The sequence below is a fragment of the Schistocerca cancellata genome, chromosome 7 (assembly GCF_023864275.1).
Source record: "Schistocerca cancellata isolate TAMUIC-IGC-003103 chromosome 7, iqSchCanc2.1, whole genome shotgun sequence".
Classification (NCBI taxonomy): domain Eukaryota; kingdom Metazoa; phylum Arthropoda; class Insecta; order Orthoptera; family Acrididae; genus Schistocerca; species Schistocerca cancellata.
This window is the reverse complement of record NC_064632.1, coordinates 86,468,299-86,540,387: the sequence shown is the minus strand read 5'-3', so window position 1 is coordinate 86,540,387 and position 72,089 is coordinate 86,468,299.

Sequence of the window (72,089 nt, the reverse complement as noted above, 5' to 3'; positions counted from 1 at the left end):
CCACTATACGCCCTCGCTCAAAGTCCGTCAACTGCACATACGGTTCACATCCACGCTGTCGCGGCATGCTACCAGTGTTAAAGACTGCGATGGAGCTCCGTATGCCACGGCAAACTGGCTGACACTGACGGCGGCGGTGCACAAATGCTGCGCAGCTAGCGCCATTCGACGGCCAACACCGCGGTTCCTGGTGTGTCCGCTGTGCCGTGCGTGTGATCATTGCTTGTACAGCCCTCTCGCAGTGTCCGGAGCAAGTATGGTGGGTCTGACACACCGGTGTCAATGTGTTCTTTTTTCCATTTCCAGGAGTGTAGATATTACAATATCGATTTACTATCTTACTTTCCATTCACAGTATCATTCACACTGATAATTAAACAAATTATCAGTAGCTAATACAAGTCACAGAATCGCAATAAATACAGTTTTATATCCCAAGTATACAGTTTTAACTACTTGATAATTTCATAGCCCGTAAAATGATGACGTATTCCGGCCACAGTGGTAGCTACTGGCAGGTAGCTACTGGATCAGAACGCATGTCGTGCAATACACGACTGATGTATGAATCTGTCTGCCTGCTACCATCTGTTTGTTACATAGGCGCGATACAAAGAGCTATGCCTCACCATACTAGACAAATCCGAATTCTTCTGTAATCTCTGGTGTGCTACAACCGATGAGTCTTGCGGTGATTAAATTACCAACCGACGTTCACACACGTTAACTCGTATGTATGATTATATGATAGCGGAACAAACACTGGTAGCAGTTACTTCTGTAAAATATCTGGGAGTATGCGTGCGGAACGATTTGAAGTGGAATGATCATATAAAATTAATTGTTGGTAAGGCGGGTACCAGGTTGAGATTCATTGGGAGAGTCCTTAGAAAATGTAGTCCACCAACAAAGGAGGTGGCTTACAAAACACTCGTTCGACCTATACTTGAGTATTGCTCATCAGTGTGGGATCCGTACCAGATCGGGTTGACGGAGGAGATAGAGAAGATCCAAAGAAGAGCGGCGCGTTTCGTCACAGGGTTATTTGGTAACCGTGATAGCGTTACGGAGATGTTTAACAAACTCAAGTGGCAGACTCTGAAAGAGAGGCGCTCTGCATCGCGGTGTAGCTTGCTCGCCAGGTTTCGAGAGGGTGCGTTTCTGGATGAGGTATCGAATATATTGCTTCCCCCTACTTATACCTCCCGAGGAGATCACGAATGTAAAATTAGAGAGATTAGAGCGCGCACAGAGGCTTTCAGACAGTCGTTCTTCCCGCGAACCATACGCGACTGGAATAGGAAAGGGAGATAATGACAGTGGCACGTAAAGTGCCCTCCGCCACACACCGTTGGGTGGCTTGCGGAGTATAAATGTAGATGTAGATGTAGATGTACACACCAGTGGTTTCTCGAGAAAAACCGAAAAACCACTGTGAAAAAGGCAAAGTTGCGCCATAGGTCGGTGTTCACGTCAAACTGTAGGTCTCGCAACAAGTTGGGCAAGTGAAAAACATAGGAGGAAAGGAAGGGCATAAGACGACGCCTAGTAATGGATTCCATGCTCAAACTAGCTTTGCGGCTATGGACAGTTTTATGCAGTACAGGAACAGAAATCTGGCTGTAACCTAAAGTCAGTGTCAGCATTATCTTAAAATCTGATAGTGTTGTATTGGTATGTGCTAATCCGCCGAGGGACACATAAACAGGAAAATGCATGTATTGTATAGGCCCCAATGCGACTTTTTTCAGAGAGCTAAGCGCCGGGAAAGGTAATGGCTTAAAATGTGTTATTCAACGACAAAATTGAGAAATTTTTCAATAAAAACAAGTCTGCGTCGAGACATATTTTCGCAAGACACTTTACACCAAGAAACAGCGTAAATCAGACTACACCTCTTTACAATGCAATCTACCCAGTCGTCCTCTTCAGATGCGGCGAGCTGCCTTGCCATGTGTGCCCGTCACTTGGGCTTGGCGAATATTAACAACACTGAACGGTCTGGTTGGTGCCCAGGAAGAGAGGACGGCCAACAACACTCCCTCAAACACCTGTAGACGACGTCTGGGTCGGTCGTCGAAATACGGTCGTGCAGAAAATTGAATCAGTAACTCGGCTGAACATCAGAAAGCATTCCATCACTCAGTCACACCGAGAAAACCCGAGGAACCACATTATTCGACATATTTGGATGTGACATTCGGAACGTAATAAAAAAACAGCCAGACTTCGTAAACTGCCTGAAACGGTACTTCGTTCTGCTCTACCAAGCGTGTTTATTATCACTGCTAACGGATGTCACTCGATGAGTGAAATTTTTTGAATGGCCAACAAAAAAACTATTAATGTTCTCTTGTTCACCACTGTTATTTACATAAATTAAACAATAACACAGCATGTTCAACATCCTGCTATATTACTGCTAATGAAACTATAATTTAGTCTGTACACCAATAATAACAGACTATAGCACAAAATTAACATCCGTGGCTCATTTAGGCTTGCATGTGGAACGACGAATTTGATTTTCAATGATTAACACCAACCAATCAAAAAAAACGCAGCAAAGATGCGAAACTGCTTTCAGGGTAGTGTGATGGCCAGGAGGACAGGAGTAGTAACGTGATCCATTTCAACATCAAAGTAGCTTCTCATTCAGTCATGAAAATGTAGTTTGTACGAACAGTACACCTCTTCATTATAAACATATCTGTGAAAAAATACAGTATGGAAAATCCCGAGTTTCTATTGTGTGAAACATGGACTGTGGGAAAACCGGAACAGAAGAGAATTGAAGCATCTGAGATGTGGTGCTATAGAAAAATGTTAAAAATTAGGTGGACTGAAGAGGTAGGGAAAGAGGAGGTTCTCCGTTGAATCGGCGAGTAAAGGAATATATGAAAAACACTGACGAGGGGAGAAGGGACAGGATGACAGGGCATTTCTTAAGATCTCAGGGAATAACTTCCATGGTAGTAGAGGGAGCTTCAGAGGGTGAAAACTGTAGAGGAAGACACAGATTGGGATACATACAGCAAATAACTGAGGACTGGAGTTGCAACTGCTACTCTGAGATGAAAAACTGCACTTCAGATCTTGCACGTTACAACCCCATACCCAACTGGAAGAAAATTAACAATAGCCATTATTGCAGAAATACACTGAAGAGAAAATTTTCATCTAATTATAGCGCAAGTACGAAATAATGGCCTCTTACTCACATCAAAATAGCAGAGAATTAAATCTAATAATAATCGTAACAAATGAGCATTAAATGCTGCAAAATAGTGTTGTTGTTGATGTAAATGAAAAAATGGAGAAAGGATATGAAATGGCAAAAATAAACTGATAGTTATTTCAATATAACAAATCTTTATTGTCGTTAAAATAAATAATTTACAATATTGTTAATGCCCTTGTTGACAAAATACCTTTATATTTTAAGATACATGTTAACAGAACAAACCATTGACATTTGCTATCTGCATACACACTGCTTTAATCGGTGTTCTAAATCCAGAATGGTTTTTCATCTCCTTTCGATGAAATCTGTTAGTGTGATCTGTTTAAGAACTGCTAAATGTGAATGACTTCAGGTCGCATGAGACCCAATGTGCAGGACGTCACGTTTCTCTCCTGCAGGAACATAATGGATCTATATTTTTAATGAAATGATCAATCCCATCCTGACTATGGTGAATGATAGTGTACTCGGATATGAACAAATGAATGAATTAGTCTTCTATACTATTACAAACTGTCTCAAAATGAGTTATTCCTTTTAGGTAAAAAATTGTTACCTCTGTATACACTTTCCTTTATGGTTCATAAGTAAGGAAATGCAATGAGGAACGTCTAGGTCCAATGACATTAAAAATACATTACTGAGTTACTCCACCGCTCAACCCATTTCTGTAATAAAAACAGATCCTTTGTAACCAGGGCAGGTTATAAAACTGGTCACGTATTTTGCCGCAGAATTCTCCTTAAATATGACCTAACCGTAGGAAAACTAATAAGATGCATTTGGTCCCAACAACCTGTAACTGAAGAATGGGGAAAGGGAATAATAATCCCAGTTTTCAAGAAGGGTGACAGGAAAGTATGTGACAACTATCGAGGGATCACACTCATATCCCAAGTAGCAAAAATAATGGAGGGGACGCTGGAAAGAAGAGTGAGAGAAAAAGTGGAAGAGCAATTAGAAGAGGAGCAGTATGGCTTTCGTCATGGTAGATCAACAGTGGACCCAATCTTTAGCATGAGACAGTTGATGGATAGACATTGGGAGTATGGGAAAGATCTGGTGATGACATTTCTCGACCTAATGATAGCATATGACAGTGTTCCGAAGTCATCCAGGCAATGTATGAAAAAAGCTCCAGTTGTGTGCAGACACCATTTGGAAGAACTGAATGGTTTACGAATGTTACGGGACTAAGACAAGGAAGTGTGATATCACCACTACTACTTATAATGGTGATGGATGTAACAGTCAAAGGACGAAAGAAGCCCATAGAGGAAGGGGGATGAAGTTGTTACTATTTGCTGATGATATTGTGGTGTGGGGAACAAGCAGTGAGGAGGAACAGAAACAAATAGACATCCTAAATGATAAGGCCGAGAAATATGGAATGAAAGTTAGTGTGGGGAAAAGCAAGACCACGGTGGTAACCAGAAGGGGTTGGAGAGGGAAAGGGATAAATTCATATTAAGGGAGAGCATATTGAAAGAGTGGACAATTTTAAATATTTGGGAAGTGTATTAATGGGGAATGCTCATTTGTAGACAGAAATTAGCAAAAGAATACAACAGAATAGCTCATTTTATTAGTGTGTGAGGGGCTTGGTGTGAGGAAGGGAAGTGCCAATGAGGTGCAAGCTGGTGCTATACAAGACTTACTTCACACCCATACTAATTTACGGCTCAGAGACTTGGACTATGACTAGAATAGAGGAGAGTAGGATACAATCCAGTGAAATGAAGTTTCTGAGAAGTATGCTTGGGAATACTAGGAGAGACAGAGTGAAACATGAAGATGTTAGGAAGGAAATTGGGGTGAAGAAGTTGACTGAGAAAATTGAAAAGAATAGATTAAAATGGTTTGGGCATGTGAAGAGGATGAGAGAGGGAAGAATACCAAGAGGAATGATGGAGTTCAAGATTGAGGGCGAGAGGCCAAGAGGAAGAATGAGAACAAGATGGTTTGATACAATAAAGATGAGTTTAAGGAGGAGACACCTGCTATGGAACAAAATTGTGGAAGAAGAATGGTGGAAAGACAAAGTGGCGAAGTACCATTGATACCCTAACCCGACCAGATGTTGGATAGAGGGGAAACGAAAACGAAGATGTAGGAAAACTGATGATGCTCCATAAACACAAAAGTAAAAACGGGAACTGCTTTGATCCGTCAGAGTCCACGTGATCCTTGCGGACACTAGAGGAAATTATAGAATCATAGGGAAACGCCTGTCACCTGTATATAATGCGTTCCAGCTGCATCTAACAACTTACTGCTGGAGAGAGATACACATGGGCTGCGTGGAACTGTTGACTTGCTTCTTGCTTCACCCAGTAGCCAATAAATATATAGAAACACCTGACAGTCAGTTGTTTGATTCAGTAAGTTCCACAGCCCTAAAGATCTGGGCATACTTCCAGAAACATTCTATTGAGACACTATCACTGGATGTGAACAAACTCACAACCCGTAAGTGAGAACGTGGTCTAGTGTCGAGAAGGGCATTGTGCAGCTGCTGGTCGTCCTCGCGGGTCAGTTGGCCGCCACACACGGGTACTGGTCGCAGTCGCCGCCCATCAGCTGCGCGCCGCTGCGGAAGGCGTCCAGCACGGGATGTGACGGCAGCGCGTTCAGCAGGCTGAAGCAGGAAACACGAGAACCACGTGAACACAGCGACCTGCTGCCCAAAACACTTAATACATTTACTACTTGCACGTGGAGTGGAATGATGAAGAAAGGTGGAGGAAGACAACAGTGGAAGTACACTACTGGCCATTGAAATTGCTACACCAAGAAGAAATGCAGATGATAAACGGGTATTCATTGGACAAATATACTATACTAGAACTGAAATTTCATTATATTTTCACGCAATTTGGGTGGATAGATCCTGAGAAATCAGTACCCATAACAACCACATCTGGCCGTAATAACGGCCTTGATACGCCTGGGCATTGAGTCAAACAGAGCTTGGATGGCGTGTACAGGTACAGCTGCCCATGCAGCTTCAACACGATACCACAGTTCATCAAGAGTAGTGACTGGCGTACTGTGACGAGCCAGTTCTCGGCCACCATTGACCAGACGTTTTCAGTTGGTTAGAGATCTGGAGAATGTGCTGGCCAGGGCAGCAGTCGAACATTTTCTGTATCCAGAAAGACCCGTACAGGACCTGCAACATGCGGTCGTGCATTATCCTGCTCAAATCTAGGGTTTCGCAGGGATCGAATGAAGGGTAGAGCTGCGGGTCGTAACACATCTGAAATGTAACGTCCACTGTTCAAAGTGCCGTCAATGCCAACAAGAGGCGATCGAGACGTGTAACCAATGGCACCCCATACCATCACGCCGGGTGATACGCCAGTATGGCGATGACGAATACCCGCTTCCAATGTGCGTTCACCGCGATGTCGCCAAACACGGATGCGACCATCATGATGCTGTAAACGGAACCTGGATTCATTCGAAAATATGACGTTTTGCCATTCGTGCACCCAAGTTCGTCGTTGAGTACACCATCGCAGGCGCTCCTGTCTGTGATGCAGCGTCAAGGGTAACCGCAGCCATGGTCTCTAAGCTGATAGTCCATGCTGCTGCAAACGTCGTCGAACTGTTCGTGCACATGGTTGTTGTCTTGCAAACGTCGGCATCTGTTGACTCAGGGATCGAGACGTGGCTGCACGATCCGTTACACCCATGCGGACAAGATGCCTGTCATCTCGACTGCTAGCGATACGACGCCGTTGGGATCCAGCACGGCGTTCCGTATTACCCTCCTGAACCCACCGATTCCATATTCTGCTAACAGTCATTCTTATTTTCCCTCTTGGTCTTGTACATACTTTATATTACCCATCATTGCCTACAACGTATCATTATTTTCACGAGAATTAAGAGCATTTTGTATCATTTTACGCTGTTGGAAGCTTTTCCTGGGCTGATATATTATACAAATATGTCCTGATTTTCTTAATTCTTGCTTCCATCATCAAGCGAAACGCCAGAACTGCCTCTCCAGGTCGTTTACCTATGTGAAAGCCTTTTCTTGTATATTATTCGTGTGGGTGACTTGGATGCATGATCTGTTAAGCTGGTTATGCGGTAGTTCGCACATGTATCTTCCCTTGTTATCTACGGGATGGTGTGGATGAAATTTTTCAGAAAGTCTTACAGTATGTCTCTGGTCTCACAGATTCTATTCACCAATTTGAATAGTCGTCCGTGTGCCTTCTTCCCCGATTTCCAAAATTTCGAAGCAATGTTATGGATGCTTTCCGCCTTATTTGATAGCAACACTTTCAAAATTATGTTAAACTCTGGCTTTAATTCATGATTCCCTATGTCTTCCATCATATTGACCCCCATTTCTTCTATCACTTCATCAGATAGTTGCCACCCTCTTCCCCCATAGAGGTCTTCAATGCACTCTTTCCACCTATCTCCACTCTACATTTAACCGTGGCATTCCTCTTGCATACATTTTTCCTGCAGTCATATCGCCTTAGCGCCCTGCATTTTCCATTTATTACAGTCATTCTTACTTCGATGAGTTTAAATATTTCTTCGGTTACACAACGTTTCTTCCGCGTACCTATATTCGTCGTCCATCTTCTGTGGCTCTCAGTTTTACAGATGTACATTACTTTTCAGCTACACTGCCTATTATGATATTCACTACCATTGTACCTGCAGTCTTACAGAACTTTAAACGTACCTCATCATTTCTGAGTAGTTCAGTACCCATCCTCTTTCCACATTGATTCTTGCGGGCGATTCTCTCACACTTCAGCCTCTTCTCTGTCATTACTTGATTGTTACTTGAATGTTGTCTACATCAGCTCCTGGCTGAGCCTTAAAATCTAATACCGCATTTCTGAATCTCTGTCTGACCACGATCTACTCCAGCTGGAATCCTCCCATGTCTGCTCGCCTTTTCCTAGTAAACCTCACACTTCTGTGATTTTTAAATGGTATCTCCGCTATTACTAGCCGAAATTTATCACAGAACTCAGTCTTTACCCTCTCTTATGCCTGCACCGAGGCTATATTCTCCAGTAACTATGTCTGCCATTACTTTCCTTACTATAACGTTCACTTCACCCACGATTATCAAATTTTCCTGAAGCTGTAGATACTGAATTATACGTTCGGTGTCCTCATATGTATGAGTCGATCAAAAAGTTCCCGTTACAGGGAGTTGCCGCAGTGGATAGCAACTGACCCTTAACATAGACAAATGTAATGTATTGCGAATACATAGAAAGAAGGATCTTTTATTGTATGATTATATGATAGCGAAAAAAACACTGGTAGCAGTTACTTCTGCAAAATATCTGGGAGTATGCGTGCGGAACGATTTGAAGTGGAATGATCATATAAAATTAATTGTTGGTAAGGCGGGTTCAAATGGTTCAAATGGCTCTGAGCACTATGGGACTTAACTTCTATGGTCATCAGTCCCCTAGAACTTAGAACTACTTAAACCTAACTAACCTAAGGACATCACACAACACCCAGTCATCACGAGGCAGAGAAAAACCCTGACCCCGCCGGGAATCGAACCCGGGAACCCGGGCGCGGGAAGCGAGAACGCTACCGCACGACCACGAGCTGCGGACAGGTAAGGCGGGTACCAGGTTGAGATTCATTGGGAGAGTCCTTAGAAAATGTAGTCCATCAACAAAGGAGGTGGCCTACAAAACACTCGTTCGAACTATACTTGAGTATTGCTCATCAGTGTGGGATCCGTACCAGATCGGGTTGATAGAGGAGATAGAGAAGATCCAAAGAAGAGCGGCGTGTTTCGTCACAGGGTTATTTGGTAAGCGTGATAGCGTTACGGACATGTTTAGCAAACTCAAGTGGCAGACTCTGCAAGACAGGCGCTCTGCATCGCGGTGTAGCTTGCTGTCCATGTTTCGAGAGGGTGCGTTTCTGGATGAGGTATCGAATATATTGCTTCCCCCTACTTATAACTCCCGAGGAGATCACGAATATAAAATTAGAGAGATCCGAGCGCGCACGGAGGCTTTCCGGCAGTCGTTCTTCCCGCGAACCATACGCGACTGGAACAGAAAAGGGAGGTAATGACAGTGGCACGTAAAGTGCCGTCCGCCACACACCGCTGGGTGGCTTGCGGAGTATAAATATAGATGTAAATGTAGATGTATATGCAATGTAGCACTGCTCCTATTAGCGTATATAAGCACCGACATCTAGGCGAGGGATTAGTCTGGCATTCGTATCTTTCGGGCGTGCATGCGGTAAATGACAAAACGTGAAGTATGGTGACATTATTACCAAATGTGCCCAAACAGGACCAACGTGCTGTTATTCTTTCTTTGGCTGCGGGAGAACAAATACCGGTAGTCATCCAACGGAGAATAACGAATGTATATGTATGGGGCAGCATGTCTACCTGTTGTGGAATGGTGCATTAAGTTCCATGATGGGCGCGATTTGACACAAGACACCCCCAATGAAAAAATCATCATGATATTTTATTCAATCACAGGCCACATGTCCAACGGATACACATTATGAATCTTTAATACAGTGGTTTCCGTTGCCTTCTGCGTTCTCATGTCGTAATCCATTGCTGATTTTTCTGCATTTTACGGACGAAGGACAAGCTAGGATTGCACAAGGACTGTGAAAACATTGATCATGTACTTTCAAAGGAACCATCTTGGCGTCCGTCTAAACTGATTTATGGAAATTACGGAAAGCCAAAATCTGTATGGTCAGTCAGGGATCTGAACCCTCATTCTCCCGAATACGAGTCCAGTGTTTTACAACTGCCATCTCGCTCTGTCACTGAAAAATGAAGTGAGGAGAACTGTAGTACACTGAAGGTAAGAGCGGAGAAACAGTGACTTGGGATCTGAAGATCTTCACGTGAATGTAACTCAGTGAGATGTCAAAGAGATTGAGCAGATTCAGCTTCCCTTCAGACACGAGGAAGGCAAATTTACGAAGATAAAATGGGATAGACTGTGAATCGAACAAAATAGTAAAGTAACTGACAGGCTTGGAAGGAATGCTGCCTATCCCGTATTACCCAAGCGTAAAATATGGCTGTGTCTGCAGCTTCTCATGCTCCCCTGTAACATGTTTAACTGAGTTCACCTTGCAAGACTGTGTATTAGTCTTATCACTTTTCTGTCCACTTTCTTCTGCTTTCTTCAGAAATTCTGTTGCGAGACCTCTAGTCAGTTCCAGTGGGAAGATGAGTTTTATGAGCAGGTTGGTGGTGTGGTCATGGGTAATGCATTGAGTCCTACGATTGCTAATTTTTAGATAGAAAAATTCGAACAATTAGCTCTGGAAAAAGCGACTAAGAAACCATGTCGATGGTATCGATACGTGGATGATACATTTGTTCTTTTGTCACATGGCAAAACAGCTTTGGAGTAATTCTTTTGTTATTTAAATAGTATAAATAAAAAAATCCAGTTTACCATGGAAATAGAGAAAGACAATGCAATATCCTTCTTGGATGCCTTCGTCATGAGACAGACTAATGGCAGCTTGAAACATAAAGTCTTTCGGAAGGTTACACTTCCCGACAGATACTTGCATAAGGATTCCAATCATCATCCACAACAGAAAAGAGGTGTAATTAAAAATCTAGTGGACAGAGCTAAGAGGATTTGTACGCCCGAACAACTCGACGTCGAGTTAAAACATCTAAAGCAGGCTTTTGAGAAGAATGGGTACTCTAGTAAGGAAATAAATAGAGTGTTGCGACTGAATAACAGGAGGCCCAAGGACAACGATAGGACACAGCCATGGAAGAACACGGTTTCTCTACTCTTCACCAAAACAGTAAAGGATCAAATCGGCAATAGTAAAGCTGGAGAACATGACGTTCGACCGATTTTCAGACCAGCTAAGAAAACAGGCCAAGCACTTCGTTCCGTTAAGGATAAACGTCCGCCTCTGTCTGCAAGTGGTGTATAGAAGATTCATTGTACATGTGGCAAGGTCTACATTGGAACTACAAAGAGATGTGTGAATACACGGTTGAAGGAACATAAAAGTCTTTGCCGACTAGGGAAAACAGACATATCAGCCGTAGCGGAACATGCTCTTCAATCAGGTGATCATGTAGTGAAATTTTCGGAAACTGAAGTTTTATGTACTATGACGAACTGTTGTCCACAGCTATATACAGAAGCCATCAAAATATATAAACATGGGGATAATTTTAACAGAAAAGAAGAGGTCATGAAACTCAGTGATATATGGTCTGTGGCGCTACACAATCAACGAGAAGTTTTTAACTTTGACGTACTATGATCGATGGTTAAAAAAATTTTACCTTTGACAAGGTTTATCTCTGCTATCACGTGAAATCCAGACCACGTCCACTTTCCACAGTATTTAGGCCGCTCTTCGACGTCCGACTGGTATCCTTCCAAATCCCAGCGATCATTGTAGGCAAAACCACCCCTTCCTTCCGTCTCCTCGATTTCTACATCACCATCTATGGCCGTCCTATCGCCCTCACCTCCACCCTTAAGTACCTTGGTGTCACCCTCGACCGCCGCCTCTCCTGGACTCCCCACCTCAGGACGATCCAAGCCAAGGCACGCTGCCGACTCAGTCTCCTCAAGCTCCTTTCCGGCCGTACTTGAGGTCTGGACCCCTCCACCATCTACCATACCTATAAATCCCTCATTCGCCCTATCCTTTGCAATGCCCACCCTGCCTAGATATCCGCTCCCCCTACCTTTTACAAATCCCTTCAGATCCTGGAACGCCATGCTCTTCGCCTCACCTATCGCATCCGTCTCCCCTCCCCCACACGGATCCTGTACGACCTCATTCCCTTCCCCCACCTCCTCCTCTTCCTCAAATGGATACGGATCCTCTACACCTCCTGTTAGCTCGATCCTCCTCACCCGCTGGTCTCTCCCATCCTCTCCAGCCCTCGACCGCTGCCACGCCTGTACCTCCACGTCCCACCTGCTCTCCATCTCTCCAATCTCCACACCCTCTCCCAAGGTGGCTTCCACCAGCTCCTCCTCCCTGATGATGCCCTTCTCCCCTCCATCTACCCCTCCTACCAACTTTTATCCCCCCTCCCTCTTCCTGTGTTTGTTCCTTTGGGCACCCTCTCTCCCTTCTCTCCCCCTTCCCTCCCTCCTCCCTCTCTCCCACTCCTCCCCCAGGCTTCCCCTACCCCTGTCCCTCTACTCCTCCTCCCATCTCCTCTGCCATTGGCAACTTTGCTCTCCCCTCTACCTCCCCCTCGCCCCTCTTCCCCTCTCGGCAGGTCCCCGGACTCGCACGTGTTACGTGGACATTCGCGCGCCAGAGATCATCGCCATCAGTTTCTCGTGTGTGTGCCGTCATGTTTGTGTTACTGTTCACCATCACACTCCTACGTTCACCTGTGCCGTCGAATCATCAGTTTTTGTGTGCCATGCCAATGTGTTTCAGTGTAATTTTCATCGAGTGTGAACGGCTCCGTGTTTTGTATTTTTGTGTGTCTACTGTTTTTTACCTGTCACTCTATCTATTATGTATCTTCTTAATGTTTTTTCTCATTGGAAAATCGAAGGCTGAAGAGCAGCTTACGATGCTGCTGCCAGCCTACCTATGTATCTGTATAGGTATGAAAATTACAATAAAGGGAAAAAAAAGTCCAACTCGTTAGTCGGCAAGACACAGGCACAACCAGGAGCACCTCCGAAGATGTCCAACGTAGCCTTGGACGAAACGTCAGGGATTGAAGAGTTCCATGGACCACCGCCATACAACCCGGAAAAATTCTCAGCAGCAGTCATATCGTTATTCTGATCCGAATATAGTACAGCCTGGAGAACACGCCACGTGCTGACCTGTGTGCGGGAGCCATGTGCAGCCAGGTGGCGGCCACGTGCCCCAGGTGGCAGGCGGCCTTCTGCAGGCAGTCGCCGCCCGCCACGGCGTCCGCCAGCGCCGCCGCCACGTGCCGGGCGCCGTCGTCCTCGCCGTGCTCTGCGGGGTTGCCCGCCAGCCAGGGGATACCCCAGTGCTGCAGCAGCCAGCCCACCAGCGCCTTCAGCGCTCCCAGCGCCAGCGCCACCAACCCTCCGACGCTGGCGAACACTTTCAACGGGTGCGGGTTTTGTGACACCCACTGTACTGCATTTTGCCGAACCTGAAAGTAAAGTGGGCCAAGTAAAGAGGATAACAGAATTTCTAGAAGTGCATTTAGATTTGTCAGTTCAGAGGTACTGTGGTTGGTCGGGATATTTAGAACGTGAATGACGAACTTTTGCGGCTGATGAGGTGGCGGAAGTACTGACAAACTTCCTTGCTGGTCAGAGCCCAGCAGAGTTGCTATAAGAGCACAGGCACCACACACTGATAGATATTCTGCACTTGAACCAGTAAGCCCGTAGTCTAAGCAGCAGCACATCTTATTGCACAGGCTCCCATGTCTAGGCTCACTCATTTCGCCATCTACAGGGTGAATCACCTCAATCTTACACCGCAAATACTGCGGAAATGGAAAGCGCTATTGATGTGCGATTTCCACTTAATGTATTGGTAGTCAGGGCCATGTATTGTTAGCCAATAAACAGATCGTAGTAACAGAAAGTGTATTTTTGGTGCATATGGGGTACCAACATGCGGACTGTTCAGCCCATAGTACACGAAGTACTATGGCATGTCTTCACGAATTGTTTACAAATCATGGACTGGACTGAGAGGACCCATATCTTGGCAAGCCTGTCCTCCAGCCGGCCGGGTTGGCCAAGCGGTTCTAGGCACTACAGTCTGAAACCGCGCGACCGCTATGGTCGCAGGTTCGAATCCTGCCTCGGGCATGGATGTGAGTGATCTCTTTAGGTTAGTTACGTTTAGGTAGTTCTAAGTTCTAGGGGACTGATGACCTTAGAAGTTAAGTCCCATAGTGCTCCGAGCCATTTGAACCATTTTGAACCCGTCCTCCAGATTTGACGCCTGTAGACTTTTTTTCTGTGGGGAAAGCTGAAAGACGTTGCCTATAAGGACATACAAACTACACCCAATGATATTCGATGACGTATTACTGCAGCCTGCTCGCACATCTCTGCTGAAATGCTAGTGCGTGTGCAGCAGTATTTCATACCAGATTGTAATCGTACATTGCCTCTGTCTGTTGTCATTTTGAATACAACCTGTGATGACCAACTGTTTCGTTACTGGTCGGGATCCAAATGTATTGTATGCACTTGTGTGGTTCTTTAGTGCGTGCTACGAAAGCTGTTGTAGAAGTGTCGGTGCAGGAATTTTTCAAAATAAGATATCTTGTGAACGAATCACACTAGAATACTACAACGATGACCACTGACATTCTAACTTGCCCTACTTTTAGTTTTTTAATGTCAACAGTCGTTTTTCTCTTAAAAAGTGTGTGTTTGCGCAAAAGATACGCTTTCTGAGTATTAGCACACTCTGTTGATTGGCTAAAAATACGATCCCCTGACTGCCAAACCCGTTCTGTGAAACGTGAACATAAATAACGCTTTCCATTTCCGCACTATTTGCGGGGAAAGCTTTAGATGATTCACTTGCACACAGGTGTACACAATGTATCGTCATTATATTATGGTGATGTCATATACTTCAGTTCACAATCACTCAGTGTAACTTGATTTGTTACTGGAATTAGAACTGCCCAATCCCAATACCTCAGCACCTATATAGCCACCACCCACCATAGCTTTCCTCAGTATTCAGTATGCCAGCTTGCACAGGTCATCCCATCCACTTTACGTCCTGTCCCACCTCAATAGCATCTCGGCCTGTACTCTCACATTGTGCCATGCAGAAACCTGTGATGACAGGATACAAACATCCAAAGAGGTGAACCATGAGCCGCAACCTCAAAAAATCACCAGCTCAAGCCAGTGGAGGCAGGCATGGTGATACCATCATCAAGAGCTGAAGATAGGAATATCACAATGGATACCCTCAGCCCCATCATGCTGCCAGCCACATTTGATTTTATGGCAGGCATTCCAGCGCCTCTCCTTCCCTTCCAGTGCTGCTCCAGGCCACGTTCTGGGCGTTATCATACCTAAATACTGTTTATATGAAAAGGCGTTTTCTTCCCTGCTAACTGGTCACAATGGAGAAGAAATAAACCCACTGGCCAGTGTAGACTGTTGTGGTACATGGTCATTCATGCATCCAGTTTATACCATGTACACTGTAAATGTGTGTCACTTGTGCAACGGGTAGAGACATTTAATACTTAAGTGTGGCCCTCATCAACAGCCAATTCGGTTTGCTGTAGTATTTGTAACTACCTGTTTCACTTCATAACTTTTTTTTCTGACCTCGCTGTTAATTCACACTTTCATTAAGGCTCTGTTAGGACTATTGTTGTTATATCAAGATGGTCTAGACTTTCCTCAAACTTAAATGAAGTATGAGTTCCGAACTTTAGCTTCCGCAGAATTCTGTTGAAATATGAGATTCGAACTTTGGGAACTATGGTGTTTCTTCCATTTTATCTGAAATACCAGAGTTGAACTTAGCGGTACCTCTGCTTGGTCGACACCGGGACCTCCTCTTCAGTTTACCACCAATGACAAGGTGCTAAAACTGCTACTAAACTTCTTTACAGCAAAGGGTGTGGATGTATGGCAGTGGGTGACTGAGTCAATTAATTAAACCTCTGCGATATACATAAGCAGTTCAACTTAAATAATTGTAACATGAGTGTATATGTACATATCTGTATGTATGTATGTGTGTGTATTTGTCTGTGTGTATGTATGTGTGTGGGGGGGGGGGGGTGATGTATGTATGAGGGCAATAGGTTGATCATGGAATGACAACATAGTGAATATACGCTGTAAGTAACAATGGTAATCATATAATATGTGAACTTCAATCGTAAGATCGAAATCAAAATTAACATAAAAATTGTAACATGTGGGTTAAACATAAGTGTGACCTTTCGCACTCATGAGAAATGGTGGAAATGGTAAACCGTTTCGGTAACTCACCAGATCGGAGATTAGTTGAAGGGCAGTGGTGTCAGGCATTGCAGGCTGAGGGGCTGCCGCAGGCAGCGGCAGCGGCAGCGGCTGTGCCAGGAAGTCCACGTGCTCCTCCTCCTGGTGTGGTTGTGGCTGGGGCAGCGGCAGTGGCCTCGGCGCAGACGGCGCCGTGGTGCCGGCCGCTACGGTTGACGCGCGGGCCAGCGAGATGCACGCTGCCAGCGCCACCAAGGTTCCTGCAGGTGAAATGTGGAGCGCTGGTCAGGCAGGTGGCAGCACCGGCGGCGGCTCAGGCACGCCAGCTGGTGACCGATTCGTGACAGTTCCAAACACCAACACAGTTTAATGACTGAGTGCTTCCACAAAAAGGCGATTTTTTTATTAACATCGTTACATCTACATCTACGGTCTTCAAATCACTTTACGCTGTACGGAAAAAGTTACAGACAGTGAGTTGGCAAAACTCGTGGGACAGCGATATCCGGTAGTATTGCGTACACAAGGTACAACAGGGCATTACATTGGAGGAGCAGTCGTCCCCAGAGAGCAATGCGCGATGCGGCGATGCACGTAGCTCATAGCGCGCGCGGGTGAGGCAGTTGCCCCGACCCCGCAGGACGCGGAAGATTGCTGGCCAGCGGTGCTGCGACTGAAGAACATTACCACCCATCACCTGATGATGACGAATTGACGACTGTGCAGTATAAACTACGGAGGAAAGCACAAGCATCGGAGGCCAGAAATCACGAAACCGAAGAGTGGAAGCAGACATACAACTTTTCAACCGATACTGTCCTAGTGCTCCAGGGGAAAAGACGCCATCCAGGCACACAACCCACCACGAGCTACAACCCCATCAGGGACAGAGTCATAACGATGCCACCGTGGATAATGCCCGTAACACAACTGCAGCTGCTCCAAACAGAAAATTACCTAGAACTTAACAAAGCCCTGGAGGCACATCTGGAGGGTGGACTCAAGGCGGTTTACCAAAAAGATCGCATCAAATATCACTTTAAGACGTGCTCTGATCAACATAAAGTTCTCAAGTTTTCCGCGCTCGTTAAAATTCCTTTCTTTATGCATCAGTCAATCGAAAATCGAGAACTGAAGGTTGTTATCGAAAGACTTCCAGAGCTGATACCAGGTGCAGAAGTTCTGAAGACACACCAGGAATTTGTATTTAACATGAACATCGTTTATGCAGAAATATATCAAGATCGAATGAAGATGCCCCCGCTACAATCAGTCAACAACGAACAGTTTGTCTGCTTTGAAGACCGCGTCCTTGGACCTCTGGTAGCACGCCAAGCCAGTCTCACTTGAACGCAGCCTCTGCTCACCACGCCAACAGAAGTTAAGTAGATCATTACGACGATCAGCAACTCCCTGGGAAACTATTATATCACCAACGAGGATCTCCAACATCTTCCTCAAAAACCATTAGTCTTGATTAGGAGGATCATCAATGGCTGCCTTCAGCAAGAATACTTCCCAGGAGCCTGGAGAGTGACACCAATTACACCGATCGCAAAGCCGGCCAAAGACCTGCCACAGCCCAATAATTTTTGTCCCATTCTTCTTCTACTGACTCTGGGGGAAAGATTTGAAAGAATTCTACTCAAGACAGTTAATGCCGACCTGACTAAACAAGAAGTTATCTGCCCTGAAAAATTTGTTTTCAGAGCCGCTTTTCACCAGAACACCAAGTCCTCACCATTACTAAAGGCGTATATGAGAACTTTGATAAATGTAAGATGAGAATTGGAGTGTTTTTAGAGCTGTAAAAAGTGTACTGATGGCACGGAGAAACCGCTGGTGGGCACGCACAATGGAACTTCTCGACGCAGTGCAGCAAAAGTACCTGCAGCAAAAAGTCAGAGATAAAGCACAGAAAATGTCCGACACAATCGACAATTTACGGGGCGCAACTCGGCAGTTGGAGACGCTAGAAACAGTCGAACCGCGCAGGTGGCCCAAGTATCGGGTGTCGCGGTCTATACGTCTAAGACAACCGACATCCCACCACCCTACGCAGCTGCATACCACCTTCAGTGAAGTACACCCACCAACAACGCACATGCGAGGATACCCGTTTACCCTAATTCCCATACAAGCAACAAAATCAGTAGTGTTTCCACATCTACTTTAAAAAACACACACAAAGAAACGAGACTGTCATTATTTCCACTCAGGTGATTCATGTGAAAATTTTTCCGACGTGATCATGGCCGCACAACGGGAACTAACAAACTCTGAACGTGGAGCGATAGTTGAAGCTTGATGCATGGGACGTTCCATTTCGGAAATCGTTAGGAAATTTCAATATTCCGAAATACGCAGTGTCAAGAGTGTGCCGAGAATACCAAATTTCAGACATTACCTCCCACCACGGATAACGTCGTGGTCAACGACCTTCACTTAACGACCGAGGACAGTGGCGTTTACGTAGAGGTGTCAGTGCTAACAGACAAGCAACATTGCATAAAATAACGACAGAACATAATGTGGGACGTACGACGAACATATCCGTTAGATCAGTGTGGCGAAATGTGGCGTTGATTGGCTACGGCAGCAGACGGCCGACGCGAGTACCTCTGCTGACGGTACGACATCATCCGCAGCGCTTCTCCTGGGCTCGTAGCCACATCGGTTGAACCCCAGACGACTGGAAAACCGTGGCCTGGTCAGAATAGTCCCAATTTCAGTTGGTAAGAGCTGATGGTAGGGTTAGTGTGTAGCGCAGACCCCACGAAGCCATGGACCCAAGTTTTCAACAAGGCACTGTGCAAGTTGGTCTGCATGGTGTTTATGTGGAATGGACTTGCTCCCCTGATCCAACTGAACCGATCATGACTTGAAATGGCTCTTCGGCTACTTGAAGACGGTTTGCAGCCATTCATGTACTTTATGTTTCCAAGTAACAATGGAATTTTTATGGATGGCAATGCTCCATGTCACCGGGCCACAATTGGTTCGAAGAATGTTCAGAACAATTCGAGCGAATGATTTGGCCACCTGTCGAACATTTATGGAACATAATCGAGAGGTCAGTTCATGCACAAAATCCTGCACCGCCAATACTTTCGCAATTATGGACGACTATAGAGGCAGAATGGCTCAATATTTCTGCAGGGGACTTCGACTTGTTGAGTCCCGAGCTGCTACACTACACCAGGCAAAAGGATGTCCGAAACGATATTAAAAGGATCCCATGACTTTGGTCACCGCAGTGAATGTCAGAGGCTGCTAACCAGGTATCTGATTTGAGTGTGTTGTACACACAAGGGTGTTTTTTAGGTCGGGTGACTCACCAACCAATCCACTTAATGATAACTGTAGGAGGTGGCAGATGTCAGACCTAGAAGTGACAGTAGAATATCCAAATAAACGACGTCTAAATCGTAGCGATTATCTGCCACAGCATTCGCAAGAAACTATCAGAGTTTGAGGCGCTCCTAAAAGTAGTGGAGTTCACGTGATACTAGCTACATAAAACTGGTTAGAACGCGGAATTGATAGCAGTAACATTTTTGTGGAAAATTTAAGTATATTTCATCAGGTTACCTTCCATTAAAAAGACTGTTGCACGCAGCGACTGTTATGTTGACTTGTAAATTATAGATTTCAGCTATCAGTCATCCTTTTTTAATTTTATTGGCAGATCTAGATTTCAGCTAGAAACTAGCCGTACTCAATTCACTATCATTTTTGATCAATGTATGTAATACCTGTTGGTCGGGCTTCATCCACATCTTCACAGGACCGTAGATTCCTTCCGTCGCCATACCCTTCTCACAACCACACCAGCAACAATTCTTCTTCCCCACAACTTCAATGCCAGCTCTCTGTCCTTATCCTTCGTTTCACAACTCCACCGTGGTATCGCCATCCGCGAAGGCCCACCCATCACTTGGAGCTGATCATTAAGCAGAAATCGCGTCAGCATCATCTCCTGAACTAATCTCTTCAGTGCAATTCACCAAAAGACGCTAACGCTACCGCATCAGCATCACCCAGATATTTCAATACATGTTTTTCACCTTCCTATGTTGTTAATACGACTGTTACGTTCAAAAACTCTAGGCTGAAGAACAGATAATTCTCTGCTGCCAGCCCGTCCCGAATTCGGGAACGAAATGACGATAGACAAAAAAACCGAATTTATTTAGTTTTCTTTGTGGTTTGGGTGCTTGTTGTTTTTGTGGTCTTCAGTTCAGAAACTGGTTTGAGGCAGCTCTCCATGCTACTCTATCCTGTGCAAGATTCTTCGTCTCCCAGTACCTACTGCAACCTACATCCTTCTGAATCTGCTTAGTGTATTCATCTGTTGCTCTCCCTCTACGATTCTACGATTTTTACCCTCGACGCTGCCCTCCAATACTACATTGGTGATCCCTTGATGCCTGGCAACCGATCCCTTCTTCTAGTCAAGTTGTGCCACGAATTTCTCTTCTCCCAATTCTATTCAATCGCTCCTCATTAGTCTAATCTGCAGCATTCTTCTGTAACAGCACATTTCGAAAGCTTCTATTCTCTTCATGTCTAAACCATTTATCGTCCATGTTTCACTTCCTCACATGGCTACACTCCATACAAATACTTCCATAAATCTATACTCGATGTTAACAAATTTCTCTTGTTCAGAAACGCTTTCCTTGCCATTGCTAGTCTACATTTTATATCCTCTCTACTTCGACCATCATCATCTATTTTCCTACCCGAATAGCAAAACTCATTTACTACTTTAAGTGTCTCATTTCCTAATCTAATTCCCTCAGTATCACCCGATTTAATTCGTCTACATTCCATTATCCTCGTTTTGCTTTTGTTGATGTTCATCTTATATCGTCCTTTCAAGACACTGTCCATTCCTTTCAACTGCTCTTCCAGGTCTTTTGCTGTCTCTGACAGAATTACAATGTCATCGGCGAATCTCAAAGTTTTTATTTCTTCTCCATGGATTTTAATTCCTACTCCTAATTTTTCTTTTGTTTCCTTTACTGTTTGCTCAATATACAGATTGAATAACATCGGAGGTAGGCTACAAACCTGTCTCACTCCCTTCCCAACCACTGCTTCCCTTTCATGCCCCTCGACTCTTACAGCTGCCATCTGGTTCCTGTACAAATTGAAAATAGCCTTTCGCTCCCTGTATTTTACCCCTGCCACCTTCAGAATTGAGTGCTTACTCGATACATTTTGATTTCGTTTCGTTTACGAATAAAAATGGTTAAAAAACGGTCGAGTCTTTCTGAATTCACCAAAACGCCTAACAGAGTGAGGATTATGTGGTATCAAGAATCCAATGAAGATCGTGAGACGAGACTTTCTGCAGCTGGAGAGCATTAGGCTTTACTCGCTGTTGGGAAACTCCATCCGAAAGCGATGTGCGACGTATCTCTGATCGAGAGTGTCATGCATTATGTCACTTCTCAGAATCCTTCATTCACAGGGGCTTAAGCTTACTTCTCTCCAAAGCAACACCAAAGATGCAGAAATTTTGACGGTAAGCGGCGCAGGCGACCGTGTTTTTATGCACCAAATCACACTTACTCCTAACAGTTCACGATTTAGCTTTAAACGTGTTCAGTTTACTGTGACAAAAAGCGAAGTACACGGGCAGACGCTACGTATTGCGTGCGTGGACCTTGGTGTCAATCGCTTTTCGCACCTCCAGTTCTATGCGGCTCTCTCCGACGTTAGTGAAGCGAACAAGCTCTCCATTCATGTCCCTAACCATACTACTTCAAGCGTTGTATACAAAGAAGCGTTGTAAGTCCAAAATCATTTCCACGTGTACTGAGCCTCGGGCACTGTTACAAATAAATACCCGGGAAACGCCCGGTTTCTCAGCTAATCCCACATATAACATTAGAGGTGGCGAATGAGAACATAGGTCTCAAAATTGTAAAACATCGGGGGAAATACAGTATAGCCATCTTCACGAGAACAATGTCACTTCATCGCAGAGACTCACTGTAATTACTGAGAAAATACATCTTGAAAGAGATGGAGCGGCAGAGCAAAGAACCGCCAATATATATAAGTGGCATTAACTCCCTCCTTCGTCACTTTCGGACTTTTCTTTGAAGACTACAGCTACATTCAAGACAATATGGGAAGAAATCAGTCTCATCCAAAGACAGTGTAACCGTAAAGTTGGGACTGAATACCCCAGCAACAGTTAGTAAAAATGTTGTCAAATTTAGAGACGCCGCAAATCAGAATGAAAGAGCGGTCGATATGATGCACAGTAATCCAAGAGGATCGCGACAAACAACAAACTAGGACTGTGCCTTCACCATTATGTACACGATGTGATCGAGTAGGTGTAGTCTAGTAGCGCGAGAAGGCAGAGATCTAGCAGTGGATTAGAATAAGTGTAGTCAACCTTTTTTACCTAGCGGCCACTTGTGCGTCACTTTTACTAGCAAAATTTTCTAATTACCTACCTTTCCCACGGCAATGGTGATTTATAAAGTGGGTAAATTCATAAAGCAGAGTTGCAGTAAGTTTCGGCGTATAATAATTATCACTTACCAAATGCTTTATCTCAAAATGTAATAAAAACCTAAAGAAAATATCTGTAAACCCTACCGCCTACCACCCAACATGAAAGCAGGCACCAGCTCGACAAACGCTGGGGTAGACAAACACTGGCTAACACAATTAGAACAGCGTGAAACGCACACATCCCAGAACACGTTTCATTCCCGGACAGTTCTTTTTACTCCAAAACCAAAAACCAACAAAACCAATGCATACTACTGCCTCGTAGAGAATTACACATGACTTTAACGGTTTTTGGCATTAACATGACCATACTAATTCAACGAGATACAAATAAGATAAATGCAAAAAAAATTTAAGATACTACAATGAGAAGTAACTATTTTAAAGGAAAACAAGTGTTGATTCGAGCAATAGATGTCATAAAGAGATATAAGAAATATTTTTCTCTGACCTGTTCTCAGGCCACTTAAGATGATTTAGGTAATAAGAAGGAGAAACTTATTCTAGTGTATTTCATACTTTTTTACTGAATGCTGTGAAGAAGCGACTTATACTCTATTTCAATGAAGCAAAGACCTTTCAGTATCCTGATTTTGATTTTCCAATAACAAGTTTTTTTTTAATTTGGCTTAAGGTAGATCGGGATGACACAAAACGAAAATTGAAAGGCGAAGCTATGACGACAGAACGGAGACATAAAGAAATAAAATTTAGAAAAAAATAAACGAGAAAAGTTATTAAGGGCTAGGCCACGAATCCAAAGGCTTCCTATTCGATTCTAGGCCAGCCTTAGTGTATCTATCTACCACTTTTCACTCTTTCACCAAGCATAAAAAAATGGTAGGACACTGGACTTATATTCAGGAGCACTGTGGTTCCAACTATAATGTATCAAATATAATTAATCGACGTGCGTATATTAACTTGTCGAAGTTAAAAGGCACCGACATGAAGTTGTTTCAGTGTAATTTACGGCATCTTTCGTGTAAATATTGTAATTGAATTTTTCTCCCAACTGCAAGTTAGTCGCCGGCCGCTGTGGCCGAGCGGTTCTGGGCGCTTCACTCCGGAACCGCGCTGTTGCTACGGTCGCAGGTTCCAATCCTGCCTCGGGAATAGATGTGTGTGACGTCCTTAGGTTAGTTAGGTTTAAGTAGTTCTAAGTCTATGGGACTGATGACCTCAGATGTTAAGTCCCATAGTTCTTAGAACCATTTGAACCATTTATTTTGCGAGTTGGTCGCAAGCAGCGATAACACTACGTAAACTCCTACAGGTGCTGCATTATTCGGGTATGCTAGGTTATGACTAATTCATTGTGCCTCAAGAAAGGAATGACTTATGATTTTACTTTTGTTTTGGATTGGACTACGGCGTTCAATGGGTGTAAAAATGCTAAGTTAGCTAGCAAACTGTTGTCTGTGAATAAATCCCGGATAATTAACGCCGAGCGGTCTAAGGCGCTGCAGTCATGGACTGTGCGGCTGGTCCCGGCGGAGCTTCGAGTCCTCCCTCGGTCATGGGTGTGTGTGTTTGTCCTTAGGATAATTTAGGTTAAGTAGTGTGTAAGCTTAAGGAAGCTTAGCAGTTAAGTCCCATAATATTTCACACACATTTGAACATTTGAACATTTTTTTGATAATTAACGATTAATTAACTTTTCTTCGATAAAACCTGTCTGGCTTTGTGTGAGGAATAATTTTCTCCGTTAAAGTCGTTTCATTAAATATAAATTTTCTCCTTATGTAGACCACTGATCGTTACTTCATGAAGAGCTCTACCTTGCGTGGTAGTCTCCATTCCGTCTGAAGTGTTCCTCTGAATCCTTTTTCAAGTTCCAGCATCACAAGCGGCAGCGGCGTGGAGCATACAGAATTTTACGGCGACCGTAGGACTTTGGAACATATAGTGTGTGCGAACATAACGCATTACCTAGAAGAGAACGGTCTATTGACACACAGTCAACACGGATTTAGAAAACATCGTTCTTGTGAAACACAACTATATCTTTACTCACACGAAATGCTGACTGTTATCGACAAGGGATTTCAATTGATTCCGTATTTCCAGATTTCCAGAAGCTTTTTGCCACAGTATCTCACAAGTGGCTTGTAATGAAATCGCGTGCTTTTGGAATACCGTCTCAGTTACACGACTGAATTCGTGATTTCCTGTCAGAGAGGTCACAGTACGTAGTAATGGACGGAAAGACATCGAGTAGAACAGAAGTGGTGTCTATCATCCTTCAAGGTAGTGTTATACGCCTCTGCAGTTCGATATCAATATGAACGACTTAGGAGACAATCTGACTAGCCGTCTTAGGTCGTGTGCAAATGATGCTGTCGTTTATCTTCTAGTTAAGTCATCAGAAGATGAAAATAAATTGCCAAACGATTCACAAAAGATAACAGTATGGTGCGAAAACTGGCAATTGACCCTAAATGAGCGCTAAAAGGAATCCGTTAAACTTCGGTTACACGATAAATCAATCAAATCTAAAGGCCATAAACTTAACTAAATACCTAGGAATCACAATTACGAACGACTTAAATTGGAAAGAACACATTGAACATGTCGTCGGGAAGGCGAACCAAAGATTGCGTTTTATTGGCAGAACGCTTACAAGGTGCAACATATTTACTAAAGCGGTGCCTGCACTAAGTTTGTCCGTCCTCTTTCAGAGTTATGCGCGGTGTAGGTTCTTTACCAGATAGGATTAACGGAGTACATCGAGAAAATTCAAAGAAGGGCAGTACATTCTGTATTATCGATAAATAAGAGAGCTAGTGTCATGGACATGGTACAGGAGTTGGGGTGGATATCATTAAAACAAAGGTGTTTTTCGTTGTGGCATCTTCTCACGAAACTTCCATCACTAACTTTCTCCTCTGAATCCGAAAATATTTTGTTGACGCCGACCTACAGAGGGAGAAATGATCATCATAATAAAATAACGGAAATCAGAGCTCGCGCGGAAAGATATATGTGTTCGTTTTTCCCGCACGCTGTTCGAGAGTGGAATAATGGAGAAATATTGTGAAGGTGGTTCGATGAAACCTTTGCGAGGCGCTTAAGTGTGATTTCTAGAGTATCCATGTAGGTTTAGATGTAAGCGTAGATTTTCAGCTCTACGAGATACTGAGCAACGTGTCTAACATATACAAACTGTTATCAAAGATCTGTTTCTTTGATTCATTTTTTTCTCGGTTCAGTATAGGAACTTCAACAGACCTATACAACAGACGTTAATGAACTTTAATTCACTCGTCTCAGACAGCATTTAACGAACAGTGAGTTAGACCTGACAAGAGTAACAGGCTAGTAACTAAATGTCGGTAGCTGTATAATTATTAAAGTAGTTATTTAACAATCACGGTCAGTTCATCCCAACATAAAGCAGTTCTGCCGCGATTCCCCCAAATACTCTTAGCGTAAGTCGGCTGTCCGGATGGAGCCTTTGAAAGGGCGCAGTCGATATTTATGTCCATGCTTCCCAACTTCGATATTGTGCTCCGTCTGTATTAACCCCCTCGTCGGTAGGACGTTAAAAATCGTAATGTTCTTTCCTTCTTCGACTTTCCTATTGGGAAGACAAGTGGAGACCAACATCTGAATAGAGTAACGACATTCTAATGCTTCTGGGTTGCGGTAGATACTGGGAGAGGCTTGCACAGAACATACTAGCGCAGAGAGCTGCAGCAAACTAGTCTTCGGACTCAAAAAAATGATTCAAATGGCTCTAAGCACAATAGGACTTAAAATCTGAGGTCATCAGTCCCCTAGACTTAGAACTACTTAAATCTAACTAACCTAAGGGTATCACACACTTCCATGCCCGAGGCAGGATTCAAACCTGCGACCGTAGCAGCACCGCTGTTCCGGAGGGAAGCGCCTAGAACCGCTCGGCCACAGAGGCCGGCATTCGGACTGAAGACCACAGTAATATGAAAGCAACGATTTACTTTCTGAAATGAGAAAAAATAACGAGGGATTCCGAAAGTGGTAGCACGCAGTTATGGCACCTACGTGTCAAAATATTATGACTAGCGCGAGACTGAAGACTTCCCGATGGCGTTGTGGGCACTTGATGCTGTAAGGAACAGACACGAATGGGGAACCATGCAAGCTACTATACGAAAAGCAGACGGGAAAGCCACTGACATTAGTGTTTTTGACAAAGGGCAGAACTACATCCACATCTATATTCATATTCCCCGATCCATGGCGGTGGTCGTCACGTACCACTACTAGTTGTTCACTTTCCTGTTCCATTCACGAACAGAGCGAGGGGAAAAGCGACTGTCTTAAAGCCTCCGTACGAGCGCTAATTTCTCACATCGTATCTTTGTGGTCCTTACGCGAAGTGTACGTTGGCGGCAGTAGAATCGTTCAGCAGCCGGCCTCAAATGAGAGATCTTGAAATTCCCATGATAGTGCCTCGTGAAAAGAGCGTCGTCTTCCTTCGAGCGATTCCCATTTGAGTTCACGAAGCATCTCTGTAATACTTTCCTGCTGATCGGCCCTATAACACTCCTCTGAATTCCTTCGATGTCTCCCTTTGATCCGATCTGGTGGAGATCACAAACACTCGAGCAGTACTCAACAGTGGGTCGCATTAACACTTGTACACCGTCTCCGTGATTCTGTTAAGGGGAGCCGGAGGTGGTCAAATTCAAAAAATTTCGATTTTTTTTTTGCTATCGAAAATTAATTGGAACATTCCTCTTTAATGTAAACCTTGAATTATTGTTCTACTCGCCCTAGAAGTGGAGTTATTACCATTTTCCCCCACGCCTGCAGAGGAAATGGGCGGCCGCTGAATGCATCTAACACCCTCTCGTGACTTCCTGGCGAACTGCTTGGGATTTTCTCGGCCTGTTACGCATACAGCGCCTTATGTTACGCATACAGCGAGTGTGCAAGGGTTGACTACATTGTTTTCTGTGACAAATGAAGCGCTAAGAGCGCGGAACATCGTCTCTTTGCTGTTTACCGTTTCGAATTAGTTCAGTGTTGCGCCTGTTGTTGGTAGTATTATACTTCTTGTGTAAAGCGTTGTTCTGGTTACGATGCCACGTTTTAGTAACCGTGTATATAAGAAGAGGAAGAACGTAGGGAAAAGAAAATTAACACTAATACCAAGTTGCGATACTACAATTACTGAAACACTGCTAAGCAACACATGGCCGGCCATAGCCCTGTGACATCTTCTAGCAAATACTACCTTGGGGATGGTGACTCCAAAGGTTTCAAGACTATAGAGGAACTGAAACCATATGGAAATGGATTTGTAGTTGAAACGTTGGAATGCATTGAGCTGGGTACACAGCTTCGAAGGCTCAAACAAACTTTGGGTTCAAGTAAGCTCAGTGATGGAGAGACAATAGGAGGGAGAGGCAGGCTTACTGATGAGGTTATTGAACGTCTACAGAGATACTATGGGTATGCTATAAGGCAAAATACTAGTTATGTTAGTGACATGCGAAAAGCAGTGTGGGCATTGTTCCTTCATACTGCCTCTACCAATGAATACCCTCAACACAGCCTGTGCCCAAAAGATTTCTAGTGCAAATATAATGCAAAAAAGGACTATGATCACAAACATGATTTGCCAGCAGCTGTGATAAATGCAATAAAACCAATTTTTCATGACTTAGCACAGCCAGAATTGTTACACAAATGTCTACACGGAAAGACGCAGAATCCTAATGAGAGCGTAAACAATTTGATTTGGAAAGTGATTCCTAAAAGGGTGTTTGTAAGCATAAAAACACTGCACTTTGGAATTTATGATGCAATAGCAACCTACAACCAAGTGAACAGTGTGAAGTGTGAAGTTCTGAAGGCATTAGGATTTACAGCTGGGGTGAACACTGTAAGAGCACTAAGAAATATTGACAGAGAAAGGATAAGAGAAGCAGAAAGAAGAGAAAGGCATATGAAGTATGATGGAACAACAGGCCAGAAAAGAAGACAGAAGAGGAAGCTTTTGGAGGATGAAGAAGAAGACCCTGATAATCCATCCTATAGTGCAGGAATGTATTGAGAAACTTTGATAGGCATTTTCCATAAATTAGAGTTTTTCGAATATAAGGAACATTTTCTCAAAATCCACTCAAGCTAGAGATATGAAATTTTTATACAGCACTCCTAGTGGTCAAACTTACATTGTAACACAGCCATTTGGCAATATGTTCAGTAGTTTCATTTCAGTTTAATTATAAAGCAATTATTTCTAAAAAAAAATTTGGGTCATTAATTAAAAAAAGTAATTGGAAGCAAACTAGAAAAGATACTCCAAAATCCCTCTGTCATAACTGCAATACTAAACCACTCTGTATGTAAAAAAATTCAAATTTTTCTATTTGGTAGTTTACTCATAAATGTTCCTCAAACTTAGTGATTTTAACATGGGCAGCATAGGCACCTCCAGCTCCCCTAAGCAGCACCACGCTCATGCTATATTTGAACATTACAGGATTTTTACATCCGTATTAACTTACATTGTTCTGCATTTAGAGCAAGCTTCAATTCGTGACGGCCAACGGTGTTGCTGCAGTGGTAACACTAGTTCCCGTCAGATCATCGAAATTAAGACCTGCGCGGGCTGGGCTATCACTTGGAAAGGTGACCTTCCGGTCTTCCGAGCGCTGTTGGAAGCGGGGTGCGCTCAGCCCTTGTGAGACCAATTGAGGAGTTACTTGGTTGGGAAGTAGCGGCTCCGGTTACGAAAACTGACAGCGGCCGGGAGAGCGATATGCTCACCACACGCTCTTCCAGATCGGCATCCAGTGACGCTTCTAGGCTGGGGATGGCACTGCGGACCGTCGGGCCTTCATGGCCTGATCGGACGGAGTTTAGCTTAGAGTTACATTCGTGACACCAGTTACAAATTCTGCCTAAGTCATCTTCTTTGCTCCTACAGGCACTTAACGAAGACACCTCCCCATACGCCATACCGTCATCAGCAAAGACCCGTAAATTGCTGTTCACGGAGCCTGTCACACCATCTATGTACATCGATACTAACAGCGGTCCTACCGCACTTCGCTGGGGCATTTCTGACGATACCCTTGTCTCTGACGAACACTAGCCGTCGAGAACAACGTACAGGGTTCTATTACTTAAAAATTCTTCCAGTCAGTCTGAGAAACTTCTGCATATGCTCAAACTTTCATAAACAGTCTGCAGAGGCGTGCTGTGTGAAACGTTTTCGGAAAATCTAACAACATGCAATCTCCCAGTTGCTCTCCATCCATGGTCTGCAGGATATCATGTGACGATATTGGTCTTTAATTGCGCAGGTCCTTTCTTTTACGTTTCGGATTTTATATATATAGTGTTTGATTTGTAAAAAAAAAGCAAAAGAAAAATAGGTTGTACATCACTTTCAGGAGGAGGGCGTTGAGTTTTCGGCTTCTTAAAACGTTATTTTAACGCTTTTCTGCGCATTTTATAAGGGCGAATACAACATTTGTTCTAAACTTCCTGGCAGATTAAAACTGTGTGTCGGACCGAGACTCGAAGTCGGGACATTTGCCTGCCGCGGGCAAGTGCTCTACCATCTCAGCTACCCAAGCACGACTGAATACCCGTCCTCACAGCTTCACTTCCGTCAGTACCTCGTCTCCTACCTTCCAAACTTCACAGAAGCTCTCCTGCGAACCTTGCATAACTAGCACTCCTGGAACAAAGGATATTGCGGAGACATGGCTTTTCCAGGAGAGCTTCTGTGAAGTCTGGAAGGTAGGAGACGAGGTACTGGCGGAAGTGAAGCCGTGAAGGCGGGGGTCGTGAGTCTTGCTTGGGTAGCTCAGATGGTAGAGCACTTGCCCGCGAAAGGCAAAGGTCCCGAATTCGAGTCTCGGTCCGGCACACAGTTTTAATCTGCCAGGAAGTTTCATATCAGCGCACACTCCGCTGCAGAGTGAAAATTTCACTCTGGGAACATTTGTTCTGGCAAAAAATAAGTTATGTCATACAACATCTCACTGTCTGCAGTTTCGATTCTTTTTCGTCACAGGTGCGGTACGTCACATATATATATATATATATATATATATATATATATATATATATATATATATATATATATGTGTGTGTGTGTGGGACCGAACGCTTCTTGGCTGTTGGGAGCATCAATGGGAAGTGATTGAAGGAGGGTGAAACCACGAGTAAGCGATGAGGTGTTGGGCGTTCATGCCTCATCACAGAAAGTGGAGGTCGAAGGCTTGCGAGCTTTGTAACGCAGGATAGTCGGCGATCTATGGCAGAGCTGACGAGAGAGTCCAAGGCTGGTGCAGGCTCAAGTGTTTTGGAGCACAACGTCCAGAGCACATTGGTGACAGACGACAGCTGTGTATTCTGATGTTGCGCCAACGACACGGTCAGTTACGATTGCAGTGGGCTCCAGATCACTACTGTTGGACCGTGGATCAGTGAACACGTGTAACCTAGTCGGATGAACCACATTTCTTGTTACAGCAGGTCGATGGTCGTGTAATGGATATGCCCTCATCCACGCGAACTTCGGCTCGAAACATGCACAGCGCCACGCACCAAGGCCGATAGGGGCAGTTTTATCTTAAGGGGTAAATTACCTCGGATACCATAGAATCTGTGGCAGTAATCAAAATCATCATGTCAGCAGTGAGCAACTTGAACATCATTGCGGTCGACCTTCTGCCTTTTTTTCCTGATGTTTCTCACTGACGGCCAAGACATCTTCCAGTAGGATAACTGTTCCTGTCACAACGCTAAAATCGTGCTTCAGATAGTTGAGGAGCATAATACTGCTGTTACGTTGATACCTTGGCCACCAGATGCGCATGATCTGATCTCAATGGAACACACCTGAGACACTATTGAATTTACAGTAATTATCTCACCTGCGTTTAAATGTCTAATGTTCCAATACCTCCAGAAACCTACCAAGATGTGTGAATTCATGCCATACAGAATCTCTCCAGCATTTCGTTTAGAAGGTGTGCCAGTAGGCTGTCAAACAGGTGGTCACGATGTGTTTTTCTCATCACTGTATGATTCATTTATTTATTTCTTCATCCATTTATTTCACCTAGCAACATTAGGGCTCTCTTTTACATCTAATCGAATTAATGAGTCAATATATAGCATCCAGGGACATGCATAATAGTAATGACAGATACTAAGGGTACAAATGGCTCTGAGCACTATGGGACTTAACATCTGCGGACATCAGTCCAATAGAACTTAGAACTACTTAAGCCTGACTAACCTAAGGGCAGCACACACATCCATGCCCGAGGCAGGATTCGAAACTGTGACCGTAGCGGTCGCGCAGTTCCAGACTGAAGCGCCTAGAACCGCTCGGCCACTCCGGCCGGTAATAACAGATACAGAAATAAATGTATGGTATACAGTAATTTCAGTCTTATGGACATAGGGTTAAATAATTTACCTATCACTTAGCTGTCTAATGAGATACTACCGGAAATTCACGGCACAATTTCAGAAGGAATGAAATCTGGAGGAGAAGTCGACTGGCCGAGGTATGAGAGAGAAATAATAGGGCAAGGTTTGCAGACAAGATGTTGGAAGAGAAACAGAAGTGCATGGGGCTTCTGTCGAAGGCGAGTTCCGTGCTTCGACCGCTGCGCCATTTGCCTGATGTCACTCCGACAGTTTGCGTAACCGATCTGTGAAATGTATAGTTACATTGTCTCTCTCAGTCTAAAGAGTGCTTGTACAATGTAATTCTATACACGTATTCTTGTGTCGGAGAAGGAAGAGGGTGAAACCTAGTGTCGCCAGAAACCTGTTAATCTCGAGAAACCCTAAGGGATGTGGCGGCCCGTTATCTCTATCTGAAAGGCGGAAGACACTCTACTGTGCTACGGTCGCAGGTTCGAATCCTGCGTCGGGCATGGATGTGTGTGATGTCCTTAGGTTAGTTAGGTTTAACTAGTTCTAAGTTCTAAGGGACTAATGACCTCAGAAGTTGAGTCCCATAGTGCTCAGAGCCATTTGAACCATTTGAACTCTACTGTGTTACGTGCCACCACTCATTAAATACCGTCGAAAGGTTCGTAGAAATATGTTGTGCTTTTGAATAGTATGCATCTGGGTCTCCATCGTCTGCTGGTTGCATTAAGCCAATGAGAATTTACTCCGCAGCCAGGAATCGAACCGACTACCACAGCGCTGAATTCCTCCGCGTTTTGATTTGCTGCTGGCGTAGATCGTGGAGACGCAAATCACGTACTGACCTAACAAGTCGGAAGCAACAGCACGGAAAGGAAAGATACTGCCCTAGCATACAAATGAGTCGGAAAGTAACAGAAATAAGCGTCGCTAGCCCGGTCGCTCCTTCCACCTGAATATCGGGAGCGGCAGACGCGCTACGTAGTAAATACAGGGTGTTAGATGTATAGGTACAGATATTGTGATCGTTGATACCTTAATGTGTACTAACTTCAGTGTGTTAGTTATTTTTTCTCTGGTTCCAACAGTTTCCCACGAACACTACACATCATTTACTGTTTGATATTTTCTGCACAGTCGGAACTGCGTGACGAAGTGGAGTACACGTGTCAGTAGAGACTATCTGATTTGAGTCCATGCGTCCACATTTCAATGTCTAAATGGTTCAAATGGCTCTGAACACTATGGGACTCAACATGTAAGGTCATCAGTCCCCTAGAACTACTTAAACCTAACTAACCTAAGGACATCACACACATCCATTCTCGAGGCAGGATTCGAACTTGCGACCGTAGCGGTCGCGCGGTTCCAGACTGAAGCGCCTAGAACCGCTCGGCGACGCCATCAGGCTTTCAATACCTGACCTGCTGCTCAGTGGAAAATAAACATTGGCAGTTTGCTTGAGCTACGCTTACATGGAGACACTAACGAAACTAACAGAAACCACTCGTAACAGCTATAATGGTTCGTCTGTAAATGAAGTAAATACTGACGTAATGTTATTCAGTACACTGTCCTCAGTCATGAATAGGAATGTCTGCACCTATACCCCTAACACCCTGTATCAGTACCACTATTGGTATAAATTATCCCCCTACCTACATCTACATCTACATACATGCTCCGCAATCCACCATACGGTGCGTGGCGGAGGGTACCTCGTACCACAACTAGCATCTTCTCTCCCTGTTCCTACCCAAACAGAACGAGGAAAAAATGACTGCTTATATGCCTCTGTACAAGCCCTAATCTCTCTTATCTTATCTTTGTGGTCTTTCCGCGAAATGTAAGTTGGCGGCAGTAAAACTGTACTGCAGTCAGCCTCAAATGCTGGTTCTCTAAATTTCCTCAGCATCGATTCACGAAAAGAACGCCTCTAGAGACTCCCACCCGAATTCCTGGCCGGCCGCGGTGGCCGTGCGGTTCTAGGTGCTGCAGTCCGGAACCGCGGGACTGCTACGGTCACAGGTTCGAATCCTGCCTCGGGCATGGATGTATGTGATGTCCTTAGGTCAGTTAGGTTTAAGTAGTTCTAAGTTCTAGGGGACTGATGACCTAAAATGTTAAGTCCCTTAGTGCTCAGGGCCATTTTTTTGAACCGAGTTCCTGAAGCATTTCCGTAACACTCGCGTGATGATCAAACCTACCAGCAACTACTCTAGCAGCCCGCCTCTGAATTGCTTCTATGTCCTCCCTCAATCCGACCTGATAGGGCTCCCAAACGCTCGAGCAGTACTCAAGAATAGATTGTATTAGTGTTTTATAAGCGGTCTCCTTTATAGATGAACCACATCTTCCCAAAATTCTATCAATGAACCGAAGACGACTATCCGCCTTCCCCACAACTGCCATTACATGCTCGTCCCACTTCATAACGCTCTGCAATGTTACGCCCAAACATTTAATCGACGTGACTGTGTCAAGTTCTACACTACAAATGGAGTATTCAATCATTAGAGGATTCTTTTTCCTATTCATCTGCATTAATTTACATTTATCTATATTTAGAGTTAGCTGCCATTCTTTACACCAGTCACAAATCCTGTCCAAGTCATCTTGTATCCTCCTACAGTCAATAAACGACGACACCTTCCCGTACACCACAGCATCATCAGCAAACAGCCGCACATTGCTATCCACCCTATCCAAAAGATCATTTATGTAGATAGAAAACAACAGTGGACCTACCACACTTCCCTGGGGCACTCCAGATGATACCCTCACCTCCGATGAACACTCACCATCGAGGACAACGTACTGGGTTCTATTACTTAAGAAGTCTTCGAGCTACTCACATACTTGGAAACCAACCCCATATGCTCGTACCTTAGTTAGGAGTCTGCAGTGGGGCACCGAGTCAAACGCTTTCCGGAAGTCAAGGAATATGGCATCCGTCTGATACCCTTCATCCAAGGTTCGCAAGGTATCATGTGAAAAAAGGGCGAGTTGCGTTTCGCAGGAGCCATGCTTTCTAAAGCCGTGGTGATGCAATTGACAGCAACTTCTCTGTCTCAAGGAAATTCATTATATTCGAACTGAGAATATGTTCGAGAATCCTGCAACAAACCGATGTTAAGGATATTGGTCTGTAATTTTGTGGATCTGTCCTTCTACCCTTCTTATATACAGGCGTCACCTGCGCTTTTTTCCAGTCGCTCGGGACTTTACGTTGGGCAAGAGATTCGCGATAAATGCAAGCTAAGTATGGAGCCAATGCAGTAGAGTACTCTCTGTAAAACCTAATTGGAATCCCATCAGGACCTGGCGATTTATTTATTTTCAACCCATTCAGCTGCTTCACAACCCCAGGGGTATCTATCACTATGTCCTCCATACGGGAATCTGTACGAGACTCAAACGGCGGTATGTTTGTACGATCCTCCTGCGTGAAAGATTTCTGAAATGTTAAATTTAAAATTTCAGCTTTCGTTTTGCTGTCTTCCGTTGCCAGGCTAGACTGATCAGTGAGTGACTGGATGGAAGCCTTCGACCCGCTGTGCTGAAAATGCCGATCCTTGCGTTTCTGACCCTGCCTAGAGAAGTGGACTGGTTCCTGAAAGTGTGGATTATTCGCTGGTAGCAGCAGAGTGACGGAAATTATCTGTCACGACCATATAAGGGGTGGACAAATGTTTGGTAATACCAAAAACATAACACATTACCAAGCCTAATACGGTGTAGGAAAACCGCTGGCATTCTAAACAGTTTCCAGTCGTCGCGGCATGGATAAATACAGGACTTTATGGTTTTCAAGAGCATCTTATATCACTATTCCTGCAAGTTCAGATAATGATGATGGAGGTGGATAGCGATCACGCAACGTTTTCCCCAAAGTAGACCATGGAGGTTCAATAATACTGAGATCTGATAACTGTGGTGGCCAGAGGGAATACGATAATTCGTCCTCGTCCCCAAAAAACGAGTCCTGGATGATTCTAGTCGCGTGAACAGTGGCCCTGTCGTCTTGGAACACAGCATTACCTCATGGAATGGATCTGATCAGCCAAATCGGTCACATAATCTTCTTCTTCTGCTGACCAGGGTTGCCCTACCTCATACGTGGATGTACTGGACCAACTGCTGTCCCATCTCTTGCGCGGTCGTCCATGTAGACGTTTCCCTTGCAATCGTCCATGTTTACAAATTTTAGCTTGTCTTGAAGGGTCCGTCCTCTCCAAATGATCCTTCCACATAGTCATTGGCAGTAATGCGACTTTGCAGAGTAACCATGAGGCACATAGAAAACCATGATATTGCTGCCAAAACTATCACCTAACCCCCATTATGTTACACTGTTAGGACGTAAACTCGGCAAGAAATTGGAAAAAGTGTGACAGAATACCCATCCAACCGAATCACGTTCTTCTATCGCTCCACAGTCCAGGTTTTATGGCTTCGGCACCACATTTTCATATCACGGGCATTTGCATCACTGGCGAGTTGTAGAATTTTGGAACACGTATTGTGTTCGAGTATAATGATTTTTCTGGAGACTAGAAATCTACTCTGTAGGAATCAGCATGGGTTTCGAAAAAGACGATCGTGTGAAACCCAGCTCGCGCTATTCGTCCAAGTGACTCAGAGGGCCATAGACACTGGTTCCCAGGTAGATGCCTTGTTTCTTGACTTCCGCAAGGCGTTCGATACAGTTCCTCATAGTTCGTTTAATGAACAAAGTAAGAGCATATGGACTATCAGACCAATTGTGTGATTGGATTGAATAGTTGCTAGATAACAGAACGCAGCATGTCATTCTGAATGGAGAGAAGTCTCCCGAAGTAAGAATGATTTTAGGTGTGCCGCAGGGGAGTGTCATAGGACCGTTGCTATTCACAATATACATAAATGACCTTGTGGATGACATAGGAAGTTCGCTGAGGCTTTTTGCAGATGATGATGTAGTATATCGAGAGGTTGTAACAAAGGAAAGTTGTACTGAAATGCAGGAGGATCTGCAACGAATTGACGCATGGTGCAGGGAATGGCAATTGAATCTCAATGTAGAGAAGTGTAATGTGCTGCGAATACACAGAAAGAAAGATCCTTTATCCTTTAGCTACAAAATAGCAGGTCAGCAACTGGAAGCAGTTAATTCCATAAATTATCTGGGAGTACGCATTAGGAGTGATTTAAAATGAAACGATCATATAAAGTTGATCGTCGGTAAAGCAGATGCCAGACTGAGATTCATTGGAAGAATCCTAAAGAAATGCAATCCAAAAACAAAGGAAGTAGGTTACAGTATTCTTGTCCGCCCACTGCTTGAATACTGCTCACCAGTGTGGGATCCGTACCAGATAGGGTTGACAGAAGAGATAGAGAAGACCCAACGGACAGCAGCGCGCTTCGTTACAGGATCGTTTAGTAATCGCGCGTTACGGAGGTGATAGATAAACTCCAGTGGAAGACTCTGCGGGAGAGACGCTCAGTAGCTCGGTACGGGCTTTTGTTGAAGTTTCGAGAACATACCTTCACCGAGGAGTCAAGCAGTATATTGCTCCCTCCTACGTATATCTCGCGAAGACACCATGAGGATAAAGTCTGAGAGATTAGAGCCCACACAGAGGCATACCGACAATCCTTCTTTCCACGAACAATACGAGACTGGAATAGAAGGGAGAACCGAGAGAGGTACTCAAGGTACCCTCCACCACACACCGTCAGGTGGCTTGCGGAGCATGAATGTAGATGTAGCTGTAGATGTAGATGTAGAGTGGTTTTGGAATTCCAGCTCGCCGTGCCATTTCCAGGTTACAGAGCTCTCTTTGTGTTGTTTCGATGCTGACAGTGTTCGCGAGTGTGACATTCAGTTCTGCAGTGACTTTTTCAGCTGCCGTTCTCTTATTTCTCATCACAATCCTCTTTAATGACCATCTGTTACGGTCACCCAACACATACTTTCGTCCATGGTGTGACTTAGCGGATGGCGTTCTTCCTCTTTCCGTGTATGTGGTATACAGAGTTGTAAAACTACCACAGGCTACCGTAGTTTTCCTAGTAGCATTCGTCAATTAAGGTCATACCGACATTACCTGGGAATTGGATGTGTTGCATACCTATCGGGCGTTACCTCACAACGATCGCTTCCTTTTTATGCGACCAGTGTCTTACTACATTCTCGTAATAAGCGGATGCGTTGAGCAGTCTAGAAACTGTATGAGAATATATAAACGGCCAGGTAACCTACAGAACTTTTTGTTCTATATGGTTACCTTCCTGTCTGTTACTCAAGAATAAACAGCATGTATAGCAAAACTGAAATTATCAATGTTTAATTCATGTTTTGTTTTTGCAACGTGAAGCAGACGGATGTTGCAGTAAAAATATAGAAAACAGTAGAGCTCTATCGTGTAGCACTATAGAACGCAATTTCCTCAGCACAAAGGTACAATAAATAAAAAAGCATAAAACGGAAACATATCAAAAGTCGCTTCAATATTCTGTCGAACCAATATAAAACATGTTCTGTAAGTCATAAATAACTTTCGCATTTATCAATAGTAACAGGAAACTTTGGTCATGATGAAGAGCGTTCTATTGAGTACAAAATAACAACAATTTTATGTCTGCGTGTGTAAACTGTACTTTAATCAAAAGTAATTGCTTCGATTAGATAAAAACGCAAGCTTCATGCGATCAACTAATTTTTATTACTTATAAAATGCAATTTATATTCTGTAAGGATATAAAATACACAATGGACTAACACTGCGGTTTTAATTATGAGCCAAACCACAAAAACAAAAAAACAAAAAAAAAAAAAACAAAGAGAAGTTGTCGGCTCTCATATTCTCTCGTACACATTCGTTTGTTTCTTTCCTTGCCAATTCCACCAATACTAACGGTAATCTCACCATTTACTACGTCATTTACGTAGTGTACCAAAACTACCGAACCTTAATTTTGGTAGAGCGCAACGATAGCGGTATACAGTATGAACATCAATAAAACCGACAAACAACAGGGATTGATTTCTGACTGGAAATTGAGAAAAAAGGTTCTATGAACTTTTGTTCGGAAATTCATCGTCCCCACGGTAGACGGCACTGATGACTGAAAGTTAATCTGACCACGTGCCGCGTATTCCTTGCATATTGCAGGCTGTGTGATTGACGTAGCGTACTTTAAGCAAGATAATGGTTCCGTATTCATGTCGGGAATAAACCGAGATGGTGTTTGTGTACGGCCAAGCAGATGGAAACGGTCGAGAGGCAGCACGGATATACCAGACCAAGTGCCCTCACAGAGACAACCATTTCACACAACATTTCAAGCACTTTTTGGGCGTTTGTGCGATCATGGGCCCTTTCAGACAGACGAACGTACAAGGAGGCGGCGGACTGTGCGAAAACCAGATTTGGAGGACCGAGTTCTGCAGGAGGCTGAGACGAACTCTAGCACAAGCTGAAGGCAAGTGGGCCCCCCAACATAGTGTAAGCAAAAGTACGGTTATATGTATCACACGTGGCAACCAATACTATCAAAAATTCAAATGGCTCTGAGCACTATGGGACTTAACATCTATGGTCATCAGTCCCCTAGAACTTAGAACTACTTAAACCTAACTAACCTAAGGACATCACACAACACCCAGCCATCACGAGGCAGAGAAAATCCCTGACCCCGCTGGGAATCGAACCCGGGAACCCGGGCGTGGGAAGCGAGAACGCTACCGCAAGACCACGAGATGCGGGCAACCATTACTATCGCTACCATCCGCAACGAAACCAAAAATTATCATCAGCACATTTCCCTCTACGGGAAGGATTTTGTGGATGATTTTTGCACCAGATATTCACAATTACGGGGTTTATGTCATCAGTCCTCTTTACCGACGTAGCAACCTTTGCCAGAACTGGCATCGTCAATCTGCATAATTGTCATCTGTGGGCTACAGACAATCCACGAGGAGTGGTTGAGGCGTCTCATTAGCATCAGTGTGTGAGCAGGGATTCTTGGCGAACACATACTTGGACACGTTATTAATCAACAGTGCCTCGACTAAGGAACTTAGCTGGACTTCTTGCGGAATTCTCTGCCTGGGCTGCTTGAGAATTTGCGATACGACAGATTATGTGGTTTCTGCATGACGGAACAGCACTCCACTTCGGCATTACAGTTCGCCGATATTATTATATCTTCCCCGGACGTCGGATATGGCACGGAGGCCGGACTTAAACCCCCTGGATTTTTACGTCTGCGGGTATCTGAAAGCTTTGTGTAGGCTGAACTAGTTCCCGAAGTTCAAACTCTTCAACAGCGCGTCCACGGCGTGTATGCAGCTGATCTGAGAGAGAACGTGCTAGAGTGCGGCAATCCATGATGCGACATGTGAACACGTGCATTTCATTCCATGGAGGTCACTTTGAACACCTGCTGCAAAGTGTCGCGATGCTGTTCGGTTGTGTGTTCCGGGACGATCTGCTGTCTTTGCACGCACACCGTCCATTTCCTGACACATGTTCATCGGATTTTTTTTTTTTCCTCGACTTACAGTCAGAAATCCATCCTGGAGTTTGTCGGTTTTACGAGGGTTGTCCAGAAGTTCCGATCAGTCGCTAAATGGAAGTCAACGCTCTGCGATTTTTCAATCAACGCTCAGATTAACGACGGTTTACATTATTCACAAAACACGCGTTGTAGCAAGGGAATGCTGATCATACGACTTGTTAAGTAGATTCAGTACAGATAAAAGGATATTCATAATATTTGTAGATTTAGAGAATCATCTCTACAGTTTTGACTCGAATACACTCTTTTAAACTCCGATTTTGCTAGGGATAAAATGCAAGGAGCGAAAGATTATCTTCACATTTTGAGAATCCAAACACAGCAGTTGTGGCTCGAAGGGTAGAAAAGGGCGGCAGTGTCTGAGGAGGAAGTGAGACGCGATGTAGCGTCATTATTCAGTATACACTTTCGCAAGCAATAAAGGACATACAGGGCAAATTTGTAAAAGATGTCTGTGTTCAGGGAGAACGAATAAGAATTTTCAGGTATGCCGATGCAATCGTAATTTTGTTAGTTACAGCAAATGACAGAGAAGATGACCTGAACGGAACGGATAACCTAGAAAAAAAACAAAAACACGAGTGTAATCGAATAAAATCTGACGAAGCTGAGAGAATTAGATCCCGGAATGTGATGCTAAAATTAATAGTCAGGGTTTTCTTTTTGGGTAACAAAATGTCTGCTGGCAGTGAAAGTAAAGAGTATATACAGTGCGGGTCAGCAATAACAAGAAAACATTTTCAGGAAAAGAGAGGTACATTAACATCGAATATAGATTCTCTTTTTAGGAAGTCCTTTATGAAAGCATTTGTCTGGAATGTAGTCTTATATGAAAGTGAAATGTGGGTGATAGGCAGGACAGACAGCAAGATAATAGAAGCTTAGAGCAACCTTTCTGCAAGGTATTACAGAAGACTACTGAAAACTGTATGTGTAGATCGAGTAAATAATGAAGAAGTTCTTTAACAAATTGGGAGGACGTGAGTATAATTGCCACAACGTGACTAAAAGAAGGAATTAATTGATACGACGCATACTGAGATGTGAATGAAATTTTGATAACGGAGGTGAGAGTGGGTAGAACTCTTGAAGAGACAGAATATAGTAAGCAGGTTCAAATGAATGTAAAACGTTATAAGATGCAGAGACGAAGAAACTTACACAGTACGCACTAGCAACGAGAGCTGCATCTAACGAATCATCTTACTGCACACAACAACAACAACAACAAACAACAACAACAACATTGACAGAATATGTGAAAAATAGTGATTACTTACAGTCAATGCCAGTATAGTCATGTAAAATATTTAATTACGCAAGACTATACATCGGGGAAATGAACGATGATGTCGATTTAACAATAGAGTAATATAGATTTTCTAATACCGGACTATGTCTTCAAAATACCAAAATACATACCATTAGCGTAACATCTTTGTCTTCTTTAACAAATGAATCTGAGAACAGCTGCTGTGTGTGAGGCCGTCGACTTCCTCACGGCGTGCTGCGACTTTTTTTTCTCTACCTAACTGGAGTCGAACTGAAGCTGTCTAAGCTTGCTGCCAAAGATATTTACGCCTAACTACAACATGACGGCCGCGAAGTCTCACCATAATATAAAGGAAAGTTCTTTTCGAGTCTATGTCCATCTTAATCTATTACATCGAATGTTCCAGATTCGTGGGAACGAATTAACTGTTTCAGAATTCATGCAAAAAAGTGACGAGAATCCTGCTATCTTATTTCAATACTCGCCTGATCCAGGCACTGACAGTCGGATTAGAAAATTATTTCTGCTCAACGCTCACTTACATTCTACTCATTAATTCGACTGTCGTGCAAAACAAGCCATGACGTGCAGTGGAAGTCGAAATTAGATACTGTACTAATCAAACTTTAAAGTACGTGCAATTCGCTATAGAGCAAGACATAAGCTACAAAAACTGATGCATTATCCCGTATGGTGGCAACATTTCGGATAACCACGCAAGAAGTTAAATTCTCATAACTACAATCATACACCTTTAACACAAACAGCATATTAAAATTTTCGTTCAGTAGTGAAGACAAACTGCAAGCCTTGGTACAGAGTGACGTGTACAAAACCACTTGCAAGCACTGTGGGAAAAGTAAGTCTACATGCTGGTCAGTTAGACAGATCTGTGGCAATAAGGATGTTATCTAAACATGAGGAAAGCTGAAGATTAAGAAAGAAATATTCATCGTTGCTCATCATCTTTTAACAGAAAACCACTCGTATGATCTAAAATGAGAAGTTTTATATTCTGTAAAAGAAAGCAGAAAGATGATATTACTGGAAATAATGCATATCGACGAACGTAATTATGACACAGACTGCCAGCTTAAATTCAAATGACCAATGTCAGTTTCCTTTTTCCCCTTTGTTACATTAAGTTTTAGTTACAACTACCATATTAAAATTGTAAATTCAACTTTGTCATTAGTTGTTAAATGTATCTCCACAAAAAACTCAGTTTTCTTTTTCAATTAACTTAACTCTTTCTGCGCGGCGTAAAAAATATAATACTTTGCTATACAGAGACTGTACACGTCATCATTTTGGTGTATTTTGCATCTTCTGTATAAATAATATCTATGTAGTCGCACATCACTTTACCTGTGTTTGTGACATTCTACTGTCACTTAGTAATGGCCTACGAAGCTGAAAGTCGGTTTGTAACCAAATATCTATAATTTTCCAGAACACTGGGAAGCTCTTCTTGTTTATTATTACTATCATGCTTTGCCGAGCACCGACGGAAAATTCAGGTAATAATATATTGCTCTTATTTTTAAAATGCTAGATATCTTTGAGTCAATATTTTATTCATAGCTGCTATTTTTTCAGCAACCGTAGTATATATCTCAGAATAAAATTCAGTCGTCAGGTGCACAGATATTTTTATTTCGATTTACCGATTCGAAAAAATTTATTTGTCTTCAGAAGCCTACAAATTCAGGGATTTTATAAATCATTAGACCTTGGCCAAGCATTTACATAAAGCATAAGAAATGAATTACAGAAATTTACTTAGCATTGATTTAGTAGATGTCGTATCTCCTTCTCAGACGCGCAAAGCCATAAAATGTCCAAAACTGTGATTATTGTAAACACAGTTCGGTAAACTGTTTTTTTTCAGTAAATGAATCATCTATGTACATGTGAACTTAATAACTTAAAGTATACAGCGATCTTAAAAGTGATATCAAACCAGCCTTGTACAACAACTTGTCAAAATAAAACCAACAAGACTGTAAAGTCCTGTCCACTCAATAAAAACGGCGTCACTATTAAGAAATACAATACAATTCCATTTTAGGTGACATTTCATATCGTATACATCTAATTTGTTTAAGAAATATGACATCGCTGTACCGCTTCCCACCATTAATATAACCAAGTTGCTCTTTATACGCAATGAGAAATCTCCAGCTAGTTCTCTAAGCTGGAGTATATAAAATATTATGTTCACACAGGACAGACAGGGAGGGCATTTAAGACCCATCTTCAAGATCAATTGCTCGACAAAAACGGTGAGAATTCACGTAACTCAACTTTTGAAGAACGTCTTGAAAATAAGAAATAAACTCTTCCTCCTAGATCCCTGTTCAACATGGAAATTTTGCATATAGTTGAAAAGGGATACAAAATGAACATTTTAAAAGACTTTGAAGTAGATAAACATTCATACCTAAATTCAAAAGATTTGTTGAATGGTCATCTTATTTTAGAACATAGACACTAGTTTGATTGTATGTCATCACTTATGTAAAAAATCAGCCCATTCCCTTTCAGATACTAGAACTATGAGCCATGTTTTTCAAATGTATCACATATAGCTTCCTTATATACCTTAGTTATGCTTTTTATATGCTTTTATATATTTCCTTGGCTCTGAGCACTATAGGACTTAACTTCTGAGGTCGTAAGTCCCCTAGAACTTAGAACTACTTCAACCTAACTAACCTAAGGACATCACACACATCCATGCCCGAGGCAGGATTCGAACCTGCGACCGTAGCGGTCGCGCGGTTCCAGACTGTAGCGGCTAGAACCGCTCGGCCACCACGGCCGGCTATATTTCCTTGATGCTGACACAACAAGTTGAGATATACGCTGATTTGATTCATTTACCGATAACGACCATTCAGTCAATGTGTGTTTCCGACAATGTCATCAAATATGTACTGTTTTGGACATTTCGTAGCATTATACCTCTGTGACGAAGATATTCGCATCTGCTGAACCAATAGTAAGTATGTTTCTGTAATACACTTCTTATACTTTACGTAAATATTTGGCCATAGTCTAATCATTTTTACTATCCCTAATTGTGTAAGCTTCCGAAGATGACAAAGCGAAATAACAATATACAGGGTGTTTCAAAAATAACCGGTATATTTGAAACGGCAATAAAAACTAAACGAGCAGCGATAGAAATTCACCGTTTGTTGCAATATGCTTGGGACAACAGTACATTTTCAGGCGGACAAACTTTCGAAATTACAGTAGTTACAATTTTCAACAACAGATGGCGCTGCAAGTGATGTGAAAGATATAGAAGACAACGCAGTCTGTGGGTGCGCCATTCTGTACGTCGTCTTTCTGCTGTAAGCGTGTGCTGTTCACAACGTGCAGGTGTGCTGTGGACAACACGGTTTATTCCTTAGAACAGAGGATTTTTCTGATGTTGGAATTCCACTGCCTAGAACACAGTGTTGTTGCAACAAGACGAAGTTTTCAACGGAGGTTTAATGTAACCAAAGGACCGAAAAGCGATACAATAAAGGATCTGTTTGAAAAATTTCAATGGACTGGGAACGTGACGGATGAACGTGCTGGAAAGGTAGGGCGACCACGTACGGCAACCACAGAGGGCAACGCGCAGCTAGTGCAGCAGGTGATCCAACAGCGGCCTCGGGTTTCCGTTCGCCGTGTTGCAGCTGCGGTCCAAATGACGCCAACGTCCACGTATCGTCTCATGCGCCAGAGTTTACACCTCTATCCATACAACATTCAAACGCGGCAACCCCTCAGCGCCGCTACAATTGCTGCACGAGAGACATTCGCTAACGATATAGTGCACAGGATTGATGACGGCGATATGCATGTGGGCAGCATTTGGTTTACTGACGAAGCTTATTTTTACCTGGACGGCTTCGTCAATAAACAGAACTGGCGCATATGGGGAACCGAAAAGCCCCATGTTGCAGTCCCATCGTCCCTGCATCCTCAAAAAGTACTGGTCTGGGCCGCGATTTCTTCCAAAGGAATCATTGGCCCATTTTTCAGATCCGAAACGATTACTGCATCACGCTATCTGGACATTCTTCGTGAATTTGTGGCGGTACAAACTGGCTTAGACGACACTGCGAACACCTCGTGGTTTATGCAGGATGGTGCCCGGCCACATCGCACGGCCGACGTCTTTAATTTCCTGAATGAATATTTCGATGATCGTGTGATTGCTTTGGGCTATCCGAAACATACAGGAGGAGGCGTGGATTGGCCTCCCTATTCGCCAGACATGAACCCCTGTGACTTCTTATTGTGGGGACACTTGAAAGACCAGGTGTACCGCCAGAATCCAGAAACAATTGAACAGCTGAAGCAGTACATCTCATCTGCATGTGAAGCCATTCCGCCAGACACATTGTCAAAGGTTTCGGGTAATTTCATTCAGAGACTACGCCATATTATTGCTACGCATGGTGGATATGTGGAAAATATCGTACTATAGAGTTTCCCAGACCGCACCGCCATCTGTTGTTGACAATTGTAACTACTGTAATTTCGAAAGTTTGTCTGCCAGAAAATGTACTGTTGTCCCAAGCACATTGCAACAAACGGTGTATTTCTATCGCTGCTCGTTTAGTTTTTATTACCGTTTCAAATACACCGGTCATTTTTGAAACACCCTGTATGTGCAACGGTGACAGAATTTCATTCTGAAACCCCTGTGCGTCGTTAAAATTGAGGGTGATGTCAAGCTACTGTTTCAAGATCGTGGGGAAGGGGGGAGGGAGGGAGGGGGCAGTAACAATCTGTCACGCCCCTCCAGAACCGAACCATAGAGCGGCGCCTGACGACAGGAATCTGCATTGACGCAGAAGTTGTCTGCGCAGAGAGCAGCGCTCTCCCCACGCAGGTGGCACAGCGAGCAACGTGTGGAGACGCCTGCGGCAGCAACTCACCTGCTAGCGCCATGCTGTCAGCCGCCTGCTGTCGTCGCGCTGCGGTCTTAATTGCGCACAGCCCCGGGCCCCGCTCGTTATATACCTCGCGGAGCGCCCGCCGAGGGCTGCATAACGGTGGCGCCGCGCCGACCCGCTAACGAGTGACCTGGTTGACGGCGCACCCCCTGCCGCCATTCACCGGCGGCCCACCTGATGCGCACGCAGCGAGTTCCATTATTGTTTGTTGACCTGACCTGAGCAGGATCCTCGGGGGAAATCAACAGGGAAACGTCTTATAGCATACAGTAAAATTTTAGAGTGTTAAGGGGACATAAAAAGAAACCATTTTTATGTGCAAAGCCGCAGCTAGTACGTCTGAAACAGTCATTCCCAATCCGATTCTAATAATTCCTGAGAGAGTTAAATGAAATTTTCTTAGAAATAAACACAAAGATAGGCTGATTATAGGTTAGAAACGAGTCTAATTTTTCTTAAGTAATCTCTCTTATCAGTCTTTCACTACACTCTAACATTTACTGCATCATTTATCATCGTCACTAATTTGTCACTGACAGCTTCAGCCTTTTCCATGCATTATATTTCCCAGTGATTTACGTGTCAGCCACCCCCTGAATATTTTCCAATGCTTTCCATCCTCATTTTCTTACGAATTTGTCGGTCTTTCTTCATGTTTCTGAATAGAGAAAGGGGATCCTTCCTCCAGATACCGACCATTCGACTATGTGTCTCGCCCTCCTCCATTTCAGTTTCATTTCACCTTTTATTCCATTCTGTTTCCTTATCCATTTGTTTCTTTTCCTCTCTCTCCTAGTAAGTACTAAAGTACGAGCATATGGGATTGGTTCCCAAGTATGTGAGTGGCTCGAAGACTTCTTAAGTAATAGAACCCAGTACGTTGTCCTCGATGGTGAGTGTTCATCGGAGGTGAGGGTATCATCTGGAGTGCCCCAGGGAAGTGTGGTAGGTCCGCTGTTGTTTTCTGTCTACATAAATGATCAAAGAGGGACAGAATTAGTGCTACCTCACCTGTTGTAACTATCGATATTTCTGACGTTGGTTCTTTGGTTGTGTTGACACTTGTTCTGTGTGTGGTGTCTTCCTTGTTTCTCCTCTGTGAACCGAGGTATTAAATTTGCTTGCACATTTTTTCTTCCTTGCATTTGCGCCTTGAGAATGGCAGGGTGTGCTCCTGTCGAATTATCGGCGGTGTTCGATGACGTCACCCGGCAGCAAACCCGTAAGTTATTTGAACATTCGATTCGCCGGGAACAGTTAAGGTCTTACATATGATCTATTGGATAGGGTGGATAGCAATGTGCAGCTGTTTGCTGCTGATGCTGTGATGTACGGGAAGGTGTCGTCGTAGAGTAACTGTAGGAGGATACAAGATGACTTGGACAGGATTTGTGATTGGTGTAAAGAATGGCAGCTAACTCTAAATATAGATAAATGTAAATTAATGCAGATGAGTAGGAAAAAGAATCCCGTAATGTTTGAATACTGCATTAGTAGTGTAGCGCTTGACACAGTCACGTCGATTAAATATTTGGCCGTAACATTGCAGACCGATATGAAGTGGGACAAGCATGTAATGGCAGTTGTGGGGAAGGCGGATAGTCGTCTTCGGTTCGTTGGTAGAATTTTGGGAAGATGTGTTTCATCTGTAAAGGAGACCGCTTATAAAACACTAATACGACCTATTCTTGAGTACTGCTCGAGCGTTTGAGATCCTTATCACGTCGGATTGAGGGAGGACATAGAAGCAATTCAGAGGCGGGCTGCTAGGTTTGTTACTGGTAGGTTTGATCATCACGCGAGTGTTACGGAAATGCTTCAGGAACTCGGATGGGAGTCTCTAGAGGAAAGGAGGCGTTCTTTTCGTGAATCGCTACTGAGGAAATTTAGAGAACCAGCATTTGAGGCTGACTGCAGTACAATTTTACTGCCGCCAACTTACATTTCGCGGAAAGACCACAAAGATAAGATAAGAGAGATTAGGGCTCGTACAGAGGCATATAGGCAGTCATTTTTCCCTCGTTCTGTTTGGGAGTGGAACAGGGAGAGAAGATGCTAGTTGTGGTACGAGATACCCTATGCCACGCACCGTATGGTGGATTGCGGAGTATGTATGTAGATGTAGATGTAGATGTAATCCCCAACATGCATCCCTCAATCCCTCGCTGAGCAATCGCCAGTTTTTTTAATGCTTTTAGTATTTAAAGCAGACGTCCCACTACAGCAAATAAAAACTGGTAATACACATCTGCTGGGAACTTTCATTTTAAAAACCTCCGTTTTAAAAACTCTACTTTGCTTACCAAACACACGTGGGTCGTTTTTCGTCTCATATTTATTTATTTCGGTATCCATACAGTCAGCTCTTGTCATTGGCAGACTTTCAAGTACCAACTATTTTCCTGACTCGACAAATGTGAATATCTAGTCATAGCACCATTGTTAGTGAACGAAGCAATATTTTCGATTAGTGCAAGCCGAGTCTAAGCACAATTTCTTCGATTCCTCGATCACAATAATCACAAAAGATATTTCCATAAGATGGAAAGATAATTCCATAACTTGTAGTTAAGAAAGCAGGTATGGTACTGTATCAGTAACTGAAACAAAGGGAGGCATCTAATGAAACTGTTGCATTACCTACGATCTTCGTCGACCGATGTCAAACGAAACCAAGAAAGACTAAGAGAAATAAACACTGCTATCTCATTGGCACACTGTTTCTCGATTTAATAAAAGACCTAAAAATATGCAGATTAGTAGGAAAAACAATCAAGTGATGTTCGAATACATTATTAGTGACGCTGCTTGACGCAATCCATTAAATGTCTAGGCGTAACGTCGGAAAGCTACCTGAAACGCAACTTAGGACGGACGGTAGTGGGGAAGGCCCACGGTCGACTTCCGTTTATTGGGAGAATTATAGGAAAATGTAGCTCATCTATAAGGGAGATCCCGTATAGAATACTGATGTGACCAGCTCTTGAGTACTGCTCGAGTGTCTGGGAGACCCACGCGCTTAAAGGGAGACGTCGGAGCAATTCAGAGGCGTGCTGCTAGCTTTGTCACTGGTAGATTCTGTAAGTAGGCTGTTTATGTTTTATATTGGCAACGCCACGTAGCACTCTGTATGAAAATCACTGGCTGTGCTGTTTGCAGTCTGTGGCTAGTTTGCATTGTTGTCTGCCATTGTAGTGTTGGGCAGCGGCAGCTGGATGTGAACAGCGCGTAGTGTTGCGCAGTTGGAGGTGTGCCGCCAGCAGTGGTGGATGTGGGAAATGAGATGGCGGATTTTTGAGTACAGAATGGATGTCATGAACTGCTATATACATTATGACTATTGAGGTAAATACATTGTTTGTTCTCTATCAAAATCTTTCATTTGCTAACTATGCCTATCAGTAGTTAGTGCCTTCAGTAGTTTGAATCTTTTATTTAGCTGGCAGTAGTGGAGCTCGCTGTATTGCAGTAGTTCGAGTAATGAAGATTTTTGTGAGGTAAGTGATTTGTGAAACGTATAGGTTAATGTTAGTCAGGGCCATTCTTTTGTAGGGATTATTGAAAGTCAGATTGCGTTGCTAGATTCGTTCAACTCGCGAATAGCACAGAAATACTTCATGAACCCAAATGCAATTCCTTCAATGGAAGACGATATACTTTTCACCGAAAACTACTGAGAACGGTTAGGGAATCGGTAGTTGCGGCTCAGTGCAGAACAATTGTAGTGCCACCTACACATATTTCACCTTAGGACCACAATGACAAGATATAGACGTCCTGGTTCGTAAGGCAGCGTATAGAGAGTCGGTTTTCCCTCGCTCTGTTCGCCAGTGGATCAGGAATGGGAGTGACTAGTAGTGGTGGAATCCTCCACCATGCGACCAGTGGTTGCTTGCGGAGTATGTATGTAACAGAGAGAAGGCCGAAATACAGAATTCAGTCTTCCGAAGTTATGTCACCGCGAAGGATCGCGTGAACGTCTAAATGGCAGATACTGAGGTAACCAATCGCGGAACAGAAAAGTAACTACAATCGCTTAGTGTTGGCAAGGCATCAGGACCACACGAGATACCTATAAGATTCTATAAAGGTTATGCGAGAAAGCTTGTTCCCGTTCTGGCAGCAGTTTACGTAGATGGCTGGAGCAACGAAGGGTACCTAGCGACTGGGAAAAAGCACAGGTCATCCTCGTTTTCATGAAGGATCTTAGAACAGATGTATATTGTGATAGGCCTATATCGCCAATCTGTTGTGGAATTACGGAATATGTTTTGTGCTCACGCATTATGACGTTTTCGGAGATCGAAAATCTCCTTTATAATAATCAACATGAATTCAGCAAATAGAGATGTTGCGAAACTCAGCTCACTCTGTTTCTCCAAGAGATTTTTTTTTTAATTCCTTTGTTTCGGGACGTCCTCATGCAGACATCTCAGTGCTGGAAATGTCACACTGCAGTTTGTTTTGACAATTCAGAGTACTCTACTTTAAGTCGTACCGTTGTACGAAATTACATAACCTTAACAAAGGACAGATTCCAACATGAAACAAATTCTATATCCACAGTACACCGAAATGAGTAAACAAGACGAAAATATAACAAAGGATACAGAGAGATAGTAAGCTATAAAAATCATACTGGTTACACAATGAGAAATGATAAAGCGCCGTTGGTACACATTTGAGATATTCGCAATTCAATCCATGTCAGTGACTATGTATCTCAATTAGCATTAAATTGTTCTTTTGTATGTCCTGTAGCGGTCCACGGTAATCATAGCTCTGCAGAGAAGGCGCTCAGATTGACACCGTGTTCCTTCACTCCAGGAATACATTTGACCCCTTCTCGCATACCGTTTAGTGAAAAAAATAAGAGAGTGTCGACTGAAGAGTGTTTTACAGATGGAACTCAACACGTCCCTCTATAATGAACAATATCCACAGATGCAGAGGTAATTTCGGGAGTACTCCGAGAAAGTTTGATAAGACCGTTATTGTTTCCAATGTATGTAAATGATATAGTAGAAAGCGCTGGAGGCTCCCAAAGACTGTTCTCAGGTGATGTGGTTGTTAGTAAGAACGTAGCAACGCCACAAGACAGTATCTATTTGCAGTATAACCTGCAGAGCATTGATAAATGTTGGAGGCTGTGACATTTGACACTGAGCGTAAATGAGGGTAAAATATTGCGTAGACATACAGTATGAGTACTATACAGGCACACTGTTGATAGCAAATTGCTGGAAATTCGCCCTACAATTGAGCATTGTTCAATCAGAGATCCTTCATCTACATCTACATCTACATTTATACTCCGCAAGCCACCCAACGGTGTGTGGCGGAGGGCACTTTACGTGCCACTGTCATTACCTCCCTTTCCTGTTCCAGTCGCGTATCGTTCGCGGGAAGAACGACTGCCGGAAGGCCTCCGTGCGCGCTCGAATCTCTCTAGTTTTACATTCATGATCTCCTCTGGAGGAATAAGTAGGGGGAAGCAATATATTCGATACCTCATCCAGAAACGCACCCTCTCGAAACCTGGACAGCAAGCTACACCACGATGCAGAGCGCCTTTCTCGCAGAGTCTGCCAGTTGAGTTTGCTAAACATCTTCGTAACGCTATCACGCTTACCAAATAACCCTGTGACGAAACGCGTCGCTCTTCTTTCGATCTTCTCTATCTCCTCTGTCAACCCGACCTGGTACGGATCCCACACTGATGAGCAATACTCAAGTATAGGTCGAACCACCTTACCGGGTAGCTCTAATAGAAGAGGCAGAGAAGATGCAAAGAAGAGCAGCGCATTACGTCACAGAATCGTTCAGACGGTGCGAGAGCGTTAAAAAAAAAAAAAAGCGCTCGGATTGTGTGAAGTATGGGGAAGGAAATCGGCCTGCTCTTTCAACGGAATCCTTCCGGAATTTGCCTGGAGCGATTTAAGGAAATCAAGGAAAACCTAAACCTGGATGGCCGGACGCGGGTTTGAACCGTCATCCTCCCGAATGTGAGTCTAGTGTGGTATCAACTGTGCCACCTCGCTCGGTGACGGCGTTACAGAGATGCTCAACAAATTCCAGTGGTATACGTTACAAGAGAGGTGTTATGCATCGTGGATAGGCTTACTATTGAAATTTCGAGTAGGCACTTTCGGGGCAGAGTCAGGCAACATATTACTTCCCCCCAAATACATATCGTGAAACGACCACTACGAGAAAATTAGAGAAATCGGAGGCAATACAGAAGCTTATCGACAATTATTCATCCCGCGCACCATTCGCGTGTGGAACGGGAAAGGATCAGTTAGTGGAACCGAAAGTACCCTCCGCCACACTCTATTAGGTGGCTTTCGGAGCATGACGAGGATGTAGATGTATTCAGGTGTTGACATGAGTTTTAAAATTCCCTATCTTTCACCGCAGTGTCTTGAAAGGAGGATATAAGTTGAACATCAACAAAAGCAAAACGAGGATAATGGAATGTAGTCGAATTAAATCGGGTAATACTTGTAACGCCGGAAATGCATATCCTCCTATTTCCATCTATTGTACTATAATTCTTTTTCCTTGTTTTGTTACCTCAAGATATGACATTTCTGTGTCTTTATAATTTGTAATTGTTTTACTATTTGTATATATATTTATACATTTATGTTGGTTTGTTTTGTGAATATTATTTGTATTTATACGCTGGGTCTGGCCTAGGGAAAACTATGCTATCGAACGAATACATCGATAGGTCGTGTGGAGAACCAAAGTGTGTAGGATCTTTGGTAGTGTTAACTCTGTCGCGTGGAGCGTGGGCAGAGGGGGAATCTGGCTGGGGTGGTGCAGTGGAGCAGGTGTGTTGTGTGAAGCTCCCGCGAGTTGCCGCGCTTTCGGGGTTTGGCAGCATGTAATTGCGCTCGACTCGCGATGATAGTTTCTGACATGGTGTCGCGGACGGGAAGCATTAGCTGGCGCACATCAAGAGCCCGTTTCGTCTGGTGACTGTGTCGAGAAGAAGGCGCGCCAACATCCAGCTTCTGCAACTGCGACGGCCGACAATGAGTGACTGTCACCACCTCTTCGATCGACGACTTCAAACCTTCAATCAACCAACAAGGAAGACCGAAAGCACGTAAAGTTTTAGAACTGTATGGCAGACCTTAGCTTTTCAAACTTTTAAAATTGTTGCATCACAAAATTACAGCAACTTAGCATGAACGTTTGTTGCTCATTGTCCCAATTGCATTACCAAGCAGGGTCCCTTCCCTTTCTGGAATGAACCCGAGTGTCGTTGAAATTCAAACGCCAGCATCATTCGATTTCACTGCTTTAATTTCAAAGTTCAGTTAAGGTATTCATAGCTGGCTACAATATTTAGATTACACAAGCACAAATTAAGAGTGCGAGTTTTGTTACCGTATTTTAGCTTACCTGTGACTGCAGCTCAGCTTGGTACGTACTAAATTTTACTATTCTTAATTGTTCAGAATCATTTAATTCAAGTTCAAAGTTAAATCTCTTATTTCTAAATTGCGTATATTCAAGTAGCTTTTGAAATGATTGTTGAGATAGTCCAAAACTAACCGTATTTTACTTAATTTTGATGTGCCTCAGAAACAAAGCTCACTATCAATTTCAGTCACTAAATTAACTTTCAATTTTCCGGTTTTATTAATTCTTTTGCTAAATTAAGTCAGAGTGTAGCGAAATTTATTACTTCTGACAAACTTTCAGTTTTCACACTACACGTGTCAACCTTCAGTTGCCACGCTTCTAGTGCTAATTATATGTGTAATAACCTTTCTTTTTCAGTTACTATAGTAATTGTCCTTAGGACTGGCGACCGTAATTTACCCCAAATCTCAAATATCTAAGTACCGCTAGTTAATTGTTAACGTAACGGCCGCACATTTACTTTCTTGTTTAACTTTACCCCTTTTCAAAATTAATTTCCACCAGTTTCATTTGCATTTTTCCTTTCATTTAAATGTAACCCTTTCTTCCCTCTTTACCGACAGATTAACTTCGGTGACGATTGCTTTTCCCAAATTTCCATTAGGTACACGCGGTTTAATTTTTCACTGTCATTAAGGTCGATAAGTGAGGGGGAGGTTACATACTGTGGGTATTAGATAAGGAAATGAGACGCTTAAAGTGGTAAATGAGTTTTGTTATTTGGGGGGCAAAATAACTAATGATGGTCGAAGTAGAGAGGATATCAAATGCAGACTGCCAATGGCAAGGAAGGCGTTTCTGAAGAAGAGAAATTTGTTAACATCGAGTATAGATTTAGGTGTCAGGAAGTCTTTTCTGAAGGTATTTCGAAGGAGTGTAGCCATGTATGGAAGTTTAGACAAAAAGAGAATAGAAGCTTTCGAAATGTAGTGCTACAGAAGGATGCTGAAGATTAGATGGGTAGATCACATAACTAATGAGGAGGTATTGAATAGAATTGGGGAGAAGAGAAATTTGTGGCACAACTTGACTAGAAGAAGGGATCAGTTGGTAGGACATTTTCTGAGTCATCAAGGGATCACCAATTTAGTATTGGAGGACGGCTTGGAGGGTACAAATCGTAGAGGGAGACCAAGAGATGAATACACTATACAGATTCAGAAGGATGTAGGTTGCAGTAGGTTCTGGGAGATAAAGAAACTTGCACAGGATAGAGTAGCATGGAGAGCTGCATCAAACCAGTCTCTGGACTGAAGACCACAACAACAACAACATCTTGCACCAGTTTAATGAATAGGAGTCTTACGGCAGTGTTTAGTGCTTGGCCATGAGGGTTTTGTTTGACTCTCTAGTCGGACTGTTCCCCATTCCACGCGTAGTGGCCTCTTTCTTGGTGATGTTTGAAGGTTGCGTCCTACGTCTGTGCCTGTTCAGCGTACGTGGCTGAAATGCATGTGATTACAGTGTGGTGTTGAGTGAGTCTAGTATGATTTTGTGATAGGGAAGACGGTGAAACCCTGCGCCTGCACAGTGCCCTATGTGACGTCGACAGTGCCACATTCCCTCACTGCACGAGACACTGTGAAGTGTTCTGGGGTTTAATCCAGGTGAGTCCGCCCCCGGTATCTGAGTGGTCAGCGCGACAGAATGTCAATCCTAAGGGCCCGAGTTTGATTGCCGGCTGGGTCGGAGATTTTCTCCGCTCAGGGACTGGGTCTTGTGTTGTCCTAATCACCATCATTTCATCCCCATCGACGCGCAAGTCGCCGAAGTGGCGTCAAATCGAAAGACTTTCACCAGGCCAACAGTCTACCCGACGGGAGGCCGTCGTCACACGACATTATTATTTTATAATCCACGTGAATGTCATCAAGCTTGGTGTTTACGAACTTTAGGCCACCACCTATCCTCCTTGGCGGCCAAATACCGGCGGCGAAAACTGCTTCCACACCAGTATTCCTCAACAAAGAATACGAATTAAATGTTACAGAACACGAATCAAAAACAACTGGACACATGACTAACTTGGTATCCACGCTGTAGCGAAGCAGCTTGAATCAGTAAAGACAAAGCCTCCGCTCCATATTGTATACCAGTTGTCTTGCTTTCAGAGAATTCCGAAACAAAATCTCCATACATAGCAATCTTATACAGCAGCTCTCTCGTCTAAAGATCCATACCTGAAGACTGAAAAGCTGCACAGGTCACACCAATACCCAAGAGAGGAAATAGGTGTAATCCGATGAATTGCAGACCCAGATCACTAACGGCGATTTGCAATAAGGTTGGGGAAGATGTATTGTGTTCAGAGATATTATGAATTACCTCTAAAAAACTATTTATTGACAAATAGCGAATATGGGTACAGAAAATATTGTTCTTGTGAAACACAAGTAGTTCTTTTGTCTTACGAAGTAATGAGGGCTATCGACAGTGGATCTCAAATTTATTTCATATTTCTAGATATCCAGAAGGTTTTTGACACGTACCCCACAAGCGACTTTCACATTACGACTTCCACATTGCGTCCCTACGGAGTATCGTCTCAGTTATGAGGACTGGAGCGTGATTTCCTGTCAGAAAGGCCATAGTTCGTAGTAACTGACGCAAAGTCATCGACTAAAACAGAAGTAATATCTGACGTTCCCCAAGGAAGTGTTATAGATCCTCTGCTGTTCCTGATCTACATAAAAGATTCGGAAGACAAACTGAGCAGCCCTCTTACACTGTTTGCAGGTGATGCTGTCATTTACTGTCTTGTAAAGTTATCAGACGATCAAAATGAATTTCAAAATGAGTTACACAAGATATAAGTGTCTAAAACTAAACTTCGTCCTAACAGGCCTTCGAAGGCCCAACGGCACCACCCGACCGCCGTGTCATCCTCAGCCCACAGGCGTAGCTGGATACGGATATGGAGGGGCGTGTGCTAGGCCCCCCTTACTCGAGGCCGTGTAACGCCGGAAATGCATATCTTCCCATTTCCATCTACTGTACTATAATTTTTTTCCTTATTTTTGTTACCTGAATATATGACGTTTCTGTGTCTTTACATATTGTAATTGTTTTACTATTTGTATATATGTATTTATGCATTTATGTCGATGTATAATTGGTTTGTTTCGTAAATATTATTTGTATTTTTACGCTGGGTCTTGCCTAGGGAAAACTGCTATCGAACGATTACATCGATTGGTTGTGTGAAGAATTAAAGTGTGTAGGATATTTGGTAGTGTTAACTCTGCCGCGTGGAGCGCAGGCTGAGCAGGGGGAGTCTGGCTGGAGTAGCGAGTGGAGCAGGGTGTTGTGTGAAGCTCCCGCGAGTTGCCGCGCTTTCGGGGTTTGGCAGCATGTAATTGCGCTCGACTCGCGATGATAGTTTCTGACATGGTGTCGCGGACGGGAAGCATTAGCTGGCGCACATCAAGAGCCCGTTTCGTCTGGTGACCGTGTCGAGAAGAAGGCGCGCCAACATCCAGCTTCTGCAACAGCGACGGCCGACAATGAGTGACTGTCGCCACCTCCTCGGTCGACGGCTTCAAACCTTCAATCAACCAACAAGGTAGACAGGAAGCACGTAAAGTTTTAGAACTGTATGGCAGACCTCAGCTTTCCAAACTTTTAAAATTGTAGCATCACAAAATTACAGCAACTTAGCATGAACGTTTGTTGCTCATTGTCCCAATTGCATTACCAAGCAGGGTCCCTTCCTTTTCCGGAATGAACCCGAGTGTCGTTGAAATTCAAACGCCAGAATCATTCCACTTCACTACTTTAATTTCAAAGTTCAGTTAAAGTATTCATAGCTGGCTACAATGTTTAGATTACACAAGCACAAATTAAGAGTGCGAGTTTTGTTACCGTATTTTAGCTTTCCTGTGACGCAGCTCAGCTTGGTACGTACTAAATTTTACTATTCTTAATTGTTCAGAATCGTTTAATTCAAGTTCAAAGTTAAATCTCTTATTTCTAAATTGCGTAGATTCAAGTAGCTTTTGAAATGATTGTTGAGGTAGTCCAAGACTAACCGTATTTTACTGAATTTCGATGTGCTTCAGAAAGAAAGCTCACTATTAACTTCAGTCACTAAATTAACTTTCGATTTTATTAATTCTTTTGCTAAATTAAGTCAGAGTGTAGCGAAATTTATTACTTCTGACAAACTTTCAGTTTTCACACTACACTTGTCAACCTTCAGTTGCCACGCTTCTAGTGCTAATTATATGTGTAATAATCTTTCTTTTTCAGTTACAATAGTAATTGTCCTTAGGACTGGCGACCGTAATTTCTCCCAAATCTCAAATATCTAATTACCGCTAGTTGATTGTTAACGTAACGGCCGCACATTTACTTTCTTTATTAACTTTACCCCTTTTTCAAAATTAATTTCCACCAGTTTCATTAGCATTTTTCCTTTCATTTATAGGTAACCCTTTCCTCCCTCTTTACCGACAAATTAATCTCGGTGACGATTGCTTTTCCCAAATTTCCATTAGGTACACGCGGTTTAATTTTTCACTGTCATTAAGGTCGATAAGTGAGGGGGAGGTTACACGTGGCGACCTGGTGACAGGACAATCTTCAGATTTGAGGTTGTTCTGGACACGAATTTTGCATTGTGCAAATCTCGTAACAAAGTACTGGTTACGTACAGGCCGTTACGTCAGCGAGAATAAGTAGTGGGAGTAATCCTAATTATATTTGAGATTTGGCATTTATATTGAAAATTATTAAAATGAGTGAAGGCAACAACTGCCAAAATTTGGTAAACTGGGATACGGAACAATCGGTCGAACAGTGGGAAACGCGCACCGCGGTACCCATTGTTCAGGGGCAGGCGGCTAACATGAAAGACGCGACCGCCGAAACGCAACAAAGAGCAGAAATGGAATTCCAAACTTTAGAAAATGTTTCGGAATCGGAAGTGAAAATCAAATCTGAATCCCTTGATGACGAATACGGGAGGACAATTAAAGAGGAAGACGCTACGGAAGTAAAACCGGTAGTTTACGGGAATTTAACTGGTTTACTGAATGTTTTGATTAACGAAATCAAGAGTCAAGTCAATCGGCCAAGCAAGAAGATCAGGCTGCCAAGCAAGAAGCTCAGGCTGCCAAGCAAGAAGCTCAGGCTGCCAAGCAAGCTTAGGTTGCCAAGCAAGAAGCTCAGTCTGAAAAAATTGAACGGATGCTAGACAATCAGAACAAAGCTATTAACGTTGTTAACAACAATGTTGGAGTTGTTAACACAAAAGTTGATAAAATCAAAGAAGATACTGTTGTCATTAATACCGAAATCGGTAATCTTAAACAGGAAATGATAGGCGTTCAGGTGGAAATTGCGAGCATAAATACTCGTTTTTATTCTGAAATTAGCAGAATCGAGAAAAGTGTAGGAGAATCAGTTGCTCCGATCATCGAGAATAAGGTGACGGAACAAATTCAATCAGTGAAAAGAGAGGATCAAAAGAAGGTGGAAACTTTAAAGGCTTTAGTATCCGAAGTAGATACCAAAGTGACGAAGCAGGCTAATACCTGCGAAGAGAAAAAAATGGAAGTAGAAACGCTTGCGACAACCACTTGCCAAGTAATTACGAGAGTGTCGGAATTAGAAAAGAAACTTGACGAAAAACAGAGCTATGTGCCAATCTATGCACATAGTTCGGAATTGTTGACGAAAGAGGAGCGGCTCGACCCCTTGAAAAAAGGCGGTATACACGCGACGGATTTCATTAAGAATTGTGAAAGAGTTTTACCCAGATCATGGACTAATGAGAGAGAAATTAATGCGATTATTGATGTGTTGGCTGGTGATGCAAAGCGTTGGGGCTTAAACCTCAACATTACGAACCTGACTTTTGACGAATTTAAAAATTTGTTTCTGGCTGAATACTGGTCAGAGCAAAAACAGCAAAGTGCCTGGCGCGAATTTGTCGTATCGAGGCCTTTCGATGCGAATTCGCGCGGCTCGATGGAGGAGTTTTGTGAGGGCTGGATCCGCAAGTTGGAATATTTGCGTGATCGCCGCACGGAATCCGAAATAGTCTGGGAACTCTACAAGAAGCTTCCAGATGATACAAAACGATACGTAGGAAGCAATTATAGGACAATCAATGTTTCCTGGAAAGAGTTGAGGACGAGGACTATTGGCGCAATAATCGCGACAGTGGTAGAGGCCATGGTAACAACAACGGGTACCACAGCAACCACAACAACGATAACTATGGGAATAATGCATACCGCAATCTTGGCAGCAATAACAATAGTGGTTCGGGCCGTAATGACAATCGGTACAATGCAAATAATAACAGGAATGACGGAAACCAGTATCATACTAACGTGATACGGGCTTCACAGAATAGTAATAACGCCAGAGGGTGTGATCAGCCTCCTCAGCAGCATCCGGGGAGCGTATATGCTGGGACGAGACAGGGAAACCATTAGCCGCGCCGGTGAGGGGCCGACCGGGCGTGGAGAAATTTTGGCGGCCCAATAACAGGAGAAAACCCAGGTGTCGTCGTTATGAAAATTCCGTGTGGAATGATCAACGGCGGGAGAGTGTGCCAGTGTTAGGAGAAAGGAGTGCGCCCACAAGTAGTAGATCAGCTGTATACACGGCAGTAGGAAGTACATTCACTGTCAGTGAGAACAATTTAAATAGTGTTCCGGAAATCGATTATAAAGTGGCAGCTGTAATATCCACAGCGGAACTGGAGATTGAGTTTAAGAATGATTCGCAAGTGTTGAGAGAAGATCAGATGTCGGATAAAACGTCCGTCATCGAGCGAGGGGATGCAGAGAGGGATGAGGTCTGGCTAAGGCAGTTCGGTCGCTTATACGACGAACTAAGAGATTATAGGGGCCTGTACGGGAGAAGTGTTTATGGGGAGCGCGGGCAGGATTTGCCGCGTCTCGTCCCGCAGGAAGATAGTGTTTGTGAAATGATAGAAAGTTCTGGCCCTAACCGGCAGACTTTACCAGAAACAGTTGATGTTAATGGGGAGCACGAGCAAGATTCGTCGTGTTTCGTCCCGCAGGAGTTAGATGTTGAAGTAGTAACGGAAAGTTCTGGCCCTAACCGGCAGACCTTACCGAAAGTCGTAGTAGTAGAAGTAGCCGACCCATCCGACGCAAACCTCCAGTTTAAACATTGCGAGAGTATTAAGGAGAAAGATTACGAAAATTTTAGTGATAGCCGGACACGATTGGTAGAAAAGCACATAGATTACAGCGTGTATGAGGTTAGAGCTGACATTATACGGTCAGACGATAACAGTGTGGGTTGCGCAGATCTAGAGGAAGTAATTGCAGATACTACTGGGCACATTTCTCCAGGTAGATTGGCAGATGAGATCGATCTGACTAAAGAGGAATCAACGAAGGTGACAATTAGTGGATTGATAGCAAAGCAACACTCACTAGTTGACGAGTTAGAGGAAAAGGTTTCGGTATTGGAGGCGAAGCTACAGACTAAGCCTCAGGACAAACGTGTTGAAATTAAAACTGTATGTGAACAGAGGCTGAAAAGGCAGCCATATAAGCCGGATTTAGGATCAAAGCCGGGTTTTTTTCTGGAATGACCTGGATATAGACGAGGATTTACTGTGGGGAAATAAAGAAACAGTCGAGGACAAGTGTAGATAGATAGTAGTGTCTGTTAATATGCACGACCTACAACTAAACGTGTTGATTGACACCGGTGCAGAATTGAGTGCTGTATCTGGGAAAATATTTGAGTTACTGAAAGACAGACCTGGCATCGTAGTTATGCCAGTAACAGGAGTGAAAATTATCGGTGCTATTGGGAAGGCCAGTAAACCGGTCACAAAACAGATTTTTGTCAACTTCGAGATATGTGGGGCACGATTTGAACAAGAGTTTGTCGTCGTGCCAAACTTAACTACGGAAGTAATTATTGGGTTAGATTGGCTATTAAAGTACCGTGCAGTGATTAATTGCGAATGCAAAATTTTGACATGTACATCACAAGATAAAATAATAGTAGTTCTTTGCACAACAGTTTTTAGCATGGATAGGGACTGCAACTGCTGTGTTCGGATGCAGGCTGAGTTGGCATCCCTTCGCTCCCAGCTTCAGGCAGTGTTGGCTTTGGTCACACAGCTTGAGGCTGTTGCCAATGGACATCACTGTGGGGGACCGGATGGGGGTTTGTCGGGAACGGCCAGCTCGTCCCACGCATCCCCCGATCGGACTACGACTGTGGTTGCCCGGGATACTGCCCGCATTGAGGCTGATCCCTCACCTTTGGTAGAGTGGGAGGTCGTCTCAAGGTGTGGCAGGGGGCGAAAGACATTCCGGAGGGCTGAACGGAAGGCCTCTCCAGTTTGTCTGACGAACCGGTTTCAGGCTCTGTCTCAGGCTGATACTGATCTTCGGCCTGACATGGCTGCTTGTCCTGTTCCAGAGGTTGCCCCTCAGTCTGCAAGATCCGGGCAGTCGCAGAGGGTGGGCTTACTGGTAGTTGGGAGCTCCAACGTCAGGCGCGTAATGGGGCCCCTTAGGGATATGGCAGCAAGGGAGGGGAAGAAAACCAAAGTGCACTCCGTGTGCATACCGGGGGGAGTCATTCCAGATGTGGAAAGGGTCCTTCCGGATGCCATGAAGGGTACAGGATGCACCCATCTGCAGGTGGTCGCTCATGTCGGCACCAATGATGTGTGTCGCTATGGATCGGAGGAAATCCTCTCCGGCTTCCGGCGGTTATCTGATTTGGTGAAGACTGCCAGTCTCGCTAGCGGGATGAAAGCAGAGCTCACCATCTGCAGCATCGTCGACAGGACTGACTGCGGACCTTTGGTACAGAGCCGAGTGGAGGGTCTGAATCAGAGGCTGAGACGGTTCTGCGACCATGTGGGCTGCAGATTCCTCGACTTGCGCCATAGGGTGGTGGGGTTTCGGGTTCCGCTGGATAGGTCAGGAGTCCACTACACGCAACAAGCGGCTACACGGGTAGCAGGGGTTGTGTGGCGTGGGCTGGGCGGTTTTTTAGGTTAGATGGCCTCGGGCAAGTGCAGAAAGGGCAACAGCCTCTACGGGTGCGGGGCAAAGTCAGGACATGCGGGGACCAAGCAGCAATCGGTATTGTAATTGTAAACTGTCGAAGCTGCGTTGGTAAAGTACCGGAACTTCAAGCGCTGATAGAAAGCACCGAAGCTGAAATCGTTATAGGTACAGAAAGCTGGCTGAAGCCAGAGATAAATTCTGCCGAAATTTTTACAAAGGCACAGACGGTGTTTAGAAAGGATAGATTGCATGCAACCGGTGGTGGAGTGTTCGTCGCTGTTAGTAGTAGTTTATCCTGTAGTGAAGTAGAAGTGGATAGTTCCTGTGAATTATTATGGGTGGAGGTTACACTCAACAACCGAGCTAGGTTAATAATTGGCTCCTTTTACCGACCCCCCGACTCAGCAGCATTAGTGGCAGAACAACTGAGAGAAAATTTGGAATACATTTCACATAAATTTTCTCAGCATGTTATGGTCTTAGGTGGAGATTTCAATTTACCAGATATAGACTGGGACACTCAGATGTTTAGGACGGGTGGTAGGGACAGAGCATCGAGTGACATTATACTGAGTGCACTATCCGAAAATTACCTCGAGCAATTAAACAGAGAACCGACTCGTGGAGATAACATCTTGGACCTACTGATAACAAACAGACCCGAACTTTTCGACTCTGTAAGTGCAGAACAGGGAATCAGTGATCATAAGGCCGTTGCAGCATCCCTGAATATGGAAGTTAATAGGAATATAAAAAAAGGGAGGAAGGTTTATCTGTTTAGCAAGAGTAATAGAAGGCAGATTTCAGACTACCTAACAGATCAAAACGAAAATTTCTGTTCCGACACTGACAATGTTGAGTGTTTATGGAAAAAGTTCAAGGCAATCGTCAAATGCGTTTTAGACAGGTACGTGCCAAGTAAAACTGTGAGGGACGGGAAAAACCCACCGTGGTACAACAACAAACTTAGGAAACTACTGCGAAAGCAAAGAGAGCTTCACTCCAAGTTTAAACGCAGCCAAAACCTCTCAGACAAACAGAAGCTAAACGATGTCAAAGTTAGCGTAAGGAGGGCTATGCGTGAAGCGTTCAGTGAATTCGAAAGTAAAATACTAGGTACCGACTTGACAGAAAATCCTAGGAAGTTCTGGTCTTACGTTAAATCAGTAAGTGGCTCGAAACATCATGTCCAGACACTCCGGGATGATGATGGCATTGAAACAGAGGATGACAAGCGTAAAGCTGAAATACTAAACACCTTTTTCCAAAGCTGTTTCACAGAGGAAGACCGCACTGCAGTTCCTTCTCTAAATCCTCGCACCAACGAAAAAATGGCTGACATTGAAATAAGTGTCCAAGGAATAGAAAAGCAACTGGAATCACTCAACAGAGGAAAGTCCACTGGACCTGACGGGATACCAATTCGATTCTACACAGAGTACGCGAAAGAACTTGCCCCCCTTCTAACAGCCGTGTACCGCAAGTCTCTAGAGGAACAGAAGGTTCCAAATGATTGGAAAAGAGCACAGGTAGTCCCAGTCTTCAAGAAGGGTCGTCGAGCAGATGCGCAAAACTATAGACCTATATCTCTGACGTCGATCTGTTGTAGAATTTTAGAACATGTCTTTTGCTCGAGTATCATGTCGTTTTTGGAAACTCAGAATCTACTATGTAGGAATCAACATGGATTCCGGAAACAGCGATCGTGTGAAACCCAACTCGCTTTATTTGTTCATGAGACCCAGAAAATATTAGATACGGGCTCCCAGGTAGATGCTATTTTTCTTGACTTCCGGAAGGCGTTCGATACAGTTCCGCACTGTCGCCTGATAAACAAAGTAAGAGCCTACGGAATATCAGACCAGCTGTGTGGCTGGATTGAAGAGTTTTTAGCAAACAGAACACAGCATGTTGTTATCAACGGAGAGACGTCTACAGACGTTAAAGTAACCTCTGGCGTGCCACAGGGGAGTGTTATGGGACAATTGCTTTTCACAATATATATAAATGACCTAGTAGATAGTGTCGGAAGTTCCATGCGGCTTTTCGCGGATGATGCTGTAGTATACAGAGAAGTTGCAGCATTAGAAAATTGTAGCGAAATGCAGGAAGATCTGCAGCGGATAGGCACTTGGTGCAGGGAGTGGCAATTGACCCTTAATATAGACAAATGTAATGTATTGCGAATACATAGAAAGAAGGATCCTTTATTGTATGATTATATGATAGCGGAACAAACACTGGTAGCAGTTAATTCTGTAAAATATCTGGGAGTATGCGTGCGGAACGATTTGAAGTGGAATGATCATATAAAATTAATTGTTGGTAAGGCGGGTACTAGGTTGAGATTCATTGGGAGAGTCCTTAGAAAATGTAGTCCATCAACAAAGGAGGTGGCTTACAAAACACTCGTTCGACCTATACTTGAGTATTGCTCATCAGTGTGGGATCCGTACCAGATCGGGTTGACGGAGGAGATAGAGAAGATCCAAAGAAGAGCGGCGCGTTTCGTCACAGGGTTATTTGGTAACCGTGATAGCGTTACGGAGATGTTTAACAAACTCAAGTGGCAGACTCTGCAAGAGAGGCGCTCTGCATCGCGGTGTAGCTTGCTCGCCAGGTTTCGAGAGGGTGCGTTTCTGGATGAGGTATCGAATATATTGCTTCCCCCTACTTATACCTCCCGAGGAGATCACGAATGTAAAATTAGAGAGATTAGAGCGCGCACAGAGGCTTTCAGACAGTCGTTCTTCCCGCGAACCATACGCGACTGGAACAGGAAAGGGAGATAATGACAGTGGCACGTAAAGTGCCCTCCGCCACACACCGTTGGGTGGCTTGCGGAGTATAAATGTAGATGTAGATGTAGATGTAGTTTTGACGAGGCAGGAGACTGTGTGCATAGGCAATACCAGCCTATACACATTGTTAACTGGCCGGATGCTATTGACGTAGGTATGAATTTGAACTACTGTAATGTGAGGAATCTCGGCATTGACAATATTGTAGAAAGTGATTTGGAAAGTATTGTAGACGGTGTGTCAAACGTAACACACGAACAAAGACGAGACCTGTATGAAGTAATAATGAGGAATAAGAGTGTGTTTCCAGACAAACCGAGTATTGGTGTGAAAAAAGATCGTTTGCGAGTAGTAATGAAGCTAAAAGCCGATGGTCGCATACGTCGTCATGACGCTAAAGCGCGTTTTGCTAAGTTTGCAATCGGAGACTTAGTACTTGTAAAAGCTCATGAGAAATCGAGCGAGATAGACCATGATATCTCTAAATTTAAGTTTGTTTATAATGGACCATATAAAGTCATTGATATACCTCACACAAATGCTTATTGCTTAGAGTACCCAAGCTCTGGAAAACTATTAGGTATACGGAACATTGTAGACTTGAAATTGTACCAACCTAGGATCGATTAATACCACACAATGGGTAATTTGTACAGTATGTAAAATAGAGTGTAAGATTTAACGATTTGCTAGATTGCCATGCTTTTGACTGACCAAGGTCATTAAAGAAGTTGTAATTAATAAGTAATTAATTTTATTTAATCAATTTAATTTTAATCAATTTAATCATGATCTAATCAACTGAAAAATACAAGCTGCTAGTTTAAGTTATCAGCTGAGTCACAGTAGATTAAGGAATGTAAACATGATTTTGTAAATAGCTGTAAGATTTCATAAATACACTCCTGGAAATGGAAAAAAGAACACATTGACACCGGTGTGTCAGACCCACCATACTTGCTCCGGACACTGCGAGAGGGCTGTACAAGCAATGATCACACGCACGGCACAGCGGACACACCAGGAACCGCGGTGTTGGCCGTCGAATGGCGCTAGCTGCGCAGCATTTGTGCACCGCCGCCGTCAGTGTCAGCCAGTTTGCCGTGGCATACGGAGCTCCATCGCAGTCTTTAACACTGGTAGCATGCCACGACAGCGTGGACGTGAACCGTATGTGCAGTTGACGGACTTTGAGCGAGGGCGTATAGTGGGCATGCGGGAGGCCGGGTGGACGTACCGCCGAATTGCTCAACACGTGGGGCGTGAGGTCTCCACAGTACATCGATGTTGTCGCCAGTGGTCGGCGGAAGGTGCACGTGCCCGTCGACCTGGGACCGGACCGCAGCGACGCACGGATGCACGCCAAGACCGTAGGATCCTACGCAGTGCCGTAGGGGACCGCACCGCCACTTCCCAGCAAATTAGGGACACTGTTGCTCCTGGGGTATCGGCGAGGACCATTCGCAACCGTCTCCATGAAGCTGGGCTACGGTCCCGCACACCGTTAGGCCGTCTTCCGCTCACGCCCCAACATCGTGCAGCCCGCCTCCAGTGGTGTCGCGACAGGCCTGAATGGAGGGACGAATGGAGACGTGTCGTCTTCAGCGATGAGAGTCGCTTCTGCCTTGGTGCCAATGATGGTCGTATGCGTGTTTGGCGCCGTGCAGGTGAGCGCCACAATCAGGACTGCATACGACCGAGGCACACAGGGCCAACACCCGGCATCATGGTGTGGGGAGCGATCTCCTACACTGGCCGTACACCACTGGTGATCGTCGAGGGGACACTGAATAGTGCACGGTACATCCAAACCGTCATCGAACCCATCGTTCTACCATTCCTAGACCGGCAAGGGAACTTGCTGTTCCAACAGGACAATGCACGTCCGCATGTATCCCGTGCCACCCAACGTGCTCTAGAAGGTGTAAGTCAACTACCCTGGCCAGCAAGATCTCCGGATCTGTCCCCCATTGAGCATGTTTGGGACTGGATGAAGCGTCGTCTCACGCGGTCTGCACGTCCAGCACGAACGCTGGTCCAACTGAGGGGCCAGGTGGAAATGGCATGGCAAGCCGTTCCATAGGACTACATCCAGCATCTCTACGATCGTCTCCATGGGAGAATAGCAGCCTGCATTGCTGCGAAAGGTGGATATACACTGTACTAGTGCCGACATTGTGCATGCTCTGTTGCCTGTGTCTATGTGCCTGTGGTTCTGTCAGTGTGATCATGTGATGTATCTGACCCCAGGAATGTGTCAATAAAGTTTCCCCTTCCTGGGACAATGAATTCACGGTGTTCTTATTTCAATTTCCAGGAGTGTATGTGATTTACTAGTCATTGCCGATGTACTTAGACGCTGTTTTAAGTTTCAGGCTAGTACATGCATGTGATGTTGGACAGTGTTGAGTTATCCACTGTGATAGTGTTTATGGACTCCTTGAGATTACTCGGGAGTGAGTTTTTCCGAAAGAATTCAGTGAAACGGACGTTCTGGAAACGCCGTTACAAGGGCGAGTGAGATCAAGCGTGCCCCACAGGCGGGTGCAACAATACTGGCAAGGCGGAGCCGCTGTCGGCTCTTGTATCGCTGTCGGCTCTTGTGCCGCTGTCGGGATTCTTTGTACTTGCGAGTACGGAAGGAGGAGTTGTTTTTCTTCCCGGACAGCTGATGTGAAAGAATTTTGCTGTCAATATTTATGTTTTTGTCGATCTGCTGAATATTATTTTCTTGTTTAGCGTCAAGTGGACTCTCATGGCGAGAGTAATAATTATGAAAAGGTTATATAAAATGTGTATAATATGTAATTAATAATTAATTTGCGTATTTTGATCTACCTGTTTTTATGACCATGTACTCTGATTAATTTTGTAAATAGTATTCCATTTCTTGATACTGTTAGGAATTTTGATGATTTTAGAATAGCTAAACCATTTTCTATGTTTTCTATGAATTTTAATCTGTTGTCAACCTGTTTTCTTTTGTGTAAGATGACAGAGTGGATTAAGGTTAGGAGTGTCTCCACTCAATTACTATGGTCTAAAAAATTGATTTATGCTTAATTAGACGAATGCTAAATTTTGTTGATATTTGAGCATATGCATTTCCGCTGTTTCTTTTTTGGGACATTTTCTGAGTCTGTTTAGGTTACACGATCATCCTCAGACAATGTGGGGCACGTGTAACGCCGGAAATGCATATCTTTCCATTTCCATCTATTGTACTATAATTTTTTTTCCTTATTTTTGTTACCTGAATATATGACGTTTCTGTGTCTTTACATATTGTAATTGTTTTACTATTTGTATATATATATTTATGCATTTATGTCGATGTATAATTGGTTTGTTTCGTAAATATTATTTGTATTTTTACGCTGGGTCTTGCCTAGGGAAAACTGCTATCGAACGATTACATCGATAGGTTGTGTGAAGAATCAAAGTGTGTAGGATATTTGGTAGTGTTAACTCTGCCGCGTGGAGCGCGGGCTGAGCAGGGGGAGTCTGGCTGGAGTAGCGAGTGGAGCAGGGTGTTGTGTGAAGCTCCCGCGAGTTGCCGCGCTTTCGGGGTTTGGCAGCATGTAATTGCGCTCGACTCGCGATGATAGTTTCTGACATGGTGTCGCGGACGGGAAGCATTAGCTGGCGCACATCAAGAGCCCGTTTCGTCTGGTGACCGTGTCGAGAAGAAGGCGCGCCAACATCCAGCTTCTGCAACAGCGACGGCCGACAATGAGTGACTGTCGCCACCTCCTCGGTCGACGGCTTCAAACCTTCAATCAACCAACAAGGTAGACAGGAAGCACGTAAAGTTTTAGAACTGTATGGCAGACCTCAGCTTTCCAAACTTTTAAAATTGTAGCATCACAAAATTACAGCAACTTAGCATGAACGTTTGTTGCTCATTGTCCCAATTGCATTACCAAGCAGGGTCCCTTCCTTTTCCGGAATGAACCCGAGTGTCGTTGAAATTCAAACGCCAGAATCATTCCACTTCACTACTTTAATTTCAAAGTTCAGTTAAAGTATTCATAGCTGGCTACAATATTTAGATTACACAAGCACAAATTAAGAGTGCGAGTTTTGTTACCGTATTTTAGCTTTCCTGTGACGCAGCTCAGCTTGGTACGTACTAAATTTTACTATTCTTAATTGTTCAGAATCGTTTAATTCAAGTTCAAAGTTAAATCTCTTATTTCTAAATTGCGTAGATTCAAGTAGCTTTTGAAATGATTGTTGAGGTAGTCCAAGACTAACCGTATTTTACTGAATTTCGATGTGCTTCAGAAAGAAAGCTCACTATTAACTTCAGTCACTAAATTAACTTTCGATTTTATTAATTCTTTTGCTAAATTAAGTCAGAGTGTAGCGAAATTTATTACTTCTGACAAACTTTCAGTTTTCACACTACACTTGTCAACCTTCAGTTGCCACGCTTCTAGTGCTAATTATATGTGTAATAATCTTTCTTTTTCAGTTACAATAGTAATTGTCCTTAGGACTGGCGACCGTAATTTCTCCCAAATCTCAAATATCTAATTACCGCTAGTTGATTGTTAACGTAACGGCCGCACATTTACTTTCTTTATTAACTTTACCCCTTTTTCAAAATTAATTTCCACCAGTTTCATTAGCATTTTTCCTTTCATTTATAGGTAACCCTTTCCTCCCTCTTTACCGACAAATTAATCTCGGTGACGATTGCTTTTCCCAAATTTCCATTAGGTACACGCGGTTTAATTTTTCACTGTCATTAAGGTCGATAAGTGAGGGGGAGGTTACAGCCGTATGTCACTTTTCGAGACTGGAGCCGCTACTTCTCAGTCAAGTAGCTCCTCGGTTTTCCTCACAAGGGCGGAGTGCATCCCGCTCGCCAACAGCGCTCAGCAGACTGGATGGTCACCCATCCAAGTCGTAACCGAACCCAACAGCGCTTAACTTCGGTGATCTGACAGGAACCGCTGTTACTACTGCGGCAGGACCGTTGGTAAATATAAGTGGCAGTTGACTTTAAATAATGAAAGTGTGGAGTCATCCACACGAGTACAAAAAGGAACCCGCTAAATTTCGATTACAAACTAAAAGCTGTCAATTCAATTAAATTTTTAGGGATTACAATTACCAGTAACTTAAACTGGAACGAACATATAGATAATGTTGTGCAGAAGCAAACCAAAGACTATGATTCACTGGCAGAACACTTAAAAAATGCGAGAGGTCTATCAAAGAGACTGCTTACATCACGCTTTTCCGACCTCTTCTGGAGTATTGTTGCATGGTCTGGTATCCGCATCAGAGAGGACTCACGTCGTACATAGAAAAATTCCAAATAAGGGCAGCTCGTTTTGTATTACGCGAAACAGGGGAGAGGATGCCACGTATATGTGTAAGGTGTCAGGCAAATCCAACACCTTCTATGAAAACCCTGACATGATAGCAAATCCGGCAGTATGTCACATAGCTCCGAATAAATCCTGACATTAAATTAACCAAAGTAATAAGATCAACGAGTGAGCAAATGGAATACCACATACTAACACAAGAATGCCTAAATGCATGTCATACCTTCCGACCGTGAAAAAGACGCAGTTGCGAGGGGAGAAAGGAGAACAGAAGCCGAGAGCAGAGCCGTGTTGGCTAGAAGGCCCTATGATAATGGACACCCACATCGCCGGCCGATCGCCGGGAGGTCCACACCCCAGCCCATGTCAAAAGATAGAGCCCTCCAGAAGAACAGTGCATATCTTACGATAACACTAAAAGGGCCACACCAGCTGCAAGTTTTAGTGTGAGACTATACGCGTCTCTGTTACGTAGCAAACACTAAAAACATTGCCCCACCACGAAAAGTATAACGTTTCTCATT